This window comes from Zea mays, chromosome 5, assembly GCF_902167145.1.
Source record: "Zea mays cultivar B73 chromosome 5, Zm-B73-REFERENCE-NAM-5.0, whole genome shotgun sequence".
Classification (NCBI taxonomy): Eukaryota; Viridiplantae; Streptophyta; class Magnoliopsida; order Poales; family Poaceae; genus Zea; species Zea mays.
The window spans coordinates 128858137-128930225 of NC_050100.1; positions in this window are offsets into that span (position 1 = coordinate 128858137).

Sequence of the window (72089 nt, forward strand, 5' to 3'; positions counted from 1 at the left end):
AACTAGTTAGTCCACATGGTTTGTGATGGACGTCAACCACCAAAATCGATTATAGGAAATGATTAAGCCCATTTCCCTTTCAATCTCACCCTTTTTGGTGATTGATGCCAACACAAACCAAAGCAAGTATAAAGTGTAAAACTGTAACTAGTTTGCAATTATGATTGATGTGCATAGGTTACTTAGAATTAAACCAATTGAAAGACTTTGTACATATGTCTAAGAATAAACGTGATTGCTTTCTTCTATTTAACATTTTGGACCACATTTGCACCACTTGCTTGTTTTTGCAAACCTTTTGGAAAAACTTTTCAAATTCTTTTGCAAATAGCCAAAGGTATAAGAATATGATCTCAAGAAGCATTCTCAAGATTTGAAAATTCCTCCCCCTGTTTCAAATGCTTTTCCTTTGACTAAATGAAAGCTCCCCCTGAAGAAGTTCTCCCCTTAGCTTTCAAGAGGGTTTTTGAAATGATTTTCTTTTTTTGAAATAGATACCGAATGAAATTATACCAATTGAAATTTTTCATACTAATTGAAACTTTGAAGCCAAATAAGATACCAATTGAAAATCAACTCAAATATCGATTGAAATAATTTCTTCCTTTGGTTTTTACAAATTTTAAAATGGTGGTGGGGTCCTTTTGCTTTGGGCTTAATACTTTCTCCCCCTTTGGCATTAATCGCCAAAAACGGAGAACTTGGGAGCCCTAGACAATTCTCCCCTTATGGGGCCTAATACTTTCTCCCCCATTGGTAAAAGAAATATGAGTGAAGGGTTATACCAATTGAGAGTTTGCATGAGTAATGGCAAAGGGTAAATGACACCGTCAAGGTTGGAGTGGAAGCCTTGTCCTTGCTGAATACTCTATTTCTCTTTCAATCTAAGACTAATCATAGAGATACACTTGAGAGCACATTAGTCTTAGCCTTGGTACAAGAATAATAAGAAATATGCATTTGTACCAAATGAAAGAGACATGATCAAAGGTATATAAATTAGCTATGTGTGCAATGTTTCAATCAAAGTTCCGAGAATCAAGTATATTTAGCTCATTCCTAAGTTTGCTAAAAGTCTTTTCATCTAGTGCCTTGGTAAAGATATCGGCTAATTGGTTGTGGGTATTAACATAAGCAATTTCGATATCCCCCTTTTGTTGGTGATCTCTCATAAAGTGATACCGGATGTCTATGTGCTTAGTGCGGCTTTGTTCAACAGGATTATCCGCCATGCGGATTGCACTCTCATTATCACATAGGAGAGGGACTTTGCTCAACTTGTAGCCATAGTCCCTAAGGGTTTGCCTCATCCAAAGTAATTGTGCACAGCAATGGGCTGCAACAATATACTCGGCTTCAGTGGTAGAAAGAGCTACTGAGTTTTGTTTTTTTGAAACCCAAGACACCAGATCTTCCCAGAAACTGACAAGTCCCTAATGTGCTCTTCCTGTCAATCTTACATCCAGCATAATCGGCATCGGAATACCCAATTAAATCAAAGGTAGATCCCTTTGGGTACCAAAGTCCAAACTTAGGAGTGTAAACTAAATAGCTCATAATTCTTTTCACGGCACTAAGGTGAACTTCCTTAGGATTTGCCTGGAACCTTGCACACATGCATACAGAAATCATAATATTCGGCCGTGAAGCACATAAATAGAGTAAAGATCCTATCATCAACCGATATACCTTTTGATCTATGGATTTACCTCTCGTGTCGAGGTCGAGATGCCCATTTGTTCCCATGGGTGTCTTGATGGGTTTGCCATTCTTCATTCCAAATTTCTTAAGAATATCTTGATTGTACTTTGTTTGGCAGATGAAGGTGCCCTCATGGAGTTGCTTGGTTTGGAATCCAAGGAAATACTTCAACTCCCCCATCATAGACATCTCGAATTTCTGTATCATTATCCTATTAAACTCTTCACAAGTTGACTTGTTAGTAGACCCAAATATAATATCATCAACATAAATTTGGCATATGAACAAGTCTTTAGCAATTGTTTTAGTGAAGAGAGTAGGGTCAGCTTTTCCAATTTTGAAGCCATTAGTGATAAGAAAGTCTCGCATGCATTCATACCATGCTCTTGAGGCTTGCTTGATCCCATAAAGCGCCTTTGAGAGTCTATACACATGGTCAGGATACTCACTGTTGGGGAATTGTCCTTAACTGCTATGAATTAAGATTAAGGCAACACAGAAATTGTTAAACGTTAAAGTCATTCGTCCTTCGAAGCATTATTTCCCTTGGGATATAATGAGTTTTGGACGAAGGTTATAAAGGACATACCTTCATCAGCACAACAAATAATGAAGAAAGATTCACATAAAGTATGAGAAATAACATAAACACTTAAATATTATTATTAGCTCATTTCTATTTTATTATTATGGAAAAATAGAAATGATAACAAATTACAAATGTACCTTCGGCTTGAAAGAAAGCAAAAGTACAAGCGTGACGCAAAAGCAAATGCCAAGTCAGCGTGAACAGTACGGGAATACTGTTCACCTATTTATAGGCACGGGTCGTAGCCCATGTAAAATTACATCCAGGCCCTTTGCATTTGATAATAACTCTATAGTAATTTATCACGGTCTAGATAGTCTTTTCCTCTTTAAGTCGGTTTCCTCTTTTCTGCCAACATGCCGAAGCTTCCTTGCGCACAACTTCGGCTCTGTTCCATCTTTCGTTCTCCTTGTGTTTCTTCATACAGCGATTTTGACATGTCCGAAGGGTCCATGTCCGAAGGTACCTGTTCATGTATTACACTCCAGAAACATTGTCAAATCACGTTTTTGAGGACCTTCGGAAGTCGAAGGCCCCCAACAGTAGCCCCTCGCAATATTAATTTGTTAGGATAATAAATTCAGATTGCGATATGGACGAAGGCCCTAAGCCGAAGGTCTGAAAAAACACCTTCCTCTTGCTAGAATAGCAACAGTCAATGGCAAGCGGGACCCTCCCACTTGCAATGCCCTGGGTGTATAAATATGTTACTACCGCGAGCTCATTTGGCATGCCTTCTTGCCATTTGCTTTGCCTGCTCAAACAGCTCTTTGCCCACAAACACTTGACCAGCTTTCTAGATTTTTAGCTTCGGCCCTAAGAGCACATTTTCAGCATTTTCGAAGGGATGTCTCAAGAAAAGAAAGTTGTTGCCGAAATGAAACTGAGCCTTTCTGAGGAGAAGAATCTGGGCTTTATTGAATCGATAGCAAAGACAAATACAAAGAAGTTTACTAGGGAGATTTTAGAACGTTTATCTGAAGACACTGGTGATAGTGACAGTTATGATGTGGAAAGTGGTGGAGAAGACTCCGAAGATCGACCCTGGCGACCAAGTCATGCAGTTTTTGGAAAATCAACTATTAAACAGAGTCATCTCGATAATATGAGGGGAAGATATTTTTGGGACATGTCTATTGTAAGGGCTGATGACGGAGAGAGGACTGTGCCTACTCCCAAAAAGAATGAAGTTGTGATCTTCCGAAGCTTTTTTAAAAGCTAGGCTTCGGTTTCCATTAAGCAAATTTGTGGTTGAGGTTTTAAAGATTTATCAAGTCTACCTTCATCAAATTACGTCCGAAGCAATCATAAGAATGGGAATCTTCGTCTGGGCCGTGAGGAGCCAGGGCTTGGAGCCAAATGCAAAAAGCTTTTGCAATATACATGAGCTAGTATATGAGACGAAACCCTGGGGTAAAGAGCAATATCATAACAATTTTGGCTGTTATAGCTTTGGTGCTCGCTCTGGGTCAAGCTGTCCCGTGCCGACTTTTCGGAAGAGATGGCCCGGGGACTGGATGAAGGAATGGTTCTATGTGAAAACGATTTGAAGGCACGAGAAGATATTAAAGATATCATCATGCGCCCTATCTGGCAGCGCTTCGGACTCCGGAAACCGAAGGTGAATGTTGACGAGCCAGTCGAAGAATGCCAGAGGGCCTTCGGCGTAGTCTGCTCTTTCATCGGAACGAGGGATTTAGTCCAAGAGCATATAGCCTTCAGAGTTTGGCCACTTGCAGAAAAGTGGGAAATGCCAAAAGAAACTATCACCAAGCCTGATGAAGGTGGGCTGGTTAGGATGAAGTTCACCTTCAGATATGAGGGTAAATTTGTCAAGCCAGATGATGATTGGCTGAAATGTATTGAAGCTACAAGCGATGAATTGCTTGGGCCATACTCAAAGGCAGAAGATACTGCGTTATCTGCGGCCTTCGGAGGCCGAAAGAAGAAAAGATTCAACCGAGTTTTTTATGCTATTGGGTTTGTGTACCCTGACTACCGCTACCCTCTACGGGGGCGAAAGAGAAAAGAAGCAACTTCCGGGAAAGACGATGCTTCAGCTGCTCCAAGCGAGCCTGTGCCGAAGAGGAAAAGGGTAAAAGTCCTTACTCACCGACCGTGCTTTATTGAACCGGCCATAGTCCCCGAGTTTGTCGGTGAGGCTTCTTCAGCTACTGAAGCCAAAAAACCTATACCTGCGCAGAAAACTGAAGAGCTGACTGCAACACCGAAGGCTAAAAGAATTGAAGAGCCGAAAGCTGAAGGGACAAAAATATCAGAAATTTTAAGCCCTTCGGCAGAAGTTGGAGTGCCACAAACTCAGAAAGGTCCAGCGGTGACCCCCAAAAGAAAAAGAATGGTTAACATTTTGGATGTACTGGAGACAATAAAGTCTTCAAGCACTACTTCGAAGAAGATTGCCGAAACTCCCGAAGTGCAAATTGAAGCCTTTGGTGCCGAAGCTACAAAGCACCAAGCTAAGACTGAAGCTGGGCCTTCAGAGCCCGCCAAGGTGAAATCCTTGGAAACCAAAGAAACAGAAGTAGCAGAACAAATTTTGGCTAAAGAAACTGGCACTGCCGCCCCCGAAGCATTTTCCGAAGCTTTCAATTGTATTTTACGACATGCTTCGAGGAAAAAGTTGACTGAAAAAGAAAAGCAAGAGGCTCAGTTCTATGCCCAAAAATTGAAATATCCAAAGGGGGCGTTGATTTTCAACGGCAGCGGAGAAGAAGACTTCTTGTATTGTCTCCCAGACAGCAAGGAGATCTCTGTCTGCCGGGAGATGGCAAGAAGCTTCGGATTCCCAACACTAGAAGACGGGCTCTCAGTGTTGTCAAAAGATGAATTGGCCGACAGCTTGGCGTACAACAGCTTAAAGGTGAGAAAATAAACTTTTTGTATGCTTAAGAATTCGTGTGCTTATTTTTTAATACCACATTCCTTTTACAGGGCCTTATTCTTAGCAATGCCCTCAGAGCGCAGAAAAGCGCTGAAGACGAGGGATGTACCATGGCGTTGAATAACCTTCGTTCCGAAGTGATTGAGCTAAGGAACGAAGGTCTTGAGGAAGATAACATATTAAACTCATTGCTTAATAAAATAAAAGAAGATGAAGCTACTTTTAAGGCCCAAGCTGAAGCCCAGAAGTGCGAAATTGAAGATCTTCAGAAACAGCTGGCTGAAGCGAAACTAAAGTGTGCAATTGCCGAAGCTGACCGAGACGTCAGCGATTATTGGAAAAATCATTGGGAGAAAACAACTGCAGAACTTCGGTCTTCAAAAGAAAGATGTTATGAAAAATCCATGAAATGTGTGGAAACAATTAAGACCAGTTTCGCTAGCGTCGGCGCATATTCGAATGAAGGCAACTTCGTACTGGGAGATCTCGAAGGTCCAATTGACTGGATCAACGGCGAGGCCGAAGCTTTTGAAGAAATTTTGAGTGGCCGTGGGGACATATGCGCCTTCTCGGGTGCTAGGGGGATAGCCGCTATCTTAGAGAGGAGAGGCTGCGAACATGTGAAATCCTTAGCGCAGACCGAGGCTGCCTTATGCATTGAAGGTATAAAAGACCCCTCAGCCTAAGCAAGCTTGGTTGGTGGAAAATTTTTCACCGACATCTGGGAAAATGGCGATCGGGAGATGGCTCAAGAAATTATAAGGAAAAGTGAAAAAGGTATTCACGATGCTAGAAAAGTAGCAGAGGCCGCTGAGAAAAATGCGGATCTTGAGAGGTGAATAGGTATTAATTAATAGCTTTTGACTTTATGTTCTAATTTTATGACTTCGAACTTATTTACGGTTTGCATTACAGTCGCACTATCTCCTCCCCCAGAGCCCGCCGAGCCATTGGCGGACCCCAAAGCAAAGGAGGAGGATGAAATTATAAAAATGGCTGAAGCTACTATGGATAAAGTTGTTGATCAACTATTAAACGAAGCTGCCGAAGTAGTTTTAAAAGAAGATTAGCTGTTATTGTGAAAACATTTGAAATGTAATATTTTGCTGGACAATGTGTGTAATATTTTATAATTTTGAATGTAATATATAAGCTGTTTATAATTCAACTCTTTACGATGCATGAAACTTTACGTACATACCGTTTTTGAGCCTTGGCGAAAAAATACCTTCCCTTCTTTTCATGTTTCGTTAAGAATATCCATATTCCGTAAAAATATACGGTTTCCGAAAAAACATTATGCTTTGTGAACAATGGATCTCCTTTTCATATCAAAGTGACGAAGTTGTATTTCTTGAAAACTTATTTTGTGCCTTGGCACTTCTTCGAAACAATCTCCGAAGCTCAATATTGTAGGTCAACATTGTCTATCTTTCCGAAGGTCAACATTGCATCCCCTTCTTGTGCCATTGATGCAATATGATGTATGATGCTATGCTATGCACATGATGTAATGATGTAATGACATGCAAAATGATATTTGCGCCGAAGGCCCACACACATTCCCCAGTGGAGCACACAATCTTTTTGCCGTTTATTTTTCGGTGGTATCAACGTTGACTTTTCGCTGTAAGCCTCCCTTAGGAGCTTCTTCGCCTTTTATTTCGGCGGTATCAGCGTTTATTTTTCGCTGTAAGCCTCCCTTAGGAGCTTCTTCGCCTTTTATTTCGGCGGTATCAACGTTTATTTTTCGCTGTAAGCTCTGCATTCCCTTTGGAACGACTTTTGAGCAGAAAACTTACGCTGCGTCCCCTTAAGAACGACTTTTGTTGCTTCGACAAAAACTTGCAGTGCATTCCTTCGTCAAGACCTTTAGAGCTTCGTCGATGTTTGAAGAAGGTATATTCATTATGATAATGACGAAGCAATTACAAGAATTTGAAAACAACAAAAGAACTAAGTTTTCAATGATTGCTCTTTATTGAAAAGGTAAATGATAACAAATGTAAAAGCTGTTTCAGAGGTAGGATACATCTTAGTAGATGTGCTTTGATTCTGGCATAGTACTGTTGACTGTGCGAGCTTCGGACTGCTCCCTAAAGTCTCTCTGCTGGTGATTGTGCTGGCTCCCTTCTCGCTGCTGGCCTTGGGAATAAGCGGGTTGCATTGGTGGTGGAGGTGGGGGCTGTTGCCAAGATGCCTGAGGTTGGCTTGCCGAAGCAACAGAAACTGCAGGATAGTTACCCACATACTCTGGGATGTATGGTGAGTGGTACGAAGCAGTATGCATAACCTGCTTCGGTTGGCTCTGTTGGGCTGCAGCTTCTACTATCTCTTTCTGTTTTTGAATAGTGACATGGCACATCCTGGTAGTATGTCCCTTGTCCTCACCGCAGAATAGGCAGTAAATTTTCCTGGGCTGATCCCCAAACCTTCCTCTGAAGCCCCTGGCGCCTCTGCCCCTTGGAGCTGGGGGCCGAGGATAGTTCTGTTGCTGCCCCGAAGCTTGAGAGGAATACTGTGGCCTTTGTTGCTGACTTCCCCTATCGTCAGTCTGAGTAGAATGTATAGATCTGACGTGCCTAGGGTGGATTCTCCCTCCGAAGCCCCTGGTCATTTCGGAGAACCTGTAAGCTTCCTCCCTCCTTTGCCGAAAGTCATTATCTGCTCTGATATATTCATCCATCTTCTGAAGCAGTTTCTCCAGGGTCTGAGGGGGTTTCCTGGCGAAGTATTGGGCTGTAGGTCCTGGCCGAAGCCTCTTAATCATGGCCTCGATAACAATTTCATTAGGCACTGTTGGCGTCTGCGCCCTCAGTCGTAAGAACCTTCGGACATACGCCTGAGGTATTCTTCATGATCCTGAGTGCACTGGAACAAAGCTTGAGCAGTGACCGGCTTCGTCTGAAACCCTTGAAAGTTGGTGATGAGCATGTCCTTCAGCTTTTGCCACGATGTGATTGTTCCTGGACAAAGAGAAGAGTACCAGGTTTGTGCAACATTTTTGACTGCCATGACGAAGGACTTCGCCATGACTGCAGTATTGCCACCATATGAAGATATGGTTGCTTCGCAGCTCATCAGAAATTGGTTCGGATCTGAGTGTCCGTCATACATTGGGAGCTGAGGTGGTTTGTAAGACGGGGGCCAAGGTGTAGCCTGCAGTTCTGCTGACAGAGGAGAAGCATCATCAAAAACAAAATTTCCATGATGGAAATCCTCATACCAGTCATCCTCGTTGACGAAGCCCTCTTGGTGAAGCTCTCTGTACTAGGGCCTCCGGTTCTGCTCATCTTGTGTAAGATGACGAACTTCTTCAGAGGCTTCGTCTATCTGCCTTTGTAGGTCGGCTAGCCGGGCCATCTTTTCTTTCTTCCTTTGCACTTGTTGATGCAGCATTTCCATGTTCCTGATTTCTTGGTCCAAATCGTCCTCTTGAGGCGTTGGACTGGTGGCCTTCCTCTTTTGGCTTCGGGCTTCCTGAAGAGAAAGGGTCTCCTGATTCGGGTCCAGCGGCTGCAGAGCAGCAGCCCCTATTGCTGAAGCTTTCTTTGGCGGCATGATGAAGGTCGATGCTTGACGAAGGTGGTCAAAAAGGGTTCACCGGAGGTGGGCGCCAATGTTGGGGACTTGTCCTTAACTGCTATGAATTAAGAACAAGGCAACACAGAAATTGTTAAACGTTAAAGTCCTTCATCCTTCGAAGCATGATTTCCCTTGGGATATAATGAGTTTCGGACGAAGGTTATAAAGGACATACCTTCATCAGCACAACAAATAATGAAGAAAGATTCACATAAAGTATGAGAAATAACATAAACACTTAAATATTATTATTAGCTCATTTCTATTTTATTATTATGGAAAAATAGAAAAGATAACAAATTACAAATGTACCTTCGGCTTGAAAGAAAGCAAAAGTACAAGCATGACGCAAAAGCAAATGCCAAGTCAGCGTGAACAGTACGAGAATACTGTTCACCTATTTATAGGCACGGGTCGCAGCCCATGTAAATTACATCCAGACCCTTTGCATTTGATAATAACTCTATAGTAATTTATTGCGGTCTAGATAGTCTTTTCCTCTTTAAGTCGGTTTCCTCTTTTCTGCCAACATGCCGAAGCTTCCTTGCGCACAACTTCGGCTCTGTTCCATCCTTCGTTCTCCTTGTGTTTCTTCATACAGCGATTTTGACATGTCCGAAGGGTCCATGTCCGAAGGTACCTATTCATGTATTACACTCCAGAAACATTGTCAAATCACGTTTTTGAGGACCTTCGGAAGTCGAAGGCCCCCAACACTCACTATCTTCAAAGCCGGGAGGTTGCTCAACATATACCTCTTCCTTGATAGGGCCATTGAGGAAGGCACTCTTCATGTCCATTTGATATAACTTAATGCCATGGTAAGTAGCATAGGCAAGTAATATACGAATTGATTCAAGCCTAGCTACGGGTGCATAGGTTTCATCGAAATCCAAACCTTTGACTTGTGAATAACCTTTTGCAATAAGTCGGGCTTTGTTCCTTATCGCCACACCATGCTCATCTTGTTTGTTACGGAATACTGACTTGGTACCTACAACATTTTGGTTAGGATGTGGAACTAAATGACATACCTCATTCCTCGTGAAGTTGTTGAGCTCCTCTTGCATTGCCACCACCCAATCCGGATCTCTTAGTGCATCCTCTATCCTATATGGCTCAATAGAGGACACAAAAGAGTAATGTTTACAAAAAATGAGCAACTCAATATCTAGTGGTTACCCCCTTGTGAATGTCACCGAGTATGGAGTTGACGGGGTGATCTCTTTCAATTGCTTGGTGGACTCTTGGGTGTGGCGGTCTTTGATCCTGAATCTCTTGATCATCTTCCTTGTCTTGATCATCTTCATCTCCCCCTTGATCAATGTCCTCCTCTTGAGGTGGCTCATCGTCTTGATCTTCATCATCTTCTTCTTGAGCCTTATTGTCATACCCGGTTTTAGAAGGCAAACCGAATGCGAACCATGTGCTTGCCAGGATCAGCAATTCACGTACACAGTAGTTACATAACTGGACATCATCACACAATGCTCAAATAATGACATAAAAGGGGAATAATAGTCGATTGCATCATATGTCTGAGACATCCACATAGTCTTAACAATAATCAAAGTGCGGAAAAGAAACGTAGATACACGTGGCCTTCATAGGCAGCCGACTGGGGGTTGCCGCTAATCCGCGCCTAGAACTCGTCGTAATTTTGGAACTCCTGGAAGTCTCCTTCCACGACTTCATCTTCTCCTGAGCAGTGGTTGCAACGCGGACAACCTGGGGAAGGGGGGTTTGGTGTGTAGAGCAAGGGTGAGTACACATCAACATACTCAGCAAGTGTCTTGTTTGGCTGTAGTGGACTAGCTTTATATGGGGGTAAGTCAAGCAGTTGCTTTTAGTTGGTCAGATTATTATTACTAGTAGAGAAAGCCAAGTTTTAGAATCAACCCATGTTATTAACCCAAACATACCCTTTCCAAACGGAAAGAATACCATTTACCATTACCAGAGTTAATACCAAAACCATCAATCTCATTGCCACCTGTAATCCGAACATCTCTGATCAAGTATCACTAATCACTGGAGCTCCCTTGGCCGCTCATAACCGCAAGCACGGCTGATATATCAGTTTTCATACACTCTGCAGAGGTTGCGCACTTTACCCACAAGCCATGATTCCCTTTCTGCCCGGAGATCATGACTCTCCATTGATCACTACCAAGGTGACCCAGCAGGGTATCACTACATAGCCTTTACAAAGATTCCCCGGGGCTGTAGCCGCCCGTTAGGTTTCCTAAATGTACCACACTCCTCCCCAAGGGACAAATCAACCTTGGCAGAGCGAGCCGCATACATCGAGCCCCATTAACGGCACGACGGCGAAGCGAACTACATCCCAGTTCCTCTAATTATTCAGCTAAGGGCGTCCCACTCCACCCTCATGGATGCACTGTTTTCCCGGGCGGTCATCCAACGAACAGGTCCTTACGGAGAGGCACTCGAGAAACTGCTCGAGCCCCCTTAAATGCCACAAGTATATAATCATAGATAAGAGGGAAAACAACGTATCATAGATAAATCTCATGATGTTCATTGATTAATATTAAGCACTAGCAATAAGCTAAACAATAATAATCCAACCCAAATAGGTAAACAAGGATATGGATAACAAAAGCTAGTCAATCCTTAGGTATAACTGTATAAATGCGGGAAATGAATTATAGAATGTATAGGACAAAGATGGGTCAAGGGACACTTGCCTCCACCAACCAGCTGCTGCTCAGGGGCTTCTCCTGCGAGCTCTTTGGGCTCTTCAACCAGATTGTTCTCTATATGAGTTCAAACATACATTCCACATATTTAATACAAAAGAACATTACACCATACAATAGAATGCAATAAATAAACAGACTTTCCATGCGGCGCTCGCAATTACGGCTAAGCGAGAAAGAGGAAAAGACGGTCGCGTCTACGATCGAGAAGCGATCACGTTACATAATTATAAATTAAACAACTCGTTTATCAGAAGGGCATTAGTTTGGACACTGCGTTAAGCATAAAGTAAGGTCATGTTCCCCATTTAATCATTATAAATAGACAAAGATGAATGAAATGGATTGGTCGTACGGTGAGACGTACGATACAACATTTAAATTGAAATAAGAAATAAATGACTCACTGCACGACAGAGCGCGCAACGGGATTCTTGCATTAATTAAAGACAAACGTTAAGCATTGCGCGACGAAACGCACGACAGCTTACGTCAACAGAACTACATTTAAAATGAATCGTCACACGATGAAGCACGCGACGCAACACTGTAATAAATATAAATTAAACGAATCGTCGCGCGACGAAACGCGCGACGCAACACATTAATAAATATAAATTTAAAAAGGATCGCCGCGCGACGAAGCGTGCGACGCAGCACATTAATAAAGATGAAATTAGAATGAACCGTCGGGCGGCGAAACGCGCAACGCAACACATTAACAAAACAAAATTAAAATGGATTGAACGAGGGTTAAATGAAGCGTGACTACGGTCGCACGCACGAGAGCACGCTGCGCCTGTCGAGGGCACGCGAACCGTGCAGGTACGCGGGGCGCGAGGCCGGGGCACGGGCTCGGGAAGGGGCGTGCGAGGGCGCAGCCGAGGGCACGGCCGAGGGCGCGGCGCGGGGACCGGGGCGTGGCCACCGGCACGCGGGGCTGAGGCGCGGGGCGCGCGACGCGGCCGCCATCGCGCGGCTAGGATGCAGGGGCACGCGGGCTCGCCGAGGGCAGGGGCTCACCGGGGGCGAGGCTCGCCGGGGCCGCGGAGGGCGCGGCGCGGCGAGGGCTCGCCGGGGGCACGAGCGCGCGAGGAGGGGAGGGGCGCGGCGCGAGACGCCGCCGCCGGGCTCGAGACGCGGCGCGGCCAAGCCGCCGCCGCGGCGCGCGACGGGGCAGGGGAGGTCGCGACGCGCGTGCGGGAGGGCACGCGGCCAGGGGCACGACGGGCGCGAGGCCGGGGCGCGGCTCGTCGAGGAGGGGCTCGCCAGCGGCCAGCGCGCAGGGCGCGGGATGGGGAGGGGGCGCGACGGGGCGGGACCCGCCAGGGGCGCGCACGACGAGGACAGGGGAGGGGCGCGTCCAGGGGAAGAAGAAGGGAGGGGAGGAGGGAGAGAGAAGGGAAGGAGAAAACTCACCTCCGGGGATCCAAATTCCGGCGATCTCGACTCCAAACCCTAGGGCACCACGGGGGGAGAGAGAGAGAGAGGTGGAAGAGGGAGAGGGAGGTTACTGTGCAGGAGAAATCAAATGAGACAAATGGATTAGGGGGAGGGAGGGGCGCACGCATGCGGAGGATAGGGGCGCCAGGGGCACGCGGGCCGGACCGGGCCGGGTTGGGCCATATCGTAGATCGAAACTCACGACACACACGACCACTAAACGGAATCCAATCACGAACCGAAATCCGAAACGGGACGAGACAAACACGCAACATCAGACAAAGAAATGCGCTTCGGCATGATGCAACACCCATGACACTTAGGTTTTGTTTATACATGACACGGACACCTGTCACTATACTGGTTTGAAATTGGGAAGAAGGAGCGAAACAGGAAGAGAAAAGAGAGTGACGCCCGAATTTGGTGAGTGAAAAGAAGAAAAAAATTCTACCCCCAAATTCAGGGCGTTACACTTATCCTCATTTTGAGTTGGTGGAGATGCTTGCATGGAAGATGATGGTTGATCTTGTTCTTGTGGAGGCTCTTCGGATTCTTTTGGACACACATCCCCAATGGACATGTTCCTTAGCACGACGCACGGAGCCTCTTCATCATCTAATTCATCAAGATCAACTTGCTCTACTTGGGAGCCATTAGTCTCATCAAACACAATGTCATAAGAAACTTCAACTAATCCAGTGGACTTGTTGAATACACTATATGCCCTTGTGTTTGAGTCATAACCAAGTAAAAAACCTTCTACTACTTTAGGAGCAAATTTAGAATTTCTACCTCTCTTAATAAGAATAAAGAATTTGCTCCCAAAAACTCTAAATTGAGAAACATTGGGCTTTTTACAAGAGAGGAGTTCATATGATGTTTTCTTAAGGATTCGATGAAGATATAACCGGTTGATGGGATAGCTGGCGGTGTTAATCGCCTCCGCCCAAAACCGGTCCGGTGTCTTGTACTCATCAAGCATGGTCCTTGCCATACCCAATAGAGTTCTATTCTTCCTCTCCAATACACCATTTTGTTGAGGTGTGTAGGGAGAAGAGAACTAATGCTTGATGCCCTTCTCCTCAAGAAATCCTTCAATTTGAGAATTCTTGAACTTCGTTCCATTGTCGCTTCTAATCTTTTTGATTCTCAATCCGAACTCATTTTGAGCCCGTCTTAAGAATATCTTTAAGGTCTCTTGGGTTTGACATTTTTCCTGCAAAAAGAATACCCAAGCGAAGCGAGAATAATCATCCACAATAACAAGACACTACTTACTCTCGCTGATGCTTATGTAAGCGATCGGGCGAAATAGGTCCATGTGGAGTAGCTCAAGCGGCCTATCGGTCGTCATGATGTTCTTGTGTGGATGATGGACTCCAACTTGCTTCTCTGCTTGGCAAGCGCTACAAATCCTGTCTTTCTCAAAATGAACATTTATTAATCCTAAAATGTGTTCTCCCTTTATAAGTTTGTGAAGATTCTTCATTCCAACATGGGCAAGTCGGCGATACCAGAGCCAGCCCATATTAGTCTTAGCAATTAATCAAGTGTCTAGTTCAGCTTTGTTATCATTAAAATCAACTAAATATAGCTGACCATCTAACACTCCCTTAAATGCTATTGAATCATCACTTCTTCTAAATACAGTGACACCAATATCAGTAAAAAGACAGTTGTAACCCATTTTACATAATTGAGAGACAGAAACCAAATTCCAGTCTAAAGAATCTACAAGAAAAACATTGGAAATGGAATGGTCAGGAGATATAGCAATTTTACCCAAACCTTTGACCAAACCTTGATTTCCATCCCCAAATGTGATAGCTCTTTGGGGATCTTCATTTTTCTTATATGAGGAGAACATCCTTTTCTCCCCTGTCATGTGGTTTGTGCACCTGCTATCGGTTATCCAACTTGATCCACCGGATGCATAAACCTACAAAACAAATTTAGGCCTTGTTCTTAGGTACCCAAACGATCTTGGGTCCTTTGACATTAGAAACAAGCACCTTGGGTACCCAAACACAAGTCTTTGGACTCTTGTGTTTGCCCCCAACATATTTGGCAACTACTTTGCCTAATTTGTTAGTAAGCACATAAGATGCATCAAAAGTCTTAAATGAAATGTCATGCTCATTTGATGCATTTACAATTTTCTTTTTAGGCATTTTAATGTGAGTGGAATGCCTAAAGCTAGAGGCCTCATTTCTATACAAGTAAGCATGATGAGAAATAGTATGAGGTTTTCTATCATGGATTTTCCTAATCTTGTGCTCAGGATAGTTTTTAGGATATAAAATGTAACCCTCTCTATCCTGAACCATGGGAGCCTTACCCTTAACAAAATTAGATAGTTTCTTAGGGGCATTAAGTTTGGTGTTGCTTTGGCTACCTTATTTGAAGCCAATGCCATCCTTAATGCCAGGGCGTCTCCCATTATAGAGCATGCTTCTAGCAAATTTAAATTTTTCATTTTCTAGCTCATGCTCGGCAATTTTAGCAGTTAAATTAGCTATGTGATCATTTTGTTGTTTAATCATAGCAAGGTGACCATCAATAGCTTCAATATTAACATCTCTACATCTAGTGCAAATAGTGACATGTTCGACAATAAATGTAGAGGGTTTGCAAACATTCAATTCTTCTATCTTAGTGTTTAAGCTAGCATTCTCATCTCTAAGACAGGAAATTGAATCATTGCAAATGCTAAGCTCCTTAGTTAAGTTTTCACATTTTTCTACTTCTAGAGCATAAGCATTTTTCAACTTAACAAATTTTTTATTTTCTTTAACGAGCAAGTCCTCTTGGCATTCTAAGAGATCATCCTTCTCGTTAATGGTTTCTATTAATTCATTTAATTTTTTCTTTTGGTCCATGGTAAGGTTGGCAAAGAGAGAAATTAAATCATCATTATCATCACTAGAGCTACCCTCATCATCAGATGTGGTGTATTTGGGTGTAACTCTAGAATGTACCTTCTTCTTCTTGCCGTCCTTAGCCAGGAGACACTTGTGGCCGACGTTGGGGAAGAGGAGGCCTTTGTTGATGGCGATGTTGGTGGCATCCTCATCGGAGGAGGAGTCGGTGGAGCTCTCGTCGGAGTCCCATTCCCGTCCAATGTGCGCCTCGCCACCCTTATTCTTGTAATACTTCTTTTTCTCCATCTTTTTCTTCCCCTTCTTGTCGTCGTCCCTGTCACTGTCACTTGAATATGGACATTTAGCTATAAAGTGACCGGACTTACCACACCTATAGCACACCCTTTTGGAACGGGGCTTGTAGTCCTTCCCCTTTCTTTGTTTGAGGATTTGACGAAAACACTTAATGATAAGAGCAATCTCCTCGTTGTTGAGCTTGGAGGCATCGATTAGAAGTCTACTTGGTGTACATTCCTCCTTCTTTTCTTCTGTTGCTTTGAATGCAACGGGTTGCACCTCAGGTGTAGAGGTGGCGCCTTGCTCCAAGTTGACAATATGTTTGGAGTCTTTAATCATAAGTTCAAAGCTCACAAACTTGCCAATCACCTCCTCGGGAGACATCTGTTTATATCTAGGATCCCCACGAATTAATTGAACTTAAATATGATTACGATAAACAAGGATCTTAGAATAACCTTGACCATTTCATGGTCATCCCACTTGGTGCTCCCGAGGTTGCGCACTTGATTGACCATGGTCTTGAGCCGGTTATACATTGCTTGTGGCTCCTCTCCTTTGTTGAGGACGAATCGACCGAGTTCTCCCTCGATCATTTCGCGCTTGGTGATCTTGGTCACCTCGTCTCCTTTGTGCGCCGTTTTGAGGATGTCCCAAATCTCTTTGGCAATTTCAACCCTTGCGCCTTATTATACTCCTCTCGACACAAGAAGGCGAGGAGTATAGAAGTTGCTTGGGAATTAAAATGCCTAATTTTGGACCCTCGTCCGAGTCATAATCCTCGTCGCCCACTTGTGGTGCCTGCGCTCAAAACTCAACAATATCCCATATGCTTTCGTGGAGTGAGGTTAGTTGGTGCCTCATTTTATCACTCCACATACAATAATCTTTACCACCAAAATATGGTGGTTTTCCTAGGGGTTCCGAAAGTAGAGGAGCGCGCTTTGGAATGCGAGGATAGCGAAGAGGCATCTTACTATACTTCTTGCGCTCGTGGCGCTTCGAAGTTGTAGACTCGGTGCCGGATGTGGAGGGTGACGAAGAGTCGGTCTCGTAGTAGACCACCTTCTTCATTTTATTTTTCTTCTTTTCACCCCTCCTATGTGACTTGGAGGAAGAGGATTCCTCCTTGTATTTGTCACCGGACTCCCTTGATAGAGTCCTTCCCGAGCCCATGGCCTTGTCACCTGTGACAATCTCCCTCTTGGCGTGATCTCCAGACATCACTTCGAGTTTGTTAGACTCTTAATGAAGCATTGGCTCTGATACCAATTGAAAGTCGCCTAGAGGAGGGGGTGAATAGGCGAAACCTGAAATTTATAAACTTAAACTTGCACTAAGGTCGTGGTTAGCGTTAGAGTTAAATTCGAGTGCGGAAGTTTGTTTTCTTGCAAAGAGTTGCTCAATTGATGCGGATGATGTTTGGGAGCAAACTCAAATCAATGTTAGCAAGGAAACTTTAGAGAGAGGAAAGAGGGCAAATAAATCAAGTGAAGATCAATGGAAGTGAACACTGTGATTTATTTTATCGAGGTTCGGTTCCAAAGAACTTAGTCCCCATTGAGGAGGCCACAAAGGCTAGGTCTATTTCAACCCTTTCCCTCTCTCAAACGGTCACTTAGACCGGATGAGCCTTCTCCTTAATCAATTGGGTCACTAAGACCCCGCAAGGACCACCGCACACTTAGGTGTCTCTTGCTAGCTTTACAAAGCACTTTAGAGAAATAAGGATGGGAAGGAGAAAGCAATCCAAGCAACAAGAGCAACAAATGAACACAAAAACTCTCTCTCTCTCAAGTCACTAAGTGGTTGAGATGATTTTGAGACTTGGAGAGGATTTGATCTTTGGAATGTGTCTTGGAGTGAATGTTATTACTCATGTATTGAATAGGAACTTCAGAAAACTTAGACGCCATTGAAGGAGGTGGTTGGGGTATTTATAGCCTCCAACCACTTCCTAGTCGTTCGCTGAGTTTGCTGGCGATGGGCACACCGGACAACCATTGTTCACTGTCCGGTGCATGCCACATCAGCACGCCCGTTGGGGTTTGGAGCGACTTGATCATTGGAACCTTTGTCCTATAGCTGCACTAGACAGGTCCGGTGCCACACCAGACAGGTCCGGTGCACTCTGACTTCTCTGATTTGAACTCTGACGCGCACTGTTCACTTTGTAGTCGACAATTGGCGCCAGGTTACCGTTGCTCTATTGGCTCACCGGACATGTCCGGTGAATTATAGCGGAGCGTGCCTGTTGGGGGCCTTCTCCTTCCGAAGGTACTAAAAAACATAATTAACCATTTGTTTTCAACATAAGCTATTACAGGAAGCTTTGTCTTCAGGATATAAACCTCTTATGACGAAGATACACAAACATGAAGATAGATCCAACAAAGATAAGAGTAAATGCTGAAGCTAGCACTAGACGGAAAAGCTTTGGCTTTCAACGAAGCGAAGGATTAATGATGATGACCTAAGGAGGAAAATGCCACTTTGTCCTTTATAACTCGTATTACGACCATGTGTAAACATTGAAGGCATAAATGTACTTTTCCTTGGGTTGCATCCCGTGCCTATAAATAGATGAACAATAGCATCGTATTGTTCATGCTGGATTGTATTCACTCTCTCACATCCCCGCGTTCGAGCAAGCCGAAGGTATCAATGTAATATTAACATTGCTGATATTCATATATGTTTTATGGAATGCAAGAATAGATGAATTATTAAGATATAAATATCATACTTATTCCTTCGCATTTCTGTCCTTATATCAATATGATGAAGGTATGTCCTTCCTGACCTTCGTCCGAGAAGCATTATACCCGTTGTGGAAGGAGATAATGCTTCGAAGGACGTAGGTCCTTAATGATTAACAATTGTGTTGCCTTATTCTTGACTCACAACATTTGAGAACAAGTGACCAACATTGGCGCCCACCTCCGGTGAACTCACTTCCACAACCTTTGGCAAGCATTCACCTTCGACATGCCACCGAAGAAGGCAACGGTGCCAGGGGCTGCCCTATAGCCACTAGACACAAATTAGGACGCACTCTCCTTGTGAGAGTCTAGGAGCCAAAAGAGAAAGGCCACTTGCCCGACTCTTCAGGAGGAGCAGCTTGACCAGGAGATCAGGGATTTAGAAGCAATCCATCAGCAAGTACAAAGGAAAAAGGAGAAAATGCTCCGGCTGGCTGATCTTCAGAAGAAGATTGACGAAGCAGCTGAGGAGATGCGTCATCTTACTCAAGATGACCAGGACCGAAGGCCTCAGCACAGAGAGCTTCGTCAGGTAACCCCATTCAACGAAGACGAATGGTACGACGACTTTCATCATGGTAACTTTACTTTCGATGATGCTTCACCTCTGACAACAGAATTGCAGGCTACCCTGTGCCCACAGTCCTACAAGCCACCTTAGTTATCCATGTACGATGGGCATTCGGATCCAAAGCAATTTTTGATGAGCTACGAGGGAACAATATCCTCGTATGGGGGCAACGCTGCTGTCATGGAAAAATCCTTCATCATGGTAGTCAGAAGCGTGGCCTAGACATGGTATTCCTCCCTTCGGCCAGGGACAATCACATCATGGTAGAAGCTGAAGCACATGCTAGTCACCAGCTTTCAAGGTTTTCATACGAAGCCTGTCATTGCTTAGGCCCTATTTCAATGCACGCAAGACCATGAGGAGTACCTGCAAGCGTACGTCCAAAGGTTCTTGCGTTTGAGAGCTCAAGCACCTACAGTGCCCAATGAAATTGTTATTGAGTCCATGATCAAGGGGCTTCGGCCAGGACCTGCAGCCCAATATTTTGCAAGGAAGCCACACTAGACCTTGGAAAAAATCCTTCAGAAGATGGATGAATACATCCGGGCTGATAATGATTTCCACCAAAGAAGGGAGGAAGCATACAGGTTTTCTGAAATGACCAGGGGCTTTGGAGGAAGACTTCATCCTAGGCATGTCAGGTCAATCCATAATTCCAATACCAATGATGAAAGGGCCAACAATGCTCAGAGCAGCCATCGTAGCTCGCACTCTTTGGGCATGCAGCAAACTTCTTATAGACCACTAGCTCCGAGAGACAGAGGAGGAAGAAGCTTCAGTGGAGGAAGGTTCGGTAGTCAACCCAGGAAGTTGTACTGCCTTTTCTGTGGCGAGGACAAGGGTTACATAACGAGGACATGCCAGGTCACGATCCAGAAGCAAAAGGAAATTGTTGAGGCTGAGGCACGACAGAATCAGTCGAAGCAGGTCCTCCACACTGCTTCGTGCTATTCTCCATACATCCTAGAATACGTAGGCAACCAACAGCCTATGGCTTCTGTAGCTTCAACAAGTCACTCTCAAGCTTCTTGGGCTCAATTAACACTACCCCCACCAATGGCGCCCGCCCCAAATCATGATCAGCAGCCAGAAGGGCACCTTCGGCCTCCACAACAACGTGACCATCGGGAGCAGTCTGAAGCTCGCACAGTTAATAGCACTGTGCCCAAATCCAGGCATATCTACTAAAGATGACACAATGTTTCGGCCAAAAGATAGCTCTGATTTGTTCCATTCCTACTCTTTTTTGCTTTTATATTTCTGTTGCAAAAGATAATATAGGAAGGTTTAACCTTCAACTCGATGTAATAAACCTGTGGTTACACCATCAAGTGTGACAAAACCAAATTCCGAAGCTCCAAAGACGTTCCTAAGGGAGCGCAGAGTAAGTTCAAAGCTCAAAAGTCGTTCCTAAGGGAATGCAGAGCTAATATGCCACCTAAATCAAAGGTGAAGAAGCTCCAAAGTCGTTCCTAAGGGAATGCAGAGCTTAAATGCCACCTAAGTAAAAGGTGAAGAAGCTCCAAAGTCGTTCCCAAGGGGATGCAGAGCTTAGCTCCAAAGTCGTTCCTAAGGGGATACAGAGCTGAAATACCACCTACGTAAAAGGTGAAGAAACTTCAAAGTCGTTCCTAAGGGTATGCAGAGTCTGGGTGTGTATTTGCGTGGGTTTTTACCTTCGACATAAACAAAATTTTGCATCATACCATCATATCATATCGCATAGCATCGCATCATACATCATTTTGCATCAGCAAAAAGCCGTGGAGAAGAAGGAAACTTGCTCCTTCAAAGATACTTGTTGGATCATGAAAGAATGTGTTGTATCACAACATATGCTTTCAGCAGATATATTGTACTACACGAAGCTAGCCTTCGTCAACAGTGGCATAAGAAAAGTTCTTTCTTTCGCGAAGCATGAAAAGAAGGGAAGGTGTTTTTTTGCCGAAGGCTCAAAAACGGTACGTACGTAGATTTCATGCATCGCAAAGCGATATATTACATTAATGTATGTACAAATACTTGATGTTTGTTTCTTACACAAGGCGACAGCCATACACAAGAATTACATTTCCAAGCATACAAAAATTTAATCTTCCTTTAGCATTTTTTCAGTAGCTTCGTGTAATAGTCTGTCGACGACTTCATTAGCAACCTTCATTATATCCAAAGCTTCTTTCATAGCTAGGTCGACTTCGGGATTGTACGACTCCGATGGTGGTGAAAGGCCGACTGCAATAAATAATATGTTGGTGAATTTTGAAGCTAGAAATGAACAACGAAGCAAAACTTTAAATACAAGTACCTATAATCATGGTGTGCTCAGCAACTTCTTCAGCTCGTTTAGCCTCTTCTCGGGCGTCGTGAGATTCTTTCTCATTTTTTTAATGACTTCATTAGCCATCTCACGACCGCCCTTCATCCAAACATCAGAGTAAAACCTCCCATCTAGGAAAGAGGCTTCGGCCTAGGGGTCCTTAGTGTCATCTACTAAGAAAATAGATTCCGGCTGGGCTGCGGCCTTAACATGCTCACAACCGGCTTTCTCTAAAATTGCCGCGACCCCTCATGCACCGGAGAAAGCGCAGAAATCCCCACGATCGCTGAGTATTTCAACAAAAGCTTCAGCCTCTTCGCTGAAACACTGGATAACCCCTTCGGGATCACCACGAATAAATTTTTGTTCCAAAGAGTATGCTCCCACCTTTGCAAAACTATTTTGCAGTTTCTTCGCGCATTCCAAGGATATTTCGTAGCATCTCTCCTTGGAATCCTGAAGCTCTTCAACATTTTTTTGCATCCTTGATCTTTCCATTTCACTTATTTCTTGCTTCTCCTTTGCAACTTCGAAATTTTCATCCATTTCTGCAAGCTTTTTCTTCAAACCATCGACTTCAGCTTTATGGGCTTCGGTTTGAGCGCTAAGCTTGACTTCGCTAGCTTTCAACTTGTTCACTTAGGAAAACAATATTTTATCTTTCTCAAAAGCTTCATTCCTTAGTGTGATGACGTCTGACCGAAGATTTCCAAGAGCTATCTGGCAACTTTCGTCGTCTGCTTCATTTTGAGCCCTTAAAGCTTTACTTAGAATTAAGCCCTAATAACAAAAAAATATGTGTGAGAACATAACGATAGCAAGAAAACCTACAAACATAGTTTATTTTATAACAAAATTATATGTACCTTCAAGCTATTATAAGCAAGGCTATCTGCATGATCATCCTTTGACATTGCAGATAAGCCAAGCTCAAGCTTCAGGAATCCCATATTCCTCATCATTTCCCGTCATACAGATATATCTTTATTGTCTGGTAGGCAATAGAGAAATTCATCTTCATCAGTGCCGTTGTACACCAAGGATCCTTGTGGATACTTTAGATCCCTGGCATATTGTCTAGCTTTGGCAATCTGCTCTTCCGACAATTGCTTCCCTGAAGCATGTCGCACGATAAACTCCACCTCTTCAGTAGGTGCTTCGGGAGCAGGAGACTTAAATTTCTCAGGTATACTTCCTTTTTCCAATGTTAGAGGAGCAGCCCCCGAAGGATATGCTTCAGTAGGAACTGAGGGTCCAACCTCAGAAGTAGCATGCGCCATGCCAGCTTCGCTAGATTTCTTTAAGGTTTCGCCCTCTATATCAGTCGCTGAAGCAGGAGTTGGTACCTTTACAGATTCCATGACAGCATCTAGCACGCTGGCCATTCTCCTCCTCCTCGGAGTTGCTGTAGGAATCTTTGATGCCCTCGGCAGCTCCGTCTCTCGTAACGGACTCAGAGCCTTCGGCTGCTCTGCCATTTTCTTCAGTTCTAGCTATTCAGCTGGTTCTGTTCTAGCTTCGACAGGAGTGGAGTAAATTGCCTCAGATACAGAAGAAGGCCCCTCAATAGGCTTCGGCACTTCGGCCGTTTCAATGCGCTTGGGGCGATGTGTTAAAACCTTAACTTTCTTCGACTTCGACGTGCTAGAAATCGCTGCAGTAGCAGTCTTTCTTTTCTTTCCTTGCTTTCGCGAAGGATAACAGTAATCTGGGTATACAAATCCGATGACATCAAATACTCTATTCAGTCTCTTCTTGCCTCGAGCCCCGAAGGTCGTTGCCATAGCATCATCTTCAGCCCTCGAGTAGGCACCAAGCAATTTATCACTGGTTGCTTCAATGGCATCTAGCCAGTCATCATTTGGCTGATCAAACTGGCTCTTGTATTTGAACGTGTACTTTAGGTAGATTAAACCACCTTCGCTAGAACCAGCAGCAGCCTCCTTTGGCATCTCCCACCCACTTGCGAGTGGACACACTCTATAAGTAATGTGCTCCTGGACTAAGTCCCTGGTGCCTATGTAAGTACATACTGTATTAAAAGCAGTCTGACATGGTTGTATATCATTCCCAAGGGCGGTGGATGGCCTCCTAATGCCGAAGTGAGACCATATAGGACGTTGAATAATCCCCTTAATATACTCTCTTTCAACTAGGTCATTTTTCATGTAGAACCACTCCTACATCCAGGCCCCTGGTCATCTCTTCTGAAATGTTGGAACTGGGTAGTTCACCTCAGAGTGAGGCACGAAGCTATAGCAACCGAAGTTGTTATGATATTTCTCCTTTCTGGTAGCCTTCGTCTCATAAGACAGCTCATGGATGTTATAGAAGCATTTTGTATTTGGTTCTAACCCCTAGCTCCTCATGGCCCAAATAAAGATCCCCATCTTGATGATAGCTTCGGGGGTAAGCTGATGAGGGTAAATTTTGAAAGTCCTTAGAACTTTGACCAGCAACTTATCCAGAGGGAACCGAAGCCCTGCTTTCATGAAGCTTCTATAAACTACCACCTCATGTTGGGGGCCTTCCTCTTCCGAAGGTCCTAAAAAACGTGACTAATCATATGTTTTCAGTATGATATAGACTGTTACAGGAGACTTCAGCTTTGGGATGAAGGTTTTCTCTCATGGTAAAGGCATGCGCGATATGAGGATACAACCCAAGGTGATATGGATGGACGCTGAAGCTATGGCTGAAGGAGCTTCAGCTTAATATGATGACGAAGATCAAGGATGAAACCGACCTAAAGGGGAAAAGACTACTTAGTCCTTGATAAATTGCATTATGATTAAGAGTAAATATCAGGGACATGAATGTAATTTTGTCTGGGTTGTGTCCCGTGCCTATAAATAGATGAACAGTAACACCGTACTGTTCGCACTGCATTGTAACCACTCTCACGCCTTTCTCACATCATCACCTTCTGCCAAGCCGAAGGTATCATTATAATATGAATATTGTTAATGTTTACTCATGTTTAATGAAAATAGTAACAAATGAATCATCGATATATAACAATTACTATCTTCATTCTTCTGTATCCCATCATTTTCTTATTTATTTATGTTCATGTGTATATGATAAAATGATGAAGGTGTGTCCTTCATGACCTTCGTCTGAAGATCATTATATCCGAAAGGAAATAATGCTTTGAACAACGAAGGTCTTTAACCATTGACAATTGTGTTGCCTTGTTCTTGATCTCCTCATTAGCTTCGGGTAGAGGGACATTATTTTCCCCTCCAGCCCTCACAATTGAAATATCACGGAAGTACCTTCCCCTCATTGCATCAATTTGTTGTTGCTTGATTGTTGATTTCCCGAAGACAACATGGCTTGGTCTCCAGGGCCGGTCTTCGGCATCTTCATTCCCACTTTCTATACCAAAACCTTCACTATCAATGGAACCCTCAGATATCCCAGCTAACATCGCATGTGCAATCTTCTCAGCGTTGGTTTTTTCCATAGCTTCATAAAACCCGGACACCACCGGATCAACAATCTTCTTCTCGTCAACCATTAGTCGATGGTTGTTGAAATGCGAAGCTTAAAATCCAATCAAACTCGGCAAAGCAAGAAAGTTTAAAATGACAAGCACAATGCAGGCAACTGAAATGGCACAAGAAATGCTTTCAATGCAAGCTCCTATTTATACGTTCAGCGCCCCACGGTTTGGTGGGTCCTGCATGTCAGTGTCATTCGCTATTCTAGCGAAGGGAAGGTGTTTTTTCGGACCTTTGGCTAAAGGCCTTCGTTCACGTCGCAGTTTAAATTTGTTACAAAGAAACAAATCAACACTGCGAGGGGCTACTGTTGGGGGCCTTCTCCTTCCGAAAGTCCTCAAAAACACAATTAACCATTTGTTTTTAGCAAAAGCTATTACAGGAAACTTTGTCTTCAGGATATAAACCTCTTATGACGAAGATACACAAAGATGAAGACAGATCTAAAAAAGATAAGAGTAAACGCTGAAGCTAGCACCAGACGGAAAAGCTTCGGCTTGCAACGAAGCGATGGATTAATGATGATGACAGAAGGAGGAAAAGACCACTCAGTCCTTTATAATTCGTATTACGATCATGTGTAAACATTGAGGGCATAAATGTACTTTTCCTCGGGTTGCATCCCGTGCCTATAAATAGATGAACAGTAGCACCGTACTGTTCACGCTGGATTGTATTCACTCTCTCGCATCCCCGCCTTCGAGCAAGCCAAAGGTATCAATGTAATATTAACATTGTTGATATTCATACATGTTTTATGGAATGCAAGAATAGATGATTATTAAGATATAATTATCATACTTATTCCTTTGCATTTCTGTCCTTATATCGATATGGTGAAGGTATGTCCTTCCTGACCTTCGTCCGAGAAGCATTATACCCGTTGTGGAAGGAGATAATGCTTCAAAGGACGTAGGCCCTTAATGATTAATAATTGTGTTGCCTTGTTCTTGACTCATAGCATTTGAGAACAAGTGAGCAACAACGCCCCAGAGAAACCCGAGAGTGGCTGGTTCGCTTGGTGCTCGGCCTGGTGCACCGAACACTGTCCAGTGCGCCACTGGCAGCACACTCTTAAGTCCTTTGCTCCAAATCAAATTGAGTCCTCAACTTGAATTATTTCTTGGTTTGTGTTGAACCTTATGCACCTGAGATAAATGACATCTAAGCAAACTAGTTAGTCCACATGGTTTGTGATGGATGTCAACCACCAAAATCGATTATTGAAAATGATTAAGCCTATTTCCCTTTCAGTACATGGTCATGTGCTTTTTCCATTGTAGAACTACCTGTTGGGGACTTGTTCTCAAATGCTATGAATTAAGAACAAGGCAACATAAAATGTTAAATATCAATGCCCTTCGTCCGCCGAAGCATTATCTCCACAAGGATTTAATGAACTTCAGACGAAGGTCAAGAGCATAATATTACGAAGATTTCACCTTCGTAATCAAACTTATAAAGATAATACAAAGTAATGTAAAACGTGAATTATTAAAGATAAATATATTGGAGGTAAATGACATCATTCACATATCTTATTATATGAATCTAAGATACTTCAATATAATGTTTAGGTACATTTATACCTTTGCCTTGACAAACAATAATTCCCGAGTGATGTGTTTGCAATTACAGGAATGCGTGAACAGTAAAGGAATATTGTTCACTATTTATAGGCACAGGACACAGCCTGTGAGGAATTACAATCATGCCCCTCATAAAAGTTTACAACATTGACTCAGACCCTTATGGACTAAAAGGTCATTCTATCTCTAAGTCGGTTCGATCTCTCATCTTCGGACATGCTGTAATATCGAAGCTCCATGAACGGTATCTTCGGCATTACGTTCAAGCAACTTCAGCCGAAGCTGTTTCCTTTCCGCATGACCTTCGGCGACGAAGCATGGTCCCAATAGTAGCCCCTTCGCGGTGCTAGATCGTTTTTCGTAACGAGCTTGATCCGTGAAAAAAGTCTCTTAGGCTTCAGGAAGCCGAAGGTCCGAAAAACACCTTCCCTGAGCTCGTTGTCGAGAAACGATACAGTTTTCGAGCGCGTAGCGGTCCCACCATGCAGGTTCACTATTTTGGTTTTTGCGGCCCACCGTGCAGCGGGTGCGAGCAACTGTTTTCCTGGTGTAAAAATCCTGACGATTCACCTTCTTACCTGCAGCACTATATAAACAGACGGGTAGGTGTGAAGTTACCACAGCATTCATTGCTATTGCACTGTTTTGCTGCCAAAAATTTTAATCATAGCTGAAGCTTGACTTTCGCATTCAAACGAAGCTCAAGTTTAGTGTCTGCTTCGTCAGAAGAAGAGCTTCGGAAGAAAAGGTTATTAATTTCCAAGCAATTTTCAAGAAATTCAAAATCAAATGGCCAGAGTGCGCTCTACTGCTAGAGCTGAGCGCGAAGGAGACGAAGCCGAAGCTGTGGAAACTGTTCCCATCTCGGAAGCAATGAGGCGATCTGGGCTGGTGACATCGGAAGACACCCCTGCTGCCGAAGCAGAACAAGCAGATATTGAAGAGACTGATTCTGAAGGTGATCACAGTATCGTTGTACCAAGCAAGCCTAGCCACCTGGACTTCGGGAAGTCAACCATCTCTAAGGCTGATTTTTCTAAGATGGTGAAGTCGGGCTACTTTAGCGAAGATGAGAAAAAGTTGATTCGCTTTGGTGGAGAAGAGACTACCCCGAAGCCACAGAAAGATGAAATAGTGATTTTCAAGAGTTTCCTCAAAGCTGGATTGAGATTTCCTTTGAATAGGATGATTGCTGATGTGCTAAAGAAGTTTGGGATCTATCTTCATCAACTAACTCCTAACGCTATTGTTAGGCTTAGTGTTTATATTTGGGCTCTCTGAAGCCAGGGGGTGGAACCATTTTCCGAAGGTTTCTGCCGGGTGCACGAGTTGCATTACCAAACCAAAGCCAGAAAGGATGGGTTACATGAAAATTTTGGTTGTTACAATTTTGCCTATCGGAAAACTACAAAATTTCCTGTGATCAGCTACCGAAGCAAGTGGCCGGCAGGCTGGAAATCGGAATGGTTCTACGTCAAAGTTGACGATGACAAGGAGAAGCTGGTACAGAGTCCGCTTGAACTGATCTTCGGAGAGACCAGACCCCAATGCAGTATGACACCAGAAGGTCCAACGCAAATCGCGTTGGCTGAATTCAGGATTATTGCAGAGCACATTGGCACTAGAGATTTAGTGCAGGAATTTTTGGCTTTCAAAATATTTCCAACTATGAAGGAATGGGCTATGCCGAAGCTCGAAAGAGAGAAGAAAGAGGGGGAGCTTGTCTGCTTGCCCTACCACTATAAGTTCAAGAAATATTTTAAAGCACCCTGCCAAGAATGGCTCGAAACAATCGAAGTAATGAGTACTGAAATTCTTGGGAATTATTCTAAAAAAGAGGATCAATTGATGATAGCAGCCTTCGGCACCCGGCCGAAATGAAGGCTAAACAGAGTGCTTGATGCTATAGGCCTTGAATACCTTGACTACGAGCGGCTAGACAAGGGTGCCGAAGGGCAGAAAAGGAAAAGAGTAGCTAGCACTTTAATTAAAGACGACGAAGATCAACCAAAAAAGAAGACAGAAAAGTTTGAACCGAAGGTAGTTGCTCCAAGAAAAAAAAAGCTGCATCTCTAAAGCCTGCATCTCCAAAGCCTGCATCTCCAGAACCAAAGAGATTGGTCCGAGATGAGGAAGTTCCTGCGACACCTTCTGCTGCCGAAGTAGAAGAAATTCTGAAGGTAATGACTGAATCTTTGCCTGTCAAGATAAGTCCGCTGGCACCGGAACTGACAAAGTTTTTTCAGAAGGACAAAAAAGCTTCGGCAGCAGAGAGTCCTGCAAAGCCGAAAAAACGCAGAATTATCCAAGTGACAGATGTGATTCATCAGACGCCGCCACCGGTATCGGCGTCAAAAATTGTTATTGCCGAGACCGCCGAAGCCAAAGCCACCGCAGCCGAAGCTACCAGGGCTGAAACCAATGAAATTGCAACTGCCGGAGCCGAAGCTACCAGAGCCGAAGCCGGGGCCATCGAAGATTCAAACCTGGAAACCACACTGAAAGTTATTGACAATATTCTTCTGAAAATGGCTGAAGAAGAAGCTGTTGTGGCTGCGGTGAACACGGCTACTGAAAAGGGAAAAGAGCAGATTGAAGACATTTTGGAGGAAGAAAATTTTAACTTTCAAGATTTACTTGGACAAGATTTAACAAGTGCTGAAAAAGAAGAGCTGAAGAAATATGCCATATCCTGCGGATATAAACCAGGGTCTATGCTATTTGGTGGGGTCAACGAAGGGAAGCTAAGATGCCTTCGGAATCGCACCGAAGCCAAAGTTGTTAGGACCTTCTCCAAAAGCGTTGGCCTGCCGAAGATAGAAGCGGACCTTTGCAGGTACCAGCGACAACATATCGCCGGTAGCCTGCTCTATGCTAATTTTAAGGTAAAAAATATTATTATTTTATTATTATTATTATTTTTATGTCGTTTTCTGACGAAGGTTGTTTTGGCAGAGTATACTGTTAAGTAAAGTGCTAAAAATGCAACAAGATCTTGAAGATGAGAAAAATAAAGCTATCATCAAGGATTTAGAAGAAAAAGTTGAAAATTACGAAGCTATTCTGAAAAAGAAAGACTTCACCATTCAAGACCTTGAAATCATAGCTAAAGAACACGAAGGTGCCCTAGAAAAGAAAGACTTTGTTACTCAGTCTATGGAAGGCTCCTTGGCTGAGATCCAAGCCGAAAATGACAGTTTAAAGAATGAATTACTCAAAAAGTCAGAAAAATATGAGCAAGAGAAGGAGAAGCTTGAAGCAAGTCTCAAGACTGAGGTCGAGAAAAATTCAAATTTACAAAAATCATTGAAGGATCTCCAAGAGAAATGCCTAAATTTCGGCAGCCGATGCGTGCAGCGGCTGAAGGACGTATTTCACTCTATCGGAGCCAGTTCTGAAAAATTTTCACCTTCAGCCGAAAACCTGCCCAGCACCTTGGAACATATTGAAGGCGAGGTTGATGCTCTTGACGAAGTTATTGGTGGGCATGCCGACTTCTGCGCCCTGGTAGCTTCTCGAGGCACAACTACCGCTTTTCTGAAGGCTGGCTGTACGCACGGAAAGATTGTGAATAGGCCAAACTTCAGCTTGTCAGCAGCAGATTTGGTTGATATCCCAAGCTTAGCCCGAAGCATCGGAAATAGATTTATGACCCAAATTTGGGTAAATGGCGGGCGAAAAATGGCTGGTGACGATGCTCGAAGCCACCTTAAGCCAGTGAGAAACTTATATTTGTTACTTTTACCTTCTCCTTGAAATTTGCACCTTTCTTATTCTGTTCTTTAATATGTGTAGGATGACGAAGCTGAAGTATGACGGCCTGAAGCTTAATAGTTGTTATTATAGACTTTCCTGCAAAAAATTCTGGAGAGATCCTTGTAATATAATTATGGAAAAGACTTATGTAAATTTGTACATACCTTGTAATATATCTTGTCTCCTTTATCCGTGTATAATCTGCTTTGCTGTGAACGAAACTACACTTTTGAGCCGAAGGCGAAAAACACCTTCCCTTCTTTTCGTACACAGCGAAGCATGAAAATTTTCCTCTTTCTTCAAAGTTTTTCCTCATTGCCGAAGCATCTATCTTTTTTGTGTGGTATAATGATGATGATTCATGTCTAAATGAATGTTTATGAATGCAAATGACATGATGTAATGTATCGTGCAAATGAATATCGGAACACATATTCAAAAACCATAATCATAGCCCTTCATCCCCTTGGGAATGATTCAAATCTTTTTGCCGTTTACTTTTCGGTGTATCAGCACTGACTTTTCGCTGTAAGCCTCCCTTAGGAGCTTCTTCACCTTTTACTTTCAGTGGAATCAGCGTTTATTTTTCGCTGTAAGCCTCCCTTAGGAGCTTCTTCGCCTTTTACTTTTGGCGGAATCAGCGTTTATTTTTCGCTGTAAGCTCTGCATTCCCTTAGGAACGACTTTTGAGTTTCTCCCTATTTTCTTTTCTTTTTCCTTTGCGTTTACATTTACATTTTTTGGGGGATATCACTCTTATAGAATTGAAATAAGGAAAAGAAAAATTACATGTTGTGGCCCCATTAAAAACCTTTCTCCCCCTTTGGAAAGGAAAAGGGTGCCACAAAAAAGAATAGAAAAAATTACATCAAGCTAAACATAATATCATCGAAGCTCATCCGCATTCCATGATCTAGGAATGTCGTTGCCGTCCATATCCTTCAATCTGTAGGAACCGAGTCTTGACGAAGATACTACCAAAAAAGGTCCTTCCCACTTCAGCTGTAATTTGCCTACTGTCTCAGGGTTGGCTACTCTTCGAAGCACCAAGTGTCCTGGTTCAATGTTCTTCAATCTGACCTTTCTGTCACACCATTTTATTGTTTCAGCTTGATATTTGTTGATGTTTTCCACAGCTTGAAGCATGATCCCTTCTATAGCATCTTTTTCCACAGAATGATCTGCTTCATCTTCACCTTCTGTCGAAGCTACTGTTCTTATTCATCATGTTTTGGCTTCTTCCGGGGTTATTGCTTCGTCACCAAACAATAGTTTAAATGGCGTAAAGCCTGTTGATCTTGACATTGTTGTGTTATGGCTCCACACCACTTTGATTAATTCGTCTGGCCACTTTCCCCTGGGCTGATTGAAGATTAACTTCATTATTCCTGTCATTATGATCCCATTAGCTCTTTCAACAAGTCCATTTGACTCCGGATGTCGAACTAATGCAAAATGGATCTTCGTGCCAATTTGATCGCAAAATTCTCTGAAAGCTTCAGAATCAAACTATGTCCCATTATCCACAGTAATGGCCTTCGGCACTCCGAAGCGACAAACAATATTTTGCCAGAAAAACTTTTGAATAGTAACCGAAGTTATTGTGGCTAAAGGCTTTGCCTCAATCCACTTAGAAAAATATTCCACTGCCACTACAACATATCTTAAGTTCCCCTGTGCTGGTGGTAATGGACCTAGCAAATCAAGGCCCCATCTTTGCAACAGCCAAGTGGGTTGTATTAATTGAGTTAAAGACGAAGGTTGTTTTTGATCTCTTGCACATTTCTGACAACCTTCACACTTTTGAACTAAATCCGCTGCATCCGAAGCTGCTTTTGGCCAATAAAATCCTTGACGAAAAACTTTTCCGAGCAAAGGCCTAGATCCAATGTGAGATCCACACAGGCCTGCGTGTATTTCCTTCATCAATTCTATGCCTTCGGCTCTAGATAAACACTTGAGTAACGGGGAACAGACCCCCCGCTTGTATAATTCCCCTTCTATTATGACATATGGTCGAGCTCTTGCTTCTATCCTCCTGTTATAAGCTTCATCATCTGAAAGAAAATTACTCTGAAGGAAAGAAATGATCTCAGTTCTCCAATCTTCACTATAGACAGGGGATATGTTGAGGACTGCTCTTTCAAGAAGCTCGGCCGAAGGTGCTTTTATTGTTTCGAAAAATACTTCCGAAGGTAAGGTCAGCCCCTGTGCTGCTGACTTGGCTAATAAATTAGCATATTCATTTTCTCCACGAGGAATATTTTTAACAGAGAATCCTTCGAAGGAAGCCTCAATCCTTCGGACTGTATCTAAATATTTTTCAAGCTTCGGATCTCTTGCTTTGTAGCTCTTGTCAATATGGTCAGAAATAACTTGGGAATCAGTTTTAAGAATGGCCCTTCTGATTCCCATTGCCTTTAACTTCCAAAGACCTAAGAGGAGAGCTTCGTACTCAGCAATATTGTTTGTGCAACTGAAATCAAGTCTTGTCGCATAACAAGTTTTAACTTTGGAAGGTGAAACCAACACAGCAGCTGCTCCTGCTCCGAAGGTTCCCCAAGACCCATCGCAAAACACTGTCCATAATTCGGCATCTTTATTCGTTTCTTCCTCCTGAGCCCCTGGCGTCCAGTCAGCAATGAAGTCTGCCAACGCTTGGGACTGAATCGAAGATCTATGCACATAATCAATACAAAATTCATTGAGCTCTGCAGCCCATTTTCCAATCCTTCCAGTAGCTTCTCGATTCCTCATAATATCCTTCAACGGTTGTGAAGAAGGAACAATTATATTGTAAGCTTGAAAATAATGCCGAAGCTTCCTGGAGGCCATCAAAACAGCATAAAGTACCTTCTCCAATTCTGTATAATTTTTCTTTGATAGACTGAGAACTTCTGATAAAAAGTATATTGGGGCTTGCTTTTTGACTTGACCTTCAAGCTTCTCCTGGACAAGTGCTGCACTTACCACTGAGTGCGAAGCTGCCACATATAACAAAAGAGGAGCCCCTGGCGTTGGTGGAGTTAGTGTTGTTAGATCTATCAAGTATTGCTTCAGCTCTTCGAAGGCTTTCTGCTGGACTGGTCCCCATTGAAAAACTTCGGCTGACTTCAGTACTTCGAAAAATGGTAAATTTCTCTCTGCTGATCTAGATATGAATCTGTTGAGAGATGCCAATCTTCCTGTCAATCTTTGAGCTCCCTTCTTTGTACTTGGTGGTTCCATTCGGAGGATAGCTTCGATTTTGTTTGGATTAGCCTCAATTCCTTTTGTTGAAACTAGGCAACCAAGAAATTTCCCCTTCTTCACTCCGAAGACACATTTTTCTGGATTCAGCTTTAAACCAGCCTGTCTAAAATTAGCAAAGGTCTCCTGCAAATCAGCAATGTGATTATCTTGCTTCGTGCTTTTTACAATGATATCATCAACATAAGTTAGCACATTCCTGCCTATCTGAGAATGAAGAACCTTCGCTGTCATTCTGCTGAAGCTTCCTCCAGCATTCTTAAGCCCCTCAGGCATTCGAAGGTAATAATATGTTCCACTATGGGTTATAAAGCTGGTTTTCGGCTCATCCTCCTTCTTCATCCAAATTTGGTGATAGCCTGAATAACAATCCAGCAGACTCATAAGCTCTGATGAAGCTGCTGCATCAACTAGGGAATCTATCCTTGGCAATGGAAACTCGTCCTTCGGACAGGCCTTGTTGAGATCAGTAAAAGCGATACACATTCTCCATTTACCATTGGCCTTCTTTACCATAACAGTGTTAGCCAACCATTCTGGGTATTTTACCTTTCTAATAACTCCGGCACTGAGGAGTCTTTTCACTTCATTCCGAGCACCTTCAGCCTTGTCATCAGACATCTTCTGAAGCCTCTGCTTTCTGGGTCTGAAGGATGGATCAACATTGAGCGAGTGTTCAATAACATCCCTGTTAACTCCGCAAAGATCATTAGCTGACCAAGCAAAAACATCTTTGTTGTTGAACAAAAACCTTATCAAGGTTTTCTCCTGTTCTTCGAACAGTTGAGATCCCAAGAGCACCTTTTGCTCTGCTATATCCTCACACAAGAGCATGGGCTTCGGCTGATCGGCCGAAGCAGCTTTTTCCCTTCTGAACTTGTATTGCTCACAAGCTTCAGCTCCATCTATGTTATGGATTGCTTTTGAGTCTGTCCAATTTCCTTCGGCCCTTCTGGCAGCTTCCTGGCTTCCATGAATAGCAATGGGCCCTTGGTCCGAAGGTATCTTCATGCAAAGATAAGCTGGATGAAGAATTGCTTCGAAGGCATTGAGAGTACCACGACCAATGATTGCATTGTAAGGGTATTCCATGTCAACAATATCAAATACAACTTGTTCAGTCCTTGTGTTGTTAATGAATCCGAAGGTTATTGGCATTGTGATTTTTCCAAGTGCTATGATCTGCCTTCCTCCGAAGCCACAAAGGGGATGTGTGGCATCATGGATTTTGTCTTCGGGCTCTTGCATCTGTCTGAAGGCCTTAGCAAATATGATATCAGCTGTGCTGCCTATATCAACCAAAACATTATGGACCAGGAATCCTTTGATCACACAAGAGATAACCATAGCATCGTTGTGTGGGTAATCCTTGAGTTGAAGATCCTCTTGAGAGAAGGTAATTGGAATATGAGACCATCTTGACTTGATGAAGGGTCCTTGTACCCCGCATGCTGTACCCTTCTCTGTGCCTCCTTCTTCTACTTCTTGTTGGCTGGCTCTGAGCATGAACCGCCTGTTATCGGGAGTACCAGCTTCGGAGCCGAAGCAGCTCCAGCTTGATTGTTGAACGAAGCCATCAGCTCAAAAAAGTGGAAGTGAGTTCACCGGAGGTAGGCGCCAATGTTGGGGACTTGTTCTCAAATGCTATGAATTAAGAACAAGGCAACATAAAATGTTAAATATCAATGCCCTTCGTCCGCCGAAGCATTATCTCCACAAGGATTTAATGAACTTCGGACGAAGGTCAAGAGCATAATATTACGAAGATTTCACCTTCGTAATCAAACTTATAAAGATAATACAAAGTAATGTAAAACGTGAATTATTAAAGATAAATATATTGGAGATAAATGACATCATTCACATATCTTATTATATGAATCTAAGATACTTCAATATAATGTTTAGGTACATTTATACCTTTACCTTGACAAACAATAATTCCTGAGTGATGCGTTTGCAATTACAGGAATGCGTGAACAGTAAAGGAATACTATTCACTATTTATAGGCACAGGACACAGCCTGTGAGGAATTACAATCATGCCCCTCATAAAAGTTTACAACATTGACTCAGACCCTTATGGACTAAAAGGTCATTCTATCTCTAAGTCGGTTCGATCTCTCATCTTCGGACATGCTGTAATATCGAAGCTCCATGAACGGTATCTTCGGCATTACGTTCAAGCAACTTCAGCCGAAGCTGTTTCCTTTCCGCAGGACCTTCGGCGATGAAGCATGGTCCCAATACTACCCTTGGAGAGAATTCTAGTAGTCTGTGAGTATGTTGATGTTTCCCTGATGAGTTGCCTGGAATGCCACCAGATCATGACATAGAGTTTGTCATAGAACTGCAACCAATTACCGCACCTATCTCTAAGAACCCTATAGAATGCCACTAGGAGAACTAGCAGAATTGAAGAAACTATTGCAAGAGTTGCTAGATAAGGGATTCATCTCCCCAAGCACTTCACCTTGGGGATGTCCAGCCTTGTTCGTGAAGAAGGATGAAAGTCTAAGGTTGTGCATAGATTATCGCCCTCTCAGTGCGGTAACTATCGATAACAAGTATCATTTGCCTCACATTGATGTTCTTTTTGGTCAATTAGTTGGAGCTAAAGTGTTTTCCAAGATAGATCTTCGCTCCAGCTATCATCAAATTAATATCCGAACAAGTGACATCCCGGAGACGACCTTCTCAACAAGATATGGGCTTTATGAGTATCCGATGATGTCGTTTGGACTAACCAATGTAACAACATATTTTATGTTCCTAATGAATTTAGTGTTCATGATAGAACTGGTCAAGTTCGTGGTAGTATTCATTGATGATATCCTGGTATACTCAAGGAATGAGGAGGACCATGCCAACCACCTACATATAGTGCTTCAATGTCTGAGAGACCATCATTTGTATGTCAAATTCTCCAAGTGTGATTTCTGGCTAAAAGAGATCAAGTTCTTGGGTCATACCGTCTCTCAGGAAGGAATAGCAGTCGATCTAGATAAGGTGCTAGAGGTGATGAACTGGAAGCCTCCTACCATCGTCCGCTAGGTTCGGAGTTTTTTGGGATTAGCACAGTATTATCGTCGATTCATCCCAGACTTCTCCAGAATCGCCAAGACAATGACTGAGTTGTTAAAAAAGGGAGTCAAATTTGAATGGAGTTAGAAGTGCAAAGATGCCTTCCACACCTTAAGGCAGCACCTGCCCACTGCACCAGTATTAGCACAGCCTGACAATGCTAAGCCGTTTGACGTGTATTGTGATGCTTCGGGCACATGACTTGGTTGTGTCTTGATGAAAGATGAAAGTCGCCTAGAGGGGGGGAATAGGCAAATCTGAAATTTATAAAGTTTAAGCACAACTACAAGCCAGGTTTAGCGTTAGAAATATAATCGAGTCCGAAAGAGAGGGTGAAAAACAAATCACAAGCAAATAGCGAGAGTGACACGATGATTTGTTTTACCGAGGTTTGGTTCTTGCAAACCTACTCCCCGTTGAGGTGGTCACAAAGACCGGGTCTCTTTCAACCCTTTCCCTCTCTCAAACGGTCACTTAGACCGAGTGAGCTTTCTCCTTAATCAAACGGGTCACTTAGACCCCACAAGGACCACTACAAACTTAGTGTCTCTTGCTTTGATTACAAGTGTCTTGAGAATAAGAATGGGGAAGAAGAAAGCACGATTGCAAAAGCCAAGCGACAAGAGCGACAAATAACACACGGATCACTCTCTCTCTCAGGTCACTAATCACTAATGATCACTTGTCTCAATTGTGGAACTTGGAGAGATTGGAGGCTTTGATTGTGTCTTAGAATGGATTGCTAGCTCTTGTATTGAATGTTGAAGGTTGGAATGCTTGGGTGTAGTGAATGGAGGTGGTTGGGGTTGTATTTATAGCCACCAACCACTTCCTAGCCGTTGCTCCAATTCTGCCAACCGCGGACGGTCCACGCCCCTGGTCCGGACGGTCCGCCCCTGTATATCAACGGCTGAAATTGCAACGGTCAGCAGTAACGGCTATATCAACAGTTATAATGCATTAAATGCGTCGTCAGATGTCAGATAAAGGCAGTCACGGACGGTCCGGTCGTGCACCTCGGACGGTCCGCGAGGATGCTATAATTCATTTTACCGAACCCGTCACCTTCGGGTTTTTCGGCTCCTCACCTACCGGACGGTCCGCGCCTGAGGCCGAACGGTCCGCGCGTGGTCTTGGATGGTGCTTGCTTTCCCTCCGGACGGTCCATAGTGTAGACTTGGGTTTTTGCATTGGTTCTGTCCGAGGGTCATCCTGGTGTCGCGGACGGTCCGTCGCAAGGGCCCAGACGGTCCGCACTTAGTCTGTTTGTCCAAAAAGCGGACGGTATTCCGGACAGTCGATTTAGAATAGTTGTAGATGAACTTATGCACCTATAAAACTTATAATCTAGAGCAAACTAGTTAGTCCAATTATTTGTGTTGGGCAATTCAACCACCAAAATTATTTAGGAAAAGGTTTAAGCCTATTTCCCTTTCAATCTCCCCCTTTTTGGTGATTGATGCCAACACAAACCAAAGCAAATATGCAAGTGCAGAATTGAACTAGTTTGCATAAGGTAAGTGCAAAGGTTACTTGAAATTGAACTAGATATGCATGGATTGCTTTCTTCATATTTAATATTTTGGACCACACTTGCACCACTTGTTTTGTTTTTGCAAAAAAAAAATTGGAAATTCTTTTCAAAGTCTTTTTGCAAATAGTCAAAGGTATATGAATATGATTTTGAGAAGCATTTTCAAGATTTGAAATTTTCTCCCCCTGTTTCAAATGCTTTTCCTTTGACTAAACAAAACTCCCCCTTAGTGAAATTCTCCTCTTAGTGTTCAAGAGGGTTTTAGATATTAATTTTGAAAGGGATCATACCAATTTTGAAATTATATCAAAAATAAGATACCGATTGAAAAACTTATTTTAGTACCAATTGAGATAGAATTTCTTTTGAGGAATACAAAGACCAATTGAAAACAACTTTCTGAAAAATTGTGAAATTGGCGTGGTGGTGCGGTCCTTTTGCTTTGGACTAATACTCTCTCCCCCTTTGGCATTAATCACCAAAAACGGAGTCATTAGAGCCATTGTTCAACTTTCTTCCCTTTGGTAGATAATATAGGAGTGAAGATTATACCAAATTGGAGAGCGGTGTGGAGCGACGGCGAAGGATGAATAATACGATGGAGTGGAGTGGAAGCCTTGTGTTCGCCGAAGAACTCCATTTCCCTTTCAATCTATGACTTAGCATGAAATACACTTGAAGACCACATTAGTCATAGCACATAAAAGATATATGATCAAAGGTATATAAATGAGCTATGTGTGCAAAATATCAATCAAAATTCCTATAATCAAGGATGTTTAGTTCATGCCTAAGTTTGGTAAAGGTTTTCTCATCTAATGGCTTGGTAAAGATATCAGCTAGTTGTTCTTTGGTGCTAACATATGCAATCTCAATATCCCCCCTTTGTTGGTGATCTCTCAAAAAGTGATACCGAATGGCTATGTGCTTAGTGTGGCTGTGCTCAACGGGATTATCCGCCATGCGGATTGCACTCTCATTATCACATAGGAGGGGAACTTTAGTTAATTTGTAACCATAATCCCTAAGGGTTTGCCTCATCCAAAGCAATTGCGCGCAACAATGGCCTGCGGCAATATACTCGGCTTCGGCGGTAGAAAGAGCTACAGAATTTTGTTTCTTAGAAGCCCAAGACACCAGAGATCTTCCCAAGAACTGGCAAGTCCCTGATGTGCTCTTTCTATCAATCTTGCACCCTGCCCAATCAGCATCTGAATAACCAATTAAATCAAAAGTGGATCCCCTAGGGTACCAAAGGCCAAACTTAGGAGTATAAACTAAATATCTCAAGATTCGTTTCACGGCCCTAAGGTAAACTTCCTTAGGATCGGCTTGGAATCTTGCACACATGCATACGGAAAGCATCATATCCGGTCGTGAGGCACATAAATAGAGTAAAGAACCTATCATCGACAGGTATACCTTTTGATCTACGGATTTACCTCCCGTGTCGAGGTCGAGATGTCCATTGGTTCCCATGGGTGTCTTGATGGGCTTGGCATCCTTCATCCCAAACTTGGTAAGAATATCTTGAATGTACTTCGTTTGGCTAATGAAGGTGCCTTCTTGGAGTTGCTTGACTTGGAATCCTAACAAATACTTCAACTCCCCCATCATTGACATCTCGAATTTTTGTACCATGATCCTACTAAACTCTTCACATGTAGATTTGTTAGTAGACCCAAATATAATATCATCAACATAAATTTGGCATACAAACAAATCATTGGCAATTGTTTTAGTAAAGAGAGTGGGATCGACTTTTCCAACTTTGAAGCCATTAGCGATAAGAAAATCTCTTAGGCATTCATACCATGCTCTTGGGGCTTGCTTGAGCCCATAAAGCGCCTTAGAGAGTTTATAGACATGGTTAGGATACTCACTATCTTCAAAGCCGGGAGGTTGCTCAACATAGACCTCCTCCTTGATTGGTCCATTGAGGAAGGCACTCTTCACGTCCATTTGATAGAGCTTAAAGCCATGGTAAGTAGCATAGGCAAGTAATATGTGAATTGACTCAAGCCTAGCTACGGGTGCATAGGTTTCACCAAAATCCAAACCTTCGACTTGTGAATATCCCTTGGCCACAAGTCGGGCTTTGTTCCTTGTCACCACACCATGCTCATCTTGCTTGTTGCGGAACACCCACTTGGTTCCTACAACATTTTGATTAGGACGTGGAACCAAATGCCATACCTCATTCCTCGTGAAGTTGTTGAGTTTCTCTTGCATTGCCAACACCCAATCTGAATCCCTTAATGTGTCCTCCACCCTGTATGGCTCAATAGAAGACACAAAGAAGTGATGTTTACAAAAAATGAGCAACACGAGATCGAGTGGTTACCCCCTTATGAATATCGCCGAGGATGGAGTTCACGGGGTGATCTCGTTGTATTGCTTGGTGGACTCTTGGGTGTGGCAGTCTTGGACCGTCATCATCTTCCTTGTCTTGATCATGGGCATCTCCCCCTTGATCATTGTCCCCTTCTTGAGGTGGCTCATCTTCTTGATCTTCATTTTCATCCTCTTGAGCTTGATCTTCATCTTGAGTTGGTGGAGATGCTTGCATGGAGGAAGATGGTTGATCTTGTGCTTGTGGAGGCTCTTCGGATTACTTAGGACACACATCCCCAATGGACATGTTCCTTAGCGCAACGCAGGGAGCCTCTTCACCATCTAGCTCATCAAGATCAACTTGCTCTACTTGAGAGCCGTTAGTCTCATCAAACACAATGTCACAAGAAACTTCAACTAGTCCAGTGGACTTGTTAAAGACTCTATATACCCTTGTGTTTGAGTCATAACCAATTAAAAATCCTTCTACAGCCTTAGGAGAAAATTTAGATTTTCTACCTCTTTTAACAAGAATAAAGCATTTGCTACCAAAGACTCTAAAATATGAAACATTGGGCTTTTTACCGGTGAGGAGTTCATATGATGTCTTCTTGAGGATTCGGTGAAGATATAACCGGTTGATGGCGTAGCAAGCGGTGTTGACCGCTGTAATACCCAAAAATGTAAGATGAAAGCATAATTGGGATACGTACATGGTTTTTGCCTATGTTTATTGTAACATGTGAACCAACACCTCAAAAGTCAGTAATTAATTAGTGACACTTAAAGTAATTTGTGCATCATGCTGTGATTTATTTGTTTGTGCATTCACTCATAAAGAAATATGCAAATAGTGGAAGGGACATTAAACCTAATGTTGGGGACCAATAATTTGAGAAATAAGATATAGAAGGTGAAGAGGAAAATAGGAAAAACCCTATATACAATGTTAGGAAAATATATAAATAAATGTGTCATTTCATATCAACATCTTGGACTAGTACATCTAGTTCAAATTCAAAGTTTACAGTCGAATTTGGATTCAAATTTAAGAATTCAAACATGAAAAGAAAAGAAGAAAATAGAAAGAAAATGGAAAAAAAACCCTAACCTAATTGGGCCTGCGGCACCCAATTTGGCCCACTAAAGAAAACCAACGGTGCGGCCCAGGACTACCTGCACGCGCACAAACGCCTGGCACTGACAGGTCGGGCCTGCGCGCCTGCGGCTGCAAACCCGCGCGCCGTCTCTCTGTCGCAAGGGGGCCACTGGCCAGTCCCTCCCTCGCGCTGGTCACCTACATGCGGGGCCACGATGTCAGCTTCGTCCCCGTAACGACTCTGCCGAGAACGCCGGCACTGGCATCGGCTCAACGCGGCATGGGGGATTGACTGGGACCCGTTGAACTGCCTATATTAAGTGCCACGACCCCGTGTCAACCAAGCCCCCACCTCCGCGAACTTCGCCTGTGCAGTTGAGGGACCAAATCAGCCGCGCCGAGGGGTACCGCGAGGGTCGTTGCCGAGGTGTGGTCGCCGTTCCTTCCTTTGACGCCTTGGCTCGCGGTTCTGCGGCTGCGGGGCCTCGTCTAGGTGCGGCAAGAGCGTTAGAAGCCTTCGCGTGCGGATTCGGTGATTGGCGTGCGACGAATTCCTCACCGGAGTGGTCTCCGTCGAGTTCTTCCGCCGATTGTCGTGGCCGCCTCGCCTGAGTCGTCGTTGTGGGTTAGTATCCATCCCATCTGCATCAAGGACTCCCCCGCATAGAGTAGCACTTATTTCCTCGGAGAATAGTGGTCAGGGTAGGGAAGACTGCGTGCGCCGACGATGGCGCCGCCGCACCACGGCGGGTGCGCCGCCGCTCGGCGGGAACAGGGTAGAAGGCCGGTGGACCATTTGATCTTAACGAACGGTTGTGATTAGAAGTGGGGATAACCATTCGCGGTAGTAGATGGTGACCGCAGATCTTCGATCGGATGGTTCCCAGGCGATCTCGCTACTTAAAACCAAAGTCGTAGGATCTTGATCCGATGGTCAGTGCGGCGTACCGGTTCGTGGGAGTGGAGATCTAATCCGGGCCCCTGATTTCCGATCGGACGGCCAGAAACCTTAGATACCTCTTCGCGGATTCGTTTTGCATAAGAACCCCTATGCTTTTCAGAAACCAACCCGCCGTCCAGTGGAACTATTCCCTGAGTCTGGGTTATCTTGCGCAGAGACCCTTGAAGTTAATAGGAATCGAGGCCCAGTCCAGAGGAGATTAAAAACAGAGAAATAATAATAGAAATTCGTTTTTAATACAAAAACAAATCTAGAAACTTGTAAAATCCATAGAAATTCCATTTTTGGTCCAAATTGAACCATTCCAATTTCTAAAATTTTGTAATAATATTCTCTATCATTTAATGTCTCTGTTATGACATGAACTCTGTTAGAAAATTTATTTATCATTTAACCCTATTTCTAACACATTAAATCTTAGGAAATCCATAACTTGAATTCTATAACTCCAAATTTAGTGATTCCAATTTCTATGATCTCACTTTAATGTATAGATTTTTACTGTATATTTTATTTACATGTTTGGTGCAATGTTAATTTTTGCTATACTATGTATGTATTGTGTTGATGCGAGTAGACGAGCAAGCCACTGTGGAAACTGAGGTTCAACAAGTAGAAGTAGCTGAGCAGGAGCTCATTGAAGGCAAGTTGTGCCCTTGATCACTTACTTTTTCCCAACCATGTTCTTATTAATTATAATGATCTGCATAGGATAATTTTGATGGGACCCAATAGGTTACCCTAGTTTTGGCTATCTTTATACCTTGTTTACCACTGAAATATTTCTTTGGGTAGTACCTGCTATTGCTTTATGTGGATTTGGGTATGAAGATACTTTATTCATAATTACTCTTTTATTCTCTTTTATTATTACTGTTCATGTTAAGATCATTATGTTAATGGGAACATGGAGCGACCACCCGGGAAAACAGTGCTACCACAAGGGTTTAATGGGACGCCCTTGGCTGATTAACTAGGAAAGCTAGTGGAGGTCTTCCTTACCCGAAAGGGGCAAGGGCAGTAGGGGAGTGGTCAGTGTAGGGAGGTCCTTGGGTTGATTTTGCTGCGATGGCGGTCAGGCAAGAACCCTGCACTGGAGCTTCCTATAAACTGTAGCGGGATTTCTGAAGCTAGTGGAACTTTGTAAAGGCCTCGTAGTGTTACCCTGCCTCGCCTCCTCGGTAGAGGTGTATGGGATTGTCCATCTCTTGGCAGATGAGTAACATGACTTGTGGGTAAAGATGCGCAACCTCTGCAGAGTGTAAAACTGGTATACTAGCCGTGCTCACGGTCATGAGCGGCTCGGACCCTCACATGATTAATTATGGAACTTAAATTCAATTTGACATTTGCATCGCATTTGGGATTATTTTACTATTACTGTTCTTTATTATTATTAAGGTTTGGTATTTACTTACACTTAGTAATTGCTAATAAAATTTTGACCAACTTATAAAAGCAATGCTCAGCCTCAGCCATTATTACATTGATCAGCCTTACACTTCATGAACTCCCACCTTTGGTGAGTTCATGCCACACTATTCCCCACGACTTGTTGAGCTATGAACATATGTGAGCTCACTCTTGCTGTCTCACACCCCCCCCCCCACAGGATAAGAACAGGTGGTCGAAGAGGAGCCGCCTAACACTAAGGAGTTCAATCTGATCTAGGTGGCGTTTCTCAGTTGACATTGGCGCCATCGATCCTTAGTTCGTTTTACATTTATTCCTCTATTTTGTAATAAGTCTTCCGCTATGTAATAATTACTCTGATGTTTTGTGACATTTATCTCTATACATTCTGTTATTATATATGTTGTCTTCTTGGCGCATGTATGAGATGCACCCGGCTTTGTCCTTTAAAACCGGGTGTTACAGAAGTGGTATCAGAGGAAATGTTGACTGTAGGACGAAACCTAGATAGAAATGGACAAACCCTTACCTACTTACCTTATTCTGAATTCCTCTATACTTACCTTACCCTGATTCTTTCTACACTTATCTTGATCCTGTCTCACCTTCTACTGTTCTACTCTGATCATTCTTACCTTTTCTACTCTTAGACAAGATGGATTTCATACCTTGGAATCCCTACCCCTATGACATTTTTAAGAGTTAGGAAGCCTAAGACAAAATTAAAATTATTTTCTCTATTAAAAATGTTGGTTGATTATTCTGATGATCAATGCCTGATTTGCTTCTTTGATTGATTGAAATATTATATGGACATCTTAGCATGTGCCAGAGTAAGGTAATAAATTAGCTATGGTAGGTGACACACCAATCTACTTAGCTAATAAATCCCCCGCAGTAACATTCCTCGTAATTACTCGCCTTGTCTACAATCCTTTCTTTCTTACCCTGTGTTCCTAACCCTAATAGGCTACCTCTATAGTGTTAGAAGAGAGCACTATAGACATGATCCTTGGTATGTCATGGTTAAGAAAAGCAAAGGCAGTATATACACCGTGCTAAGGGAACCATAGAACTCACCAGTTCCAAAGGACAAAGATTTGAAGTTGAAGTTGCAGTAACTACCACCATCAGACTAGCGGCATTCTTAGTAGATGGGAAGTTTGTTGGTGTCAACATCCGTGTGGTTAGAGATTTTTCGGATGTCTTTCCAGAGAAGTTACCAGGGATGCCACCATATAGGGAAGTTGAGTTTGTCATTGATCCCTTACCTGGGACTACCCCTACTTTCAAACCGCCATACAGGAGGTCTGTAGAAGAGTTAAAGGGACTGAAGAAGCAGTTAACGGAATTACAAGAGGTTGGGTACATACGTCCGAGTTCCTCACCTTGGGGAGCACCGGTGTTATTTGTGCAGAAGAAGGATGGATCGCAACGGATGTGTGTGGACTATAGATCACTTAATGATGTCACGGTGAAGAACAAGTATCCATTACCCCGTATTGAGGATTTGTTTGATCAGATGAGAGGAGCCAGGGTATTCTCGAAGATTGATCTCCGATCGGGATACCATCAGATGAAGATTAGACCCTCGAATATTCCTAAGACGGCTTTCTCAACCCGATATGGATTATATGAGTTTACTGTTATGTCATTTGGACTAACCAATACACCAGCCTATTTTATGGATCTGAAGAATAAGGTGTTCATGATCTGGACAGATTCGTCGTGGTTTCATCAACGATATTTTTATTTGAAGAGTGATAGTGATCATGAGAAACACCTGAGATTGGTGCTACAGAAGTTACGAGATAATCAACTCTACGCTAAGTTCAGCAAGTGCGAGTTTTGGATTGACAAGGTGCCATTCCTTGGTCATATTATTTCTAATGGAGGAATAGCAGTGGATCCTGCTAAAGTGAAGGAGATAATGGAGTGGAGAGTGCCCACTACAGTTACGGAGATTCGTAGTTTCTTGGGACTCGCAGGATATTATCGGAGATTTATTGAAGGGTTCTCTAAAATTGCTAAGCCTATGACATCGCTTTTGGAAAAAGGAAGAGAATTTAAGTGGGATGAGAAGTCCCAAGAAAGCTTTGATCAGTTGAAGGAGAGATTGATGTCACCTCCAGTATTGATTATGCCAGATCTGCAGAAGGGATTTGACATTTACTGTGATGCATGTGGCCAAGGACTTGGATGTGTGCTTATGCAAGAAGGTCATGTGATTGCCTATGCATCTTGTCAGTTGCGGAAGCATGAACTGAACTACCCCACTCATGACTTGGAATTGGCAGCGGTTGTGCATGCACTTAAGATTTGGAGACACTACATTATGGGAACTAAGTGCCAAGTATACACGGACCATAAGAGCTTGAAGTACATATTCACTCAAAAGGATCTCAACCTTAGGCAACGTCGTTGGTTGGAGCTCATTAAGGATTATGATTTGGAGATTCACTATCACCCAGGCAAGGCAAATTTGGTTGCAGATGCCTTGAGTCGGAAGGAGCATGTTCACTCCGCTTTCGTCGTCCAGCTACCTGATGAATTAGCAAAAGATTTTGAGAGGCTCAACCTGGGAATCGTTACACATACTGAAGGAGTCACCATCAAGTTGGAACCCACCTTGGAGCAAGAGATTCGTAAAGGTCAGGTTGGTGATGCTAAGATTCAAGAGATCAAGGATCTTATTACTGAAGGTAGAGGCCCGGAATTCACGGAGGATGAGCAAGGCACGATATGGTTCAAGAATCGGATCTGTGTTCCCGAAATTGATAGTCTTCGGGAAACTATATTGAAGGAAGCACATGACTCAGTTTATTCTATCCACCCTGGGAGTACTAAGATGTATCAAGGTTTGAAGCAGAAATATTGGTGGTATGGATTAAAGAGAGATGTGGCTGCACATGTGGCTATGTGCGATGTGTGCCAAAGAGTTAAAGCTGAACACCAGAGGCCAGCCGGACTACTGCATCCACTAAAGATACCCGAGTGGAAATGGGAAGAGATTGGCATGGACTTCATTGTTGGATTACCCCGCACGTCTGCTGGATATGATTCTATATGGGTGATTGTGGACAGGCTAACTAAGGTAGCCCACTTTATTCCAGTAAAGACCACGTATTCAGGAGCCAAGTTAGCAGAGTTGTACATGGCACGGATTGTCTGCCTACATGGTGTGCCAAAGAAGATTGTGTCAGACCGGGGATCACAGTTTACTTCTCGGTATTGGAAGAAGTTGCACGAGTCATTGGATACAAGATTAAATTTTAGTTCGGCTTATCATCCCCAAACTGATGGGTAGACTGAGAGGACTAACTAGGTGCTAGAAGATATGTTAAGAGCTTGTGCCCTTAAACATGGTGGAAGTTGGGATAAGAGTCTACCGTATGCGGAGTTCTCATATAATAATAGCTACCAGGCCAGTTTGAAGATGTCACCGTTTGAGGCTTTATATGGCAGAAAGTGCAGGACTCCACTATATTGGGATCAAACTGGTGAAAGGCAGTTGTTTGGACCTAAGATTATACAGGAAGCAGAAGAACAAGTCCAGCAAATAAGGGAGAATTTGAGAACTGCACAGTCTAGGCAGAAAAGCTATGCTGACACCCAGAGAAGACTGCTTGAGTTTAAGGAGGGAGATTATGTCTATTTGAAGGTGTCACCGCTCCGGGGTATGAGGAGATTCAAAGTCAAAGGAAAGTTGTCCCCTCGCTTTATTGGACCCTTCTTAATCTTAAAGCGAGTGGGTGAGGTTGCATATCGATTGGAGCTATCGGATCATCTTGCGGATGTTCATGATGTATTTCATGTATCTCAACTGAAGAAATGTCTCAGGGTACCTGAAGAACAATTACCAATGGAAGACCTTAGTGTTCAGGAAGATTTGACTTATGCTGAGTACCCCATCAAGATTTTGGATACTTTGACTCGAGTTACAAGGAATAAGGTTATAAAGATGTGCAAAGTTCAATGGAGTCACCACGGTGAAGACGAAGCAACTTGGGAAAGAGAAGAAGAGCTTCGTATAGATTTTCCCCATCTTTTCCCTAGATCTCCTTAAATCTCGAGGACGAGATTATTTTAAGGGGGGTAGGCTTTGTAATACCCAAAAATGTAAGATGAAAGCATAATTGGGATACATACATGGTTTTTGCCTATGTTTATTGTAACATGTGAACCAACACCTCAAAAGTCAGTAATTAATTAGTGACACTTAAAGTAATTTGTGCATCATGCTGTGATTTATTTGTTTGTGCATTCACTCATAAAGAAATATGCAAATAGTGGAAGGGACATTAAACCTAATGTTGGGGACCAATAATTTGAGAAATAAGATATAGAAGGTGAAGAGGAAAATAGGAAAAACCCTATATACAATGTTAGGAAAATATATAAATAAATGTGTCATTTCATATCAACATCTTGGACTAGTACATCTAGTTCAAATTCAAAGTTTACAGTCGAATTTGGATTCAAATTTAAGAATTCAAACATGAAAAGAAAAGAAGAAAATAGAAAGAAAATGGAAAAAAACCCTAACCTAATTGGGCCTGCGGCACCCAATTTGGCCCACTAAAGAAAACCAACGGTGCGGCCCAGGACTACCTGCACGCGCACAAACGCCTGGCACTGACAGGTCGGGCCTGCGCGCCTGCGGCTGCAAACCCGCGCGCCGTCTCTCTGTCGCAAGGGGGCCACTGGCCAGTCCCTCCCTCGCGCTGGTCACCTACATGCGGGGCCACGATGTCAGCTTCGTCCCCGTAACGACTCTGCCGAGAACGCCGGCACTGGCATCGGCTCAACGCGGCATGGGGGATTGACTGGGACCCGTTGAACTGCCTATATTAAGTGCCACGACCCCGTGTAAACCAAGCCCCCACCTCCGCGAACTTCGCCTGTGCAGTTGAGGGACCAAATCAGCCGCGCCGAGGGGTACCGCGAGGGTCATTGCCGAGGTGTGGTCGCCGTTCCTTCCTTTGACGCCTTGGCTCGCGGTTCTGCGGCTGCGGGGCCTCGTCTAGGTGCGGCAAGAGCGTTAGAAGCCTTCGCGTGCGGATTCGGTGATTGGCGTGCGACGAATTCCTCACCGGAGTGGTCTCCGTCGAGTTCTTCCGCCGATTGCCGTGGCCGCCTCGCCTGAGTCGTCGCTGTGGGTTAGTATCCATCCCATCTGCATCAAGGACTCCCCCGCATAGAGTAGCACTTATTTCCTCGGAGAATAGTGGTCAGGGTAGGGAAGACTGCGTGCGCCGACGATGGCGCCGCCGCACCACGGCGGGTGCGCCGCCGCTCGGCGGGAACAGGGTAGAAGGCCGGTGGACCGTTTGATCTTAACGAACGGTTGTGATTAGAAGTGGGGATAACCATTCGCGGTAGTAGATGGTGACCGCAGATCTTCGATCGGATGGTTCCCAGGCGATCTCGCTACTTAAAACCAAAGTCGTAGGATCTTGATCCGATGGTCAGTGCGGCGTACCGGTTCGTGGGAGTGGAGATCTAATCCGGGCCCCTGATTTCCGATCGGACGGCCAGAAACCTTAGATACCTCTTCGCGGATTCGTTTTGCATAAGAACCCCTATGCTTTTCAGAAACCAACCCGCCGTCCAGTGGAACTATTCCCTGAGTCTGGGTTATCTTGCGCAGAGACCCTTGAAGTTATTAGGAATCGAGGCCCAGTCCAGAGGAGATTAAAAACAGAGAAATAATAATAGAAATTCGTTTTTAATACAAAAACAAATCTAGAAACTTGTAAAATCCATAAAAATTCCATTTTTGGTCCAAATTGAACCATTCCAATTTCTAAAATTTTGTAATAATATTCTCTATCATTTAATGTCTCTGTTTTGACATGAACTCTATTAGAAAATTTATTTATCATTTAACCCTATTTCTAACACATTAAATCTTAGGAAATCCATAACTTGAATTCTATAACTCCAAATTTAGTGATTCCAATTTCTATGATCTCATTTTAATATATAGATTTTTACTGTATATTTTATTTACATGTTTGGTGCAATGTTAATTTTTGCTATACTATGTATGTATTGTGTTGATGCGAGTAGACGAGCAAGCCACTGTGGAAACTGAGGTTCAACAAGTAGAAGTAGCTGAGCAGGAGCTCATTGAAGGCAAGTTGTGCCCTTGATCACTTACTTTTTCCCAACCATGTTCTTATTAATTATAATAATCTGCATAGGATAATTTTGATGGGACCCAATAGGTTACCCTAGTTTTGGCTATCTTTATACCTTGTTTACCACTGAAATATTTCTTTGGGTAGTACCTGCTATTGCTTTATGTGGATTTGGGTATGAAGATACTTTATTCATAATTACTCTTTTATTCTCTTTTATTATTATTGTTCATGTTAAGATCATTATGTTAATGGGAACATGGAGCGACCACCCGGGAAAACAGTGCTACCACAAGGGTTTAATGGGACGCCCTTGGCTGATTAACTAGGAAAGCTAGTGGAGGTCTTCCTTACCCGAAAGGGGCAAGGGCAGTAGGGGAGTGGTCAGTGTAGGGAGGTCCTTGGGTTGATTTTGCTGCGATGGCGGTCAGGCAAGAACCCTGCACTGGAGCTTCCTATAAACTGTAGCGGGATTTCTGAAGCTAGTGGAACTTTGTAAAGGCCTCGTAGTGTTACCCTGCCTCGCCTCCTCGGTAGAGGTGTATGGGATTGGCCATCTCTTGGCAGATGAGTAACATGACTTGTGGGTAAAGATGCGCAACCTCTGCAGAGTGTAAAACTGGTATACTAGCCGTGCTCACGGTCATGAGCGGCTCGGACCCTCACATGATTAATTATGGAACTTAAATTCAATTTGACATTTGCATCGCATTTGGGATTATTTTACTATTACTGTTCTTTATTATTATTAAGGTTTGGTATTTACTTACACTTAGTAATTGCTAATAAAATTTTGACCAACTTATAAAAGCAATGCTCAGCCTCAGCCATTATTACATTGATCAGCCTTACACTTCATGAACTCCCACCTTTGGTGAGTTCATGCCACACTATTCCCCACGACTTGTTGAGCTATGAACGTATGTGAGCTCACTCTTGCTGTCTCACACCCCCCCACAGGAGAAGAACAGGTGGTCGAAGAGGAGCCGCCTAACACTGAGGAGTTCAATCTGATCTAGGTGGCGTTTCTCAGTTGACATTGGCGCCATCGATCCTTAGTTCGTTTTACATTTATTCCTCTATTTTGTAATAAGTCTTCGGCTATGTAATAATTACTCTGATGTTTTGTGACATTTATCTCTATACATTCTGTTATTATATATGTTGTCTTCTTGGCGCATGTATGAGATGCACCCGGCTTTGTCCTTTAAAACCGGGTGTTACAACCGCCTCAGCCCAAAACCGATCCAAAGTCTTGTACTCATCAAGCATGGTCCTTGCCATGTCAAGAAGAGTTCTATTCTTCCTCTCCACTACACCATTTTATTGTGGCGTGTAGGGAGAAGAGAACTCATGCTTGATGCCCTCCTCCTCAAGGAAGCCTTCTATTTGTGAGTTCTTGAACTCCATCCCGTTGTCGCTTCTAATATTCTTGATCCTTAAGCCGAACTCATTTTGAGCCCGTCTCAAGAATCCCTTTAAGGTCTCTTGGGTTTGAGATTTTTCCTGCAAAAAGAACACCCAAGTGAAGCGAGAATAGTCATCCACAATAACTAGGCAGTACTTACTGAAAGGGAAATGTGCCCTTGGGCCATTTCTAAGGTATTTTGGTGATTAAGTGCCCAACACAAATGGTTTAAGTGTTAAATTGTGCCAAAGACTCAAGGAGTGAAAATCAAGGTACAAGGTATGATTCTAGACTTAGTACATTGTTTTTTGTGCACTAACATATTTGTCTAAGTGCTAGAATCAGAGAAAATACAAAAGGAAAAAGACTTGGCTAGAGCAGCCAAGACTTTGCGCAGTTTGGGTGCACCGGACTGTCCGGTAGTGCACCGGACAGTGTACCGTGGTGCACCGAACAGTGTCCGGTGCGCCAGGCTGGCGTCTGGTCAACTGGCCGCTCTTGGGAATTCATCGGTGGTGTACGGATAAAATTCACCGGACTGTCCGGTGGTGCACCGGACTGTCCGGTGAGCCAACGGTCGGTCGCGCAATCCGCGCGTGACGCGTGGCCGAGCCAACGGTCTGAATGGAGTACCGGACTGTCCGGTGCGCCAACGGCTCCAAATCTTCAACGGTCGGTTGCGCCAATTTAGGAAAGCAATCTGTACCGGACACTGAACAGTGCATGTCCGGTGGCACACCGGACTGTCCGGTGCGCCACCCGACAGAAGGCAAGAATTGCCTTCCTGGATTGCTCTCAACGGCTCCTAGCTGCCTTGGGGCTATAAAAGGGACCCCTAGGCGCATGGAGGAGAAAACCAAGCATACTCTTAACATTCTAAGACTCCTGCACTCCATCTTCGCACACTCGATTGACATTCTTAGTGATTTGAGCTCCGTTCTAGTGGTGAACTTGTTGTGTTTCATTTGAGCTCAAGTCTTGGCTTGTGTGTGTGCGTATTGCTGGGATTTGTGTGTGTTGCTTCCCTCCCTTACTCTAGTGCTTTCACTTTGATATTTGTTGTAAGGGCGAGAGACTCCAACTTGTGGAGATTCCTCGCAAACGGGAAAAGTGATAAGAAAAAGGAACACCGTGGTATTCAAGTTGATCATTGGATCACTTGAAAGGGGTTGAGTGCAACCCTCGTCCATTGGGATGCCACAACGTGGGGTAGGCAAGTTTTGTACTTGGCCGAACCACGGGATAAACCACTGTGTCTACTGTGTTGTTTCTCTCTGTGGTTTCTGTGTTTCACAAGTACTTCTCTTCAGCTACTTGATCCTATTGCACTAACACTTAACCAAGTTTTTGTGGCAATAAGTTTTAAGTTTTACAGGATCACCTATTCACCCCGCCCCCTCTAGGTGCTCTCAATTGGTATCAGAGTCGTTCTCTTCACGAAAGGGACTAATCGCCCGAAGGGATGGATCCTAAGGGAAAGGGGATGGTGATCAACGACAAGGAGAAGGAGTCCTTCATCAATGAGCCAAAAGACGACAAGCCCACTGACTTGGGATCAAGTCACAAGAAGAATGATAGGAAGAAGAAGAGGTGCATCAAAAAGAAAGTCTACTACGACAGCGATGAGTCCTCCTCTTCCCAAAGAGACGACGACGACGAGAAAAAGAAAACGGTCAACTCAAACTTTTCTTTTGATTATTCTCATATTCCGCAAAATTCCAATGCTCATTTGCTTTCCATTCCTCTTGGTAAACCTCCACACTTTGATGGAGAGGTCTACGGATTTTGGAGTCACAAAATGCGTAGCCACTTGTTCTCTCTTCATCCAAGTATATGGGAGATAGTATAAAATGGAATGCAATTTGATAGTACAGATAATCCCATGTTTATCAATGAACAATTCACAAAAATGCACAAGCTACCACTGTTCTTCTAGCATCCTTGTGCAGGGAAGAGTATCATAAGGTGGGTGGCTTGGATAATGCCAAGCAAATTTGGGACACCCTCAAGATCTCACATGAGGGGAACGACGCCACCATGATCACCAAGATGGAGTTGGTAGAAGGCGAACTAGGAAGGTTCGCAATGATCAGGGGGAGGAGCCAACTCAAACGTACAACAGGCTCAAGACCCTGGTCAACAAAATCAGGAGCTATGGAAGCACGAGATGGACGGATCACGATGTCGTACGGCTTATGCTAAGGTCCTTCATTGTCCTTGATCCTCATCTTGTAAACTCTATTCGTGAAAATCCTAGGTACACCAAGATGACGCCTGAGGAAATACTCGGAAAGTTTGTGAGCGGGCGAATGATGATCAAGAAGGCAAGATATGTTGATGAGGCGTTGAATGGCCCAATGTCGATTCACGAGCCTCAAACCGTTGCTCTGAAAGCAACAAACAGCAAGGAGGGGCTACCTAGCAAGGTGGCGCAAGTTGAGGCGGCCGGGCTAAATGAGAATGAAATGGCCCTCATCATCAAGCGCTTCAAGACGGCGCTCAAAGGTCGCAAGGAGCATCCCAACAAGAGCAAGACGAAGGGAAACCGCTCCTGCTTCAAGTGTTGTAAGATTGGTCACTTTATTGCTAACTGTCCCGATAATGATAGTGACCAGGAACAAGGAAAGAATGGGAAGAGAGAGAACAAGAAGGTTTACAAGAAGGCTAAGGGCGAGGCACACCTTGGAAAAGAATGGGACTCGGATTGTTCTTCGTCTGACTCCGACGACGAAGGACTCGCCGCCATGGCCTTCAACAAATCGTCTCTCTTCCCCAACGAGCGTCACACTTGCCTCATGGCAAAGGAGAAGAAGGTAAGTACTCGAAGTACTATTACATATGCTTCTTCAAGTGATGATGAATCTAGTGATGATGAAGTAGACTATGCAAGCTTATTCAAAGGTTTAGATAGAACTAAAATTGATAAGATCAATGAATTAATTGATGCCTTGAATGAGAAGAATAGATTGTTAGAGAAGCAAGAGGATCTTTTATATGAAGAGCATGATAAATTTGTAAGTGCGCAAAATTCTCTTGCTTTAGAAGTTAAAAGAAATGAAATGCTCTCATATGAATTATCTACATGCCATGAATCTATTTCTAGCTTAAAGAGTATTAATGATGACTTGAATACTAAGTTAGAAATAGCTAATAAATCAAGCTCTTGTGTAGAACATGTTGTGATTTGCAATAGGTGTAAGGATTTCAATGTTGATGCTTGTAGTGAACACTTAATTTCCATTTCCAAATTAAATGATGAAGTGGCTAGTCTTAATGCCCAACTTAAGACTAGCAAGAATGACCTTGATAAACTAAAATTTGCAAGGGATGCCTACACTATTGGTAGACACCCCTCAATTAAGGATGGGCTTGGCTTTAAGAGGGAAGCCAAGAACTTAACAAGTCAAGGGGATCCCATTTTCAACAAGGAAAAAGGGAAGGCCCCTATGACTAGTAATAATCAAAAGAATCATGCATTTATTTATGATAGAAAATTTTCTAGAAATGCTTATAGGAGTTGTAATGCTTATGATTCAAATGCCATGATTGCTTCGAGTTCTTCCTTTATGCATGGTAGAGATATGCCTAAGAAAAATACTATTAATCGTAGGAGAAACTTTGTGTCTCATGCTCCTAGGAAAGTGTGTAATGGATCTACCACTATCTTTCATGCTTGCAATGCTAAATTCGTTCTCTCATGCATTAATGAAAAGGTGATTGCTAAAAAGGTGGGGGCCAAATGCAAGGGAGACAAGACTTGCATTTGGGTCCCTAAGGCTATTGTAACTAACCTTGTAGGACCCAACAAGAGTTGGGTACCTAAAACCCAAGCCTAATTTGCCTTGCAGGTTTATGCATCCAGGGGCTCAAGCTGGATTATCGAAGCGGATGCACAAACCACATGACGGGGGAGAAGAAGATGTTCACCTCCTACGTCAAGAACAAAGATTCCCAAGATTCAATCATATTCGGTGACGGGAATCAAGGCAAGGTTAAAGGACTAGGAAAGATAGCTATTTCATCCGAGCATTCCATATCTAATGTGTTTTTGGTTGAATCGCTCGGGTATAACTTGTTGTCCGTTAGTCAATTATGTAATATGGGGTATAAATGCTTATTTATAAATGTAGATGTGTCTGTCTTTAGAAGGAGTGATGGTTCACTAGCTTTTAAGGGTGTACTAGACGACAAACTTTATTTAGTTGATTTTTCGAAGGAAGAGGCCGGTCTAGATGCATGCTTAATTGCTAAGACTAGCATGGCCTGGCTATGGCATCGCTGTCTAGCACATGTTGGGATGAAGAGTCTTCATAAGCTTCTAAAGGGGGAACATGTGTTAGGTCTAACAAATGTAACTTTCGAAAAAGATAGACCTTGTGCAGCTTGTCAAGCAGGTAAACAAGTGGGAAATGCTCATCACAGCAAGAACGTGATGACCACATCAAGACCCCTGGAGCTGCTGCATATGGACCTCTTCGGACCCGTCGCCCATCTCAGCATCGGGGGAAGTAAGTATGGTCTTGTTATATTTGATGATTTTTCCCGCTTCACTTGGGTATTCTTTTTGCAGGATAAATCTGAAACCCAAGGGACCCTCAAGCGCTTCCTAAGGAGAGCTCAAAATGAATTTGAGCTCAAGGTGAAGAAGATAAGGAGCGACAACGGGCCTGAGTTCAAGAATCTTCAAGTGGAGGAGTACCTTGAGGAGGAAGGAATCAAGCACGAGTTCTCCGCTCCCTACACACCACAGCGAAACGGTGTGGTAGAGAGGAAGAACAGGATGCTCATAGACATGGCGAGAACGATGCTTGGAGAGTTCAAGACGCCCGAGTGGTTTTGGTCGGAAGCGGTGAACACGGCTTGCCACGCCATAAACCGGGTCTACCTTCATCGCCTCCTCAAGAAGACGTCTTACGAACTCCTAACCGGTAACAAACCCAACGTTTCATATTTTTGTGTATTTGGGAGTAAATGCTATATTCTAGTGAAGAAAGGTAGGAATTCTAAATTTGCTCCCAAAGCTGTAGAAGGGTTTTTGTTAGGTTATGACTCAAATACAAAGGCGTATAGAGTCTTCAACAAATCATCGGGTTTGGTTGAAGTCTCTAGCGACGTTGTATTTGATGAGACTGATGGCTCTCCAAGAGAGCAAGTTGATCTTAATGATGTAGATGAATATGATGTTCCAACGGACGCAATTCGCAACATGGCGATTGGAAATGTGCGACCACAGGAACACCAAGAGCAAGATCAACCTTCTTCCTCAACAATGGTGCACCCCCCAACTCAAGACGATGAACAGGTTCATCAAGAAGAGGCGTGTGATCAAAGGGGAGCACAAGATGATCATGTTATGGAGGAAGAAGCACCACAGGCCCCTCCAACTCAAGTCCGAGTGACGATTCAAAGGAATCATCCCGTCGACCAGATTTTGGGTGATATAAGCAAGGGAGTAACTACTCGCTCTAGATTAGTTAATTTTTGTGAGCATTACTCTTTTGTCTCTTCTATTGAGCCTTTCAGGGTAGAAGAGGCCTTGCTAGATCCGGACTGGGTGTTGGCCATGCAGGAAGAGCTAAATAACTTCAAGCGAAATGAAGTTTGGACACTGGTGCCACGTCCCAAGCAAAATGTTGTGGGAACCAAGTGGGTGTTCCGCAACAAACAGGACGAGCACAGGGTAGTGACAAGGAACAAGGCGAAATTTGTGGCAAAAGGTTATGCCCAAGTCGCAGGTTTGGACTTTGAGGAGACTTTTGCTCCTGTGGCTAGGCTAGAGTCTATTCGTATTTTGTTAGCCTATGCCGCTCACCATTCTTTCAGGTTGTTCCAAATGGATGTGAAGAGCGCTTTCCTCAACGGGCCAATCAAGGAGGAGGTGTACGTAGAGCAACCCCCTGGCTTTGAGGATGAACGGTACCCCGACCACGTGTGTAAGATCTCTAAGGCGCTCTATGGACTTAAGCAAGCCCCAAGAGCATGGTATGAATGCCTTAGAGACTTTCTAATTGCTAATGCTTTCAAGGTTGGGAAAGCCGATCCAACTTTATTCACTAAGACTTGTGATGGTGACTTATTTGTATGCCAAATTTATGTCGATGACATAATATTTGGTTCTACTAACCAAAAGTCTTGTGAAGAGTTTAGCAGGGTGATGACTCAAAAATTTGAGATGTCAATGATGGGCGAGTTGAACTACTTTCTTGGGTTCCAAGAGAAGCAACTCAAGGACGGCACCTTCATCTCCCAAACAAAGTACACGCAAGATTTGATCAAGCGGTTTGGGATGAAGGACGCCAAGCCCGCAAAGACTCCAATGGGAACCGACGGACATGTCGACCTCAACAAAGGAGGTAAGTCCGTTGATCAAAAGGCATACCGGTCTATGATAGGTTCTTTGCTTTATTTATGTGCTAGTAGACCGGATATCATGCTAAGCGTATGCATGTGTGCTAGATTTCAATCTGATCCAAGGGAGTGTCACCTTGTGTCCGTTAAGCAAATTCTTAGATATTTAGTTGCTACGCCTTGCTTCGGGATCTGGTATCCAAAGGGGTCAACCTTTGACTTGATTGGATACTCAGACTCCGATTATGTTGGATGCAAGGTTGATAGGAAGAGTACATCAGGGACGTGCCAATTCTTAGGAAGGTCCCTGGTGTCTTGGAGTTCTAAGAAACAAACTTCTGTTGCCCTATCCACCGCTGAGGCCGAGTATGTTGCCGCAGGACAGTGTTGCGCGCAACTACTTTGGATGAGGCAAACCCTCAAGGACTTTGGCTACAATCTAAGCAAAGTCCCACTCCTATGTGACAATGAGAGTGCAATCCGCATGGCGGATAATCCTGTAGAACACAGCCGCACAAAGCACATAGACATCCGACATCACTTTTTGAGAGACCACCAGCAAAAGGGAGATATCGAAGTGTTTTATGTTAGCACCAAGAACCAGCTAGCCGATATCTTTACCAAGCCTCTAGATGAGTCAACTTTTTGCAGGCTGCGTAGTGAGCTAAATGTCTTAGATTCGCGTAACTTGGATTGATTTATAGCATACATGTGTTTTATGCCTTTGATCAAGTTACTTTATGCATTTATGAAATTTGTTGTTGGTGCTCAAGTTGTGCAAGGGATCCCCGGACCTCCCAAGTCCATATGTGAATGATGCACATATTTAGGGGGAGAAGTGCTACAACTTGACCCTTTGAGACTAACCGTGTGCTTGAGTTTGCTTAAATTAGTCTCAAGGGTGGATTGAAAGGGAAAGGTGAACTTGGACCATGCAAGACTTCCACTGCACTCCGATGAGAGGGTAACTTACTCCAAGTTCATCTCCTTGCTCTTATTGCCTTTTTGTTTTGCTCTTAATTGACAATTTTGGTGAGGCAATGAGGTTAAAGGGCCAGAGATGATCCCGTTTTGGTGCTTGATGCCAAAGGGGGAGAAATTAAGGCCAAAGCAAGAAATGGATCAGCTACCACACTTGAGAATTTTGAAAATAGTAGAGTTAGAACTTTTGTTTTGTCAAAATTCTCTTAGTGTCTCTTATTGTCAAAAGTTGGTCTCTTGTGGGGAGAATGTTTGATTATGGGAAAAGGGGGAGTTTTTGAATCTTTGATCAATTTCTCTTGGAATATCTCTCTTTATGCCTCAACTAGCGTGTTTGACTTAGAGATAGGAAATTGAAGTTGATTTGCAAAAACAAACCAAGTGGTGGCAAAGAATGATCCAAATATGCCAAATTTGAATCAAAAAAACAAATCTTGTTCTCATTTGCATTAATGTTGCACTTCTATGTGTTGCTTTTTGTTGTGTTGGCATAAATCACCAAAAAGGGGGAGATTGAAAGGGAAATGTGCCCTTGGGCCATTTCTAAGGTATTTTGGTGATTAAGTGCCCGACACAAATGGTTTAAGTGTTAAATTGTGCCAAAGACTCAAGGAGTGAAAATCAAGGTACAAGGTATGATTCTAGACTTAGTACATTGTTTTTGTGCACTAACATATTTGTCTAATTTCTAGAATTAGAGAAAATACAAAAGGAAAAAGACTTGGCTGGAGCAGCCAAGACTCTGCGCAGTCTGGGTGCATCGGAGTGTTCGGTGGTGCACCGGACAGTGTCTGGTGCGCCAGGCTGGCGTCTGGTCAACTGGCCGCTCTCGGGAATTCGTCGGCGGTGTATGACTAAAATTCACCGGACTGTCCGGTGGTGCACCAGACTGTTCGGTTAGCCAACGGTCGGCCGCGCAATCCGCGCGTGACGCGTGGCCAAGCCAACGGTCTGAATGGGGCACCGGACAGTGTCCGGTGCGCCAACGGCTCCAAATCTTCAATGATCGGCTGCGCCAATTTAGGAAAGCAATCTGCACCGGACACTGAACAGTGCCTGTCCAGTGGCACACCGGACTGTCCGGTGCGCCACCCGACAGAAGGCAAGAATTGCCTTCCTGGATTGCTCTCAACGACTCCTAGCTGCCTTGGGGCTATAAAAGGGACCCCTAGGCGCATGGAGGAGAAAACCAAGCATACTCTGAACATTCTAAGACTCCCGCACTCCATCTTCGCACACTCGATTGACATTCTTAGTGATTCTAGCTCCGTTCTAGTGGTGAACTTGTTGTGTTTCATTTGAGCTCAAGTCTTGGCTTGTGTGTGTGCGTATTGCTGGGATTTGTGTGTGTTGCTTCCCTCCCTTACTCTAGTGCTTTCACTTTGATATTTGTTGTAAGGGCGAGAGACTCCAACTTGTAGAGATTCCTCGCAAACGGGAAAAGTGATAAGAAAAAGGAACATCGTGGTATTCAAGTTGATCATTGGATCACTTGAGAGGGGTTGAGTGCAACCCTCGTCTATTGGGACGCCACAACATGGAGTAGGCAAGTTTTGTACTTGGTCGAACCACGGGATAAACCACTGTGTCTACTATGTTGTTTCTCTCTGTGGTTTCTGTGTTTCACAAGTACTTCTCTTCAGCTACTTGATCCTATTGCACTAACACTTAACCAAGTTTTTGTGGCAATAAGTTTTAAGTTTTACAGGATCACCTATTCACCCCCCCCCCCTCTAGGTGCTCTCACTTACTCCCGCCGATGCTTATGTAAGCTATCGGCCCGAATAGGTCCATGTGGAGTAGCTCAAGTGGCCTGTTAGTCGTCATAATGTTTTTGTGTGGATGATGAACACCAACTTGCTTCCCTGCTTGACATGCGCTACAAATCCTGTCTTTCTCAAAATAAACATTTTTTAGTCCCAAAATGTGTTCTCCCTTTAGAAGCTTGTGAAGATTCTTCATTCCAACGTGGGCTAGTCGGCGATGCCAGAGCCAACCCATGTTAGTCTTAGCAATTAAGCAAGTGTCGAGTTCAGCTCTATTAAAATCAACTAAGTATAGCTGACCCTCTAACACTCCCTTAAATGCTACTGAATCATCACTTCTTCTCAAGACAGTAACACCTATATCCGTAAAAAGACAGTTGTAACCCATTTTGCATAATTGATAAACAGAAAGCAAATTGTAATCTTAAGAATCTACAAGAAAAACATTGGAAATAGAATGGTTAGGAGATATAGCTATTTTACCAAGTCTTTTGACCAAACCTTGATTTCCATCCCCGAATGTGATAGCTCTTTGGGGATCTTGGTTTTTCTCATAGGAGGAGAACATCCTTTTCTCCCCAGACATGTGGTTTGTGCACCTACTGTCAATTATCCAACTTGAGCCCCCGGATGCATAAACCTACAAAACAAATTTAGGCCTTGTTCTTAGGTACCCAAACGGTCTTGGGTCCTTTCATATTAGAAACAAGCACCTTGGGTACCCAAACACAAGTCTTTGACCCCTTGTGTTTGCCCCTAACATATTTGGCAACTACTTTGCCTGATTTGTTAGTAAGCACATATGATGTATCAAAAGTCTTAAATGAAATGTTAGATTCATTTGATGCAACATGAGATTTCTTCTTAGGCATTTTAACATGTGTAGAACGCCTAGAGCTAGAAGCCTCATTCTTATAAATAAAAGCATGGTGAGAAACAGAATGAGCTTTCTTAGCATGAATTCTCCTAATCTTATCCTCAGGATAACCAACAGGATATAAAATATAGCCCTCGTTATCCTAAGGCATGGGAGCCTTGCCCTTAACAAAATTAGACAATCTTTTAGGAGGGGCATTAAGCTTGACATTGTTTCCCTGTTGGAAGCCAATGTCATCCTTAATGCCAGGGCGTCTCTCACTATAAAGCATACTACGAGCAAATTTAAATTTTTCATTCTCTAATTCATGCTAGGAAATTTTAGCATCTAATTTTGCTATATGATCATTTTGTTGTTTAATCATAGCAAGGTGATCATGAATAGCATCTATATTAACATCTCTACATCTAGTGCAAATAGAAACATGCTCAACGGTAGATGTAGAGGGTTTGCAATCATTTAATTCAACAATCTTAGCATGTAAAATGGCATTCTCATCTCTAAGATTGGAAATAGAAACATTGCAAACATCTAATTCCTTAGCCTTAGCAATTAATTTATCATTCTCAAACTTAAGGCTAGAAAGAGAGGCTTTTAATTTTTCAATCTTAGCAATTTGACTAATATTATCATTTCTAAGATTGGTGATTGAATCATCACTAATGTTTGACTTCTCAACCTTAGCAATCAAATTAGTATTCTCAATTCTAAGGTTGGAGATAGTGTCATGGCAGGTACTTAGCTCACTAGTTATTTTTTCATTTTTCTCTACCTCCCAAGCATAAGTATTTTTAGTCTTAACATGCTTTTTGTTTTCCTTAATAAGAAAGTCCTCTTGGCTATCCAAGAGTTCATCCTTCTCATGAATAGCACTAATCAATTCATTTAATTTCTCTTTTTGTTGCATGTTAAGATTGGCAAAAAGAGTGAGCAAGTTATCCTCATCATCACTAGAATTATCCTCATCACTAGAGGTTGCATACTTAGTGGAGGATCTTGATTTTACCTTCTTTTTCTTGTTGTCCTTTGCCATGAGGCACTTGTGGCCGACGTTGGGGAAGAGAAGGCCCTTGTTGACGGCGATGTTTGCGGCGTCCTCGTCGGAGGAAGAGTCGGTGGAGCTCTCGTCGGAGGAAGAGTCGGTGGAGCTCTCGTCGGAGTCCCACTCCCGGCAAACATGGGCATCGCCGCCCTTCTTCTTGTAGTACCTCTTCTTCTCCTTCCTTTTTCCCTTCTTGTCGTTATCCCTGTCACTATCACTAGACAAAGGACATTTAGCGATAAAATGACCGGGCTTACCACATTTGTAGCACACCTTCTTGGAACGGGGCTTGTAGTCTTTCCCCTTCCTTTGCTTGAGGATTTGGCGAAAGCTCTTGATGATGAGCGCCATTTCCTCGTTGTCGAGCTTGGAGGCATCGATGGGGATCCTACTTGGTGTAGAGTCCTTCTTTTCTTCTTCCATCGCCTTGAATGCGACGGATTGCACCTCGGGTATTGAGGTGGCGCCTTGCTCGATGATTTTCTTGGAGCCTTTGATCATCAATTCAAAGCTCACAAATTTTCCTATCACTTCCTCAGGAGACATTAGTTTATATCTAGGATCACCACGAATTAATTGAACTTGAGTAGGGTTAAGAAATACGAGTGATCTAAGAATAACCTTGACCATCTCATGATCATCCCATTTGGTGCTCCCGAGGTTGCGCACTTGGTTCACCAAGGTCTTGAGCCGGTTGTACATCGCTTGTGGCTCCTCCCCTTGATGAAGCATGAAGCGACCGAGCTCCCCCTCGATCATTTCCCTCTTGGTGATCTTGGTCACCTCATCTCCTTCGTGCACGGTCTTGAGCACGTCCCAAATCTCTTTGGCACTCTTCAACCCTTGCACCTTATTATACTCCTCTCTACTTAGAGAGGCGAGGAGTATAGTAGTGGCTTGATGTTGAAGTGTTGGATTTGTTTGACCTCCTCCGAATCATAATCCTTGTGCCCCTTCATTGGTACCTGCGCTCCATACTCAACAATATCCCATATGTTTTTGTGGAGTGAGGTTAGGTGATGCCTCATTTTATCACTCCACATAGAATAATATTCACCATCAAACATAGGTGGTTTGCCTAATGGGACGGAAAGTAATGGAGTGCGTTATGAAATACGAGGATAGCGAAGGGGCATCTTATTATACTTCTTGCGCTCATGGTGCTTAGAAGTGGCGGATGCCGATTCCGAGCCGGAGGTGGAGGGTGACGAAGAGTCGGTCTCGTAGTAGACCACCTTCTTCATCTTCTTCTTCTTGTCACCCTTCTGTTGGGACTTGATGGAGGAAGAGGATTCCTCCTTGTGCTTGTGGGTGAACTCTTTTGAGTGAGTTCTCCCCGAGCTTGCGGACTTGTCGCCGGTCCCGATCTCCCTCTTGGCGGATGCTCCCGACATCACTTCGAGTGGTTAGGCTCTAATGAAGTACCAGGCTTTGATACCAATTAAAAGTTGCCTAGAGGGGGGGTGAATAGGCAAATCTGAAATTTATAAACTTTAACCACAACCACAAGCCGGGTTTAGCGTTAGAAATATAATCGACTCCGAAAGAGAGGGTGAAAAACAAATCACAAGCAAATAGCGAGAGTGACATGATGATTTATTTTACCGAGGTTCGGTTCTTGCAAACCTACTCCCCGTTGAGGTGGTCACAAGATCGGGTCTCTTTCAACCCTTTCCCTCTCTCAAACGGTCACTTAGACCAAGTGAGCTTTCTCCTTAATCAAACGGGTCACTTAGACCCCACAAGGACCACTACAAACTTAGTGTCTCTTGCTTTGATTACAAGTGTTTTGAGAATAAGAATGGGGAAGAAGAAAGCACGATTGCAAAAGCCAAGCGACAAGAGCGACAAATAACACACGGATCACTCTCTCTCTCTCAAGTCACTAATCACTAATGATCACTTGTCTCAATTGTGGAACTTGGAGAGATTGGAGGCTTTGATTGTGTCTTGGAATGGATTGCTAGCTCTTGTATTGAATGTTGAAGGTTGGAATGCTTGGGTGTAGTGAATGGAGGTGGTTGGGGTTGTATTTATAGCCACCAACCACTTCCTAGCCGTTGCTCCAATTCTGCCAACCGCGGACGGTCCACGCCCCTGGTCCGGACGGTCTGCCCCTGTATATCAACGGCTGAAATCGCAACGGTCAGCAGTAACGGCTATATCAACGGTTATAATGCATTAAATGTGTCGTCAGATGTTAGATAAAGGCAGTCGCGGACAGTCCGGTCGTGCACCCCGGATGGTCCGCGAGGACGCTATAATTCATTTTACTGAACCCGTCACCTTCGGGTTTATCGGTTCCTCACCTACCAGACGGTCCGCGCGTGGTCTCGGACGGTGCTTGCTTTCCCTCCGGACGGTCCGTAGTGTAGACTTGGGCTTTTGCATTGGTTTTGTCCGAGGGTCATCCTGGTGTCGCGGACGGTCCAACGCAAGGGCCCGGACGGTCCGTACTTAGTCTGTTTTTCCAAAAAGCTTCTCCTGTCCGGAATAATCTACGGTATTCCGGACAGTCGATTTAGAACAGTTGTAGATGAACTTATGCACCTGTAAAACTTATAATCTAGAGCAAACTAGTTAGTCCAATTATTTGTGTTAGGCAATTCAACCGCCAAAATTATTTAGGAAAAGGTTTGAGCCTATTTCCCTTTTAAAAGACAACCGGGTTATTGCCTATGCATTGCGAGCACTCATGTCTCATGAGAAAAATTATCCAACACATGATTTGGAGCTAGTAGCAGTGGTTCACGCTCTTAAGATATGGAGGCACTACTTGATGGGAGCCCATTGCAAAATATATACTAATCACAAGAGCCTCAAGTACATTTTCACTCAGGCTGACCTCAATATGAGACAAATAAGATGGTTAGATCTAATCAAGGATTATGACATGGAAGTGCACTACCACCCTGGAAAGGCAAATGTGGTAGCTGATACATTGAGTCGTAAAGCATAATGCAATTGTCTAACTATGGACTCACGTGTCACCACCCTGTGTGATGAGTTAAACAAATTGAGCATAGAAGTGATTCCTTCTGGCACTTTGGATTTTATCTCCATTGAGCCAACCTTGCTAGATCAAATTGTCATGGCACAACTCAGTGATAATAGGGTACAGATTATCGAGGAAATGCTCACCTAGAAAGTAGAAAAGTGTAAGTGCTTTCGCCAGGATAGTAAGGGTATACTATGGTTTGAAGACCGACTTGTTGTTCCTAAGGACTTGGAACTTACAAAGAGAATTCTGGATGAGGTTTATCTCTCCAAATTCTCCATACACCCTGGGAGTAACAAGATGTACCATCACCTGAAACCCCTATACTGGTGGACGAGGATGAAAAGGGATATAGCTAAATATGTGTCTAATAGCAACACGTGCCAAAGAATCAAATCAAGTCACCTCAAAGCAGCATGCACCTTGCAACCGCTCACAATACCTTCTTGGAACTGGGATGATATCAGCATGGACTTTATCGTGGGATTACTAAGCACCTCACTGAGACATGATTCCACATGGGTCATTGTGGATAGATTGACGAAAGTAGCTCATTTTCTCCTAGTACACACAAAATATAAGGTATAGAAATAAGCAGAGTTATATATCCATCGAATAATATGTTTACACAGAATAACCCTGACAATTATCTCAGACCGAGGAGCTCAATTCATGGCAAGATTTTGGGAACAACTACAAGATTCACTGGGTACCAAGCTGATCAGAAGCTTAGCATACCATCCTCAAACTGATGGCCAAACAGAGAGAGTGAATCAGATTCTCGAGGATATGCTGAGAGCATGTGTGATACACTACTGCAAGAGTTGGGACAAGTGTCTCTCACTAGCAGAATTTTTTACAACAACAACTACCAAGCTAGTTTGAAGATAGCACCCTTTAAAGCCTTGTATGGAAGGAGGTGTCGAACACCCCTTAATTGGTCACAAACTGGAGAAAGAGAAATATTTGGGTCTGACCTAGTGCTTGAAACCGAAGAGAAGGTCAGAATAATTAGAAAGAATTTAGAAGCTGCTCAAGTGAGGCAAAAGATCTACCATGACAAAAGAAGAAAACCAAAATAATTTGAAGTGGGAGATCATGTGTATTGTAAAGTCTCACCCACTAAAAGTGTGCAAAGATTTGGAATTAAAGAAAAATTAGCCCCTCGCTATATTGGACCTTATGAGATCATTGAAGCATGTGGACCAGTAGCTTACAAGCTAGCTACCATCTAATATGTCTACAACACAAGATGTCTTCCACGTATCTCAACTGAAGAAGTGTGTTCCAGTACCGACCAAAGTCTTGATCGAGCCCAAGTTGGAAATAGAGCCTGACCTATCATATAAGGAACACCTAGTAAAAATCTTAGATTGCAAGGAAAGGTCCACTCGCAAGAAGGCAATCAAGATGTATAAGATTCGGTGGAATAATCACACTGAAGAAGAAGCCACGTGGGAAATCGAGGGTTATATAAACAAGAACTACCCCGGGTTTCTACCTAAAAGTGTTGGCACGTAACAATACCCTCCATTGATCCTTGCCTTATGTCTCCAGATATCACGATACTTCCTTGTTGAGATAAAAGATAGATCATCTGACTAGGTGTAATATGGTTTCCTTCTGAAGTTGCAAAGAGGATGACATTCGAAGAACCAATTTTCAAAATGACTCAATGGATATGCTATCCATGTTTGGGTAGTAGATTACCTACTTCCTTACCCTTGATGGTCTTCACTCAAATCTTGGGACGAGATTCTTTTAAGGCGGAGGGTTGTAACACCCCATGTGTTACTAAGGGGTTCTACTCAACCCACTCACAAAGCCCTATGATCACATGTGGGTTAGTTTAAGCAAAAGGCACCATACATGGGAACCAAGTCCCTAATTAAGTATTGATCATCCTAAAACATCTACCTTAGCCATATTATGCACATCAAAAGGGGGAGGAGTGCTAAAACCCAAAGTTCCCCACCTTTTTAGCAAATTGAGTACAAACAGAAATTAAGTAAGAAAGCTATAAAAAATTCATTGATATGACTTGGACCATTTATAAAAGTTATAGCATAATAAATAACCCACTCAGATAGTAAAGGATATGCCCCAAAAAGGTTTTACAAAATACCCAAAAAAAGGTCACTCAAGTGGAGGAAACAAAATAAAATCAGATTTTTCTTTAGCTCATTTTCCAGCCCCTCTAACAAAATTGAATATGTTCCATTAGCTACAAGACTCAAACCCAATTGCCTTAATTGACAAAGTGGCGCCAAAATTCCATAGGCACACCCTGTAAACATTTAAAATAAAACCAAAATCGGTTGACACGATTTGGCATGAATTGTCTCGGATTCGGGTTGAGAGACAAAACAACCTTAGGAGGTAAGCAACTCCTTACCTCGAACATGAAATGCCTCGAGCCCTGCATGAACATGATAGAACATAGAGAGGAGAAGAGATCTTACATGGGAATTTTGCCCAAATTCGTAAAGATTTGGTGCCAATCGATGCTTGAAAGTGACTACACCGAGCATCGCCGTCATATGCTCGACCTCGGCTGGCAGTCGGGAGCCCACCCAACCCGCCATGGTCGGCCACCGCAGTACCCTATCAATGCCCCGTGCCTATAATGCTGACGCAACCCTCGGCGACACACTCCACACTCCCCCGAGCCCATAGCCGAGCACCCTCACCGGAATTTCACTAGAGTAGGGAGCACCGCCGCCCGCTATCGTCGACCAAAGTCGATCGCTGTGGTCCACCTTGCCTAGATACTCTCCACCCAAATCAAACCCACCACCAGCACCCCTAAGTGTCATGAAGCTTCCCAAGGCTTGAGTCGGAGCTCTACTTCACCGGAGCAGCGAAATCACCCTCGTCGGAGTCGAAGGTTCCGCCGGTGAGCGCGGACCCGCCTCCACATCCTGCCTCTATCCAATTCCTTCGGTAGATCGCATCACCGACCTTCTGTGAAGCTCACTGACCGGTTGAATTGAACTCTACCACCGCCGACTAACCGGACCCTAATTATTTTGCATCCCAAATTTCTAGGACGACTTAATTTAATTAGTAGGAAGCTACTGTAATTTTTGTGGAATTTTTGGAGAATTTTAAAACATAAGTGTAGTTCAAACCACCATTAAAAGCTTAATAAGAAAAAGGAAAAAAAGAGAAAACAAGAGCTAACCAAATTAAGTTAAAAGATACCAGCAACCTCCCTAAAGTCACAACAAGACTATTGGTAGATAATCTTAGTGTCAACCCACCTTTGATTAAATCCTAACTATACTACTAGATGCCACTTTCTGAAAGTTTAGCTCAATGAAGTAGACTCTCACTTTCGCTAAGTAACATAGTATTACTTACCTACCCCCCTTCAAAAAGATTTTGCATATCATAGCATACATATATGTTACGCACTACATTCATTAGATTGCAACCTTGTGGACGAAGAGTATGTGCTGATTCTGGAACAAAGAGTTGAACAATAAGAAGTCCAAGAGTCATCTCCCAAACGTGTCATCGAAGAACTCACCGCTGCACCCGCACACCCGCACGTGAAGGCAAGCCCCGATTTTATGCATAACCTTTAATATGCTATTTTACTGCAACTGTTGTTTGTAGGCTTGTACTGTGCACTAAGTGTAGGAGTTGTCTAAAAACACTAGTTGCATGAACTTAGGATTTCTTTATGAGATGAATATTAGTATGCTAGGTCGAGTAGCTACTATGCTAAAATATGGATCTCGGTAGAAGTCGAGTGATTTTTTTGCACTCGCACGAGGTCAGGAATAGGTTGTATCCATTTTTATAAAGGAATTATGATTGTCTATGGACATGGATCCATGGGGATGCCCTGTCCATGAGACAGAAATTAGAATAAGGATTAAACGTGTGGCTACCTGTGTCAAGCGTTTGAACATACTAAACACGTGTCGGGAAATATGGTAACCGATAAGCCTAGTTCCTGAGTGAAGCCAGGCGTAGCCTTTATTCCTCACTTGTCCTGAGACGTGGTCTCCCATGCTAGCTATGGTGGGTGCAAGTGCAGTCAGTTCATGGCTGCAACTGGGGTCAGTGGGGCATTGCATGCCAAGACGGTGGGCCCTAGCCGCGAACAGGGGATCAATGAGGACAGTTGACGTGTGGGGGGACGGAGTGCCCTAACATGTCGTGTGTTTAGGTTTACATTGCAAGGTTAAAACTCGATTCAAATCGTCTGCTTCTTGTAGCTAATGAGACTGCTCGACCCATTGTACTTCATTGAGTAAGAAGTGAAAGAGTTTTCATGAGATAAAGTATTGATTGTATTAAATGCTTGATATCATGTATGCTTAGAAGGATGCTAACCTATCTTAAGGAATGTTATAGAACTTGAAAAGCTAAAACTTGACTTAGACTCAGCTATTTCTTTTGGCAAACCAAACCCCTCAGCCAAACAATTTCATGGTCTAGAGGTAGAGTAGTAGACTCCTCACACCGGGTAAGTCTAGTTGAGTATTAGTATACTCAGCCTTGCTTGTGGCATAATTCTATAGGTTTGTTGCAACATATGGTTGACGGTGTGACTTGGCCAGCCACCCTGTCAACGGGTTGGACGGTCGAGTGGGATGCTGCCTCAGCAGGAGAGGACCAGGAGGAGTAGTGGGCCAGGCTTTGCCCTACTCCCCATTTATCATTGTTAGTTGTTATCCGCTGCACTAAAACAATGTTTCTTAATGTTGAACTCCAATTTATGTAATAATTCAAGTACTCCTTTAATATGTGGTTTCGTGCTTTATTGTATTTCTTTGCGTCTCACCTTCGTGTGAGTAAGTGGTACTTGACCCTTGTTGGTGGTTTTATCGGACTAAATTTGACAGACTGGTAGTTTATTTCGATTAAGTGTACTATTGCCCTTAAGGGAACACTGGTGCATTTAAACTGGCACACGAATCTAACATTCGACTAAAGTAGTGTACAAAGACGCTTCGTCTATGTGTAAGTAACAAAGATGGCAGCCGAAGGAAACAACTTTGGGCGCGAGTTAGAAGGCAAGTTACCGAACAACGGAGGCTAAGACCCACAAAGCCGAAGACGGAGAAAATACGTTATTGTCCTAATATCATTTGTGAATAGTATATGTAAAACCTTGATGGGCATTATTGTAAATATGTACAAAGGTGGTTCATCCCCCTATAAATAGATGAACAATGCCCTGTATAAGGTACCTTTTTCAAGAGCCATAACTTCGTGATGCTTAGCCTTCGAAGAACCTTTGTGCCTCCTTCTGTCCAAGAGCCGAAGGTATGCTTGTAAATCTATCTAATGTAATGGGAGACATAATGAAAATGCTAAGGCAATGGAGATAAGTTCTCATGTATCATTTCATTTGTCTTATTCCATTACATATTATTTTTGTTTAACATTCTTGTCCGAAGACCTTCGTCCTTCGTATTAACACTTCGAAGGAGCGCTAAACCCAGGACGAAGGTTTTCATTCCTAACTTGTGTTGCCTTGATTTTCAATGCATTCATAGGATAGAGATCAAGTACCCAACATTGGCGCCCACCTTCGGTGATCTCACGACCACGACGAAGAGCATGGCAAACCATCAAGCTTTGTCAGCTTCCATAAAGAAGCTTACTCTCCCTATCATTGGGGGCTCGAGCTTCGAATCTAGCAACAAAAAATAGAAGAAAGAAGCCCAAAGAAGGATGCAACATGTAGGTGTCCAAGGACCCTACATCAGGATCAAGCCGTCCCATATTCCTATTACCTTCTCTCAGGATGATCTTCGTCTTAAAGATTATCTGCACATAGATGCCATGGTTATCTCTTGTGTAAGTGTAATCAAAGGTTTCGTAGTCCACAATGTTTTGGTTGACACAGACAATGTTGTAGACATCATATTTGTCAAAGCTTTCACGCAAATGTAAGAATCTAAAGATAAGCCTCAAGATTAAGCTTTTCCTCTCTGTGCCTTTGGAGGACAGCAGGTAGGGGCGGATGACCTAATGTGGCGAGGTATGGCCCACGCCATATCTTAGCCCAACCCATTAGCAGCACTAGGTCGAAGACCCTTGGTCTTTCTTCGTGTCTGACTTCTATCTAGCTTCTTTGTTGCGCCATCGCTCGCAGACAAATACAGTTGCTCGCTTGTCCGTCACCCGTCTGGCTTCTTGGTTGCGCCAATGCTTGCACAGACAGTGCAATTGCTCGCTCCTCTGTCGTCGGCTATCGGCTGTCACTCGCTCGCTTCTCCTCTGTACC